At 36.0% G+C, this 72,089-nt stretch overlaps 1 protein-coding gene across 4 annotated transcripts; it reads right to left on the minus strand.

The window, feature by feature from the left end:
- Positions 1-14,521: 14,521 nt before the first annotated feature.
- On the minus strand, positions 14,522-30,323 carry LOC126977010 (solute carrier family 22 member 1-like). Of its 4 annotated transcripts, XM_050825653.1 has the most exons (8): positions 30,183-30,323; positions 29,985-30,109; positions 26,012-26,108; positions 23,325-23,425; positions 21,357-21,508; positions 19,858-20,466; positions 15,978-16,159; positions 14,522-14,720 (listed from the first exon to the last, which is right to left on the minus strand). In XM_050825653.1, the coding sequence occupies exons 2-8, from the start codon at positions 30,011-30,013 to the stop codon at positions 14,550-14,552; spliced, it is 1,341 nt and encodes a 446-aa protein (XP_050681610.1). In that variant the 5' UTR covers positions 30,014-30,109; positions 30,183-30,323; the 3' UTR covers positions 14,522-14,549. The 4 variants fall into 4 exon arrangements, with proteins under 4 accessions (XP_050681610.1, XP_050681611.1, XP_050681609.1 ...); XM_050825654.1 differs by lacking the exon at positions 30,183-30,323 and having other exon boundaries at positions 29,985-30,116; XM_050825652.1 differs by lacking the exons at positions 29,985-30,109; positions 30,183-30,323 and adding an exon at positions 28,454-28,867.
- Positions 30,324-72,089: the final 41,766 nt, after the last annotated feature.

Here is a 72,089-nt window from a genome sequence, read left to right on the forward strand (position 1 = left end):
AACCTTCCCTGGACTTCAACAAATAATTCAAGACCATAATTAGCCAAATCGGTCCAGCTTTTCTCGAGTTTTAGCGAGACTAACGAACAGCAATTCATTTTTATATACATAGATTAATTCAGCCTTAATAAATTTATTTTAGCCATATAATTACTTCCGTTCCATCCATTGAATTACTGAATAAACAGTAAAAAATTAAAAGTTAAGCGTCCGGGAATTTTCACTGTACAAATAAAACGTCTCTAAAGTGTGATAGAGCTTAAAGCGAGACTCCATATTAATATAAAGACTGACCATCTGAATTGCGTAACACAAATTAATACGAAGTCAATTAATATTTGAGAATAACTATTTATATAACAACCATTGTGATACAAGTACAATTAACTGAAGCTTGTTTACTTTTCTTTTAATGAGCATATTTGTATGGGTCACGTGGGTGACTAGTAGGTGATCACCGCAGATCAAACTCTCTTATAACACCAGAAATTCCACTCGAGCGTCGCCAAGCTTATAAGCCGTCGAATAAATTAACTTAATATGAATCCCAAAACTGAAGATATATACACGGCAGGCGAAAATCAAACCGGGTGCAAAGAATATATAAAGGTACAAGTACAGAAGACTCAGTCTATAAAATCAATTAAAGAAATAGGGACTCTAGCGGCCATACAATAAGCCATAATGCAGATTGCACAGCGCTATAAACGTTCCGTAGCCAAATGGCAAGAAAAATTAAGGGCAGAAGCCTTTTAGATTCGTAATGTCTGTCTGTCGGTCCATGTATGTCACAGCTACTTTTTCAAAAACTATAAGAACTAAACTGTTGAAACTTTTAAATCAGATGTATTCTGTGAACCGCATTAACATTTTTACACAAAAATAGAAAAAAAAAAACAATTTTTGGGGGTTCCCCATACTCCCCATATAGAACTGAAACTCACAATTTTTTTTATCAAACCCTATACAAAACATGTGGGGTCTAAGGATAGGTCTTCGAAAATGATATTGAGGTTTTTAATATAATTTTTTCTAAACTAAATAGATTCCACGAGTGACACTTCCAAAGTGGTAAGATGCGTCTCCCTTGTAACTTCTAAAAGTAGAGAAATATAACAGTAAAAAAGTTATGCTGTAAGTTACCATGCAAACTTCCACCGAAAATTGGTTTGAACGGGATCTAGTTAGTAGTTTTTTTTAATACGTAATGATTATAGCTCATTTGCACTGTATGATTTTGAGCATAGATGTTTTGCCTTTTCCATTTAAATAATTTAATATACTTTTCCTTAATTCTTTCCTATTAAACTTTTATATTATGTTACTTGCCGCTACGGAACCCTTTTTCTACAATACTATTTAAACGAAATTTTTTATAATAATTCCTGATGCTACAAAAATAAATAAAACATTGTTTCAACAATTTTATTTTTAAGTTTGCAACTGGGCAATATGGCATTTTAATAGGCTTCTTATAATTTATTACGTCACAGTCTCACTGGGTGAGGAGCATGTCCTTAGACAAGCATGCATCTCGCAAGCACATTTATATCTCAGTATATTTTATTCAACAATTCATTAGGCTGAAGCCTCAGTTAGCAACGGACCTGTGCTCAATATTCTCAGTTGCTCACAATTTACGTGTTACGTTTGTGGCTAGGCCTCTTTTTGAGGTTAAACTACAGCAGCTTATTATCTGAGGGCTCCGTTTTTATTTATTTAAGATTGACAGCTGAAATTATGCTGAGCATAAGCTAAGACAGCCCAGTGTATCAGTCAAGTTTACTTTTTTCATACTCAGCTAAATAAAACGTAAGCAAAGTCTGAGGCTGATATGACTGATATGAGAGTGTAATCATAGAATTTTCTTTGATTTCGTTTTTACGAATCATTTGACAGCTGAATTTATACTGAGCATAAGCTAAGTTTTACATAAGTCAAGACTGAGGAAAGTGTAAGTACGCTGTATACACCTCCAAAATTAATGAATTTAAATCAAATATATAAATATAACACATGTATTCTCATAAGAAAAATTTTAACTAAGGATTTACATACACAAATTACATTCACAAAAAGAATAAACATTCAAAAAATTCTAACAAGACAAGCCCTCAATATTTGCTTAATAAAACCTAGAACAAAATATGGAACAAGAAATGTAATGTACGAAGGGGCAAAATTGTATAACAACCTACCAAGAGATATTAAAGAATTACAATCATTAAATGTTTTTAAAAAAAACGTTAAAACACCACTTTTTGTTTCATTTCTCATAACTTATTTTGTTAGACCGCTTCCGACTATGACTATGAACGAGACCTTAATAAACAAATACCCTCATAGCTGTCATTATAACAATTAATAAAATAGTGTAGATATTTCATTCATTACTGTACACATTTATTTTATACGTTACCCACCTATTTCGTTATTTATGTATCTACCTAATTAGTATTTATTGTAACTCTGTGTAATTATTGTAACTTTAAATATAACGACTTAAATTATGTACAGTATATACACTACGATTTGCCGCTCAATATATGTATCATGTTAGTTTAAGTATCTCAGTAAGTGAATTTGTATTCTTTTTGAGATAATAAATATTCTTAAATAAAACAAAAACCTCAGCCTAAGTACGCTCTATAGATCTCAGCCTAAGACTTCGCTGATCGCTCGTCTGTCTGTCTATCAGCAGGCTGTATCTCATAAGCTTCGGTGAAAGTTTCCAGAGCATACTTTCTACCTACACATAATTATATCCCGTTCAAAAAATAAATAATAAAAAATCCAGTTTTCGAGCCATGCAAAATATAAATAAAGTACGGAAACGTCGTCAGCAGTGTGACTCACACTTTACTGATTTATTTATTTATATTTCATTTGACAGCCCTATAATAGACAACAAAATGGCGACTAAAACGCTTGTAGTTATTTTTGCATAATACGCTTCGCTCTATCCAGTTATTTCTAGTCCAAGCTAGACTCATATTTTCAGTTTTTTTTTGCTGTCCACAGCTGCATACTTGCATCTGTCTGAATAATTAACGAACACTCAAAGCTCATTTTGCTATTTTAAATCTCTGAATGGACGCATCTTTATTTTCGTAGCTAATGTATAATGCAGATAAAATTGAAATGGTTTCAATTGAGTTAATGAAAAATGAAACAACATTTTTATTTGTAAATAGCGTACCAACGCTATTAAACTACTAAGTTTAATGTTACTCTTTGATGATTGCCCCGACTTACAGTGTTTGGATTTTAAATGAACAAATATTATGAAGCAAATGAAAGTTACATTTTGTATGTTCAAGATTCAAAATATTTATTTCATTAAGGCCACGACAGGCACTTTTGAATTATTTCAAACCAAAAATGTACTTTTAAATACATTATTGACACATAATCACACCATTCGTAGTATATGCTTATTGAAAATTATTCTCAATTTTATGTTTGGTTTTCTATAAAAGTATCTTTTTTAGGTTTTTTTAACTATTATTTTTTAATTTACTTGTCACGGCGCGACTGAAGCGTTGTAGCGAGAAGTTGCTAGTTATTGCGAGATATATCGATCTACCTTCTTTATCTTGTCTTCATTGTGATTATCGTGACTGCTAACGGTTTCATTGTGCAAACACAAATCGAACTCAGTACACGGCACCTTATGATATCAAGATGGGTATCTAGTAAAATAATACTTTGGTTTCTACATTCTCACTACAATATTTCAGCTTCTAGACAGTTGATAACCATCGTGTCTGTCGAATGCCTGTATTTGTTAATCCCAATAGCTTCCTGAAATGTTTTGTCACTCAGTTGAGTAGCTTGAGTATTGCGTCCTTAGCTGTTCATGCGTTACCTTAGTTAGTGCCAATATCTCTTAATGCATATACACTTAAAATGAATTCTGCTCATACCATAATGATTGGAGCATCAGTGGCACAATAGATATACTGTCCGTTGACTCTCGCCACGTTGGCTCCAGTTCAATCCTCGCCCGTCACGTACCGATGCGTTTTCATTTAAAGGATTCATAACTATGTTTAAACGACGCTTCATGTGATCGGCAACGCTCTAGTGATTCCTCTGGCTGGAAAGTATAGTCCGCGGTAATCAAATGGTGTCAAACCACCAGGTGACAAGTTAGTACTCTCGTTTTTCCTCCTCTTATGACATTATGCTATCAAAATATCTTAAGTACTCCAATCGGGCCGTTTCAACACATTTTGTGAACTGCCTAATCTTCTTAACGGCAGAACCAGCTTTCTGTATTTTGTTACTATTTATTATATTTTTTGGGAGCTATTGTAACAAAATTATATTACTTTATTTTATTTGGCATGAAATTATTTGTAGCATCCGGCTGAAATTTTTAAAATGTAATCGCAGTTCCAAAATATTTCTTCTACTTTCTTTCTCTTTTATTATTTTTATTTCAACTTTCTACTTCTATAATTAGAAGCAAGAAATCAGTTATCATACTGACTGCGTCAGGTGCCAACGAATTCAGGTGTACCAAAAAAGTAGTGAGGCTTGCAAGAATACTGGATTCTTGGTCCAATTGTAGTCGGGTAGTGAAAACCTCGCTTTATGGATGTTTGTTTTTACTAAGAACAGAAAACATAATAACAGTGTAACTTAACAGAAAGCTGTGCTCATATTATCTTTGTATTTTTGATGCGTGATGAGTATGACCCTTATAAAAATTCATTATATTCAGTATAGGTACTATGTTGAGAAACTAGATTCATGATGTTATAAACATGGACTCTTTAAAACTTGCTAAATAAATTATAAAGGAAGAACGACAATTAGTATTAAGTATTTCTTTAATTTCAAAATGCACGAATAGTGTCTCTGTAGTTCTACTTTTAAAAATGCAGCATTCGACTATCGACTCAATTTTTTATTCAGCTTAGACAAGAAAGATGGATACTTCAAAAATTCGAGTTATTTTTGAATACGAGTTCCGATGCAGAAGTAACGCGGCAGAAACAGCCTGCAATATCAATGTTGCGTTTGGAGAGGAGCCTGCTAATGAACGCATCGTGCGATTTTGCTTTAAACGTGATGAAAACTTTGATTTGAAGAACGAACCACGTGAAAGACCGCCTACACAGGTGAATAAAAATGAATTGAAAGAGTTGGTGGATCCGCCGATCCGAGCAAAACTAGCCAGGAGTTAGCGGCATGGTTAAACGTTACCTTACCAACAATATTGACTCATTTGCGTCAAATCAATATAAAAAATGAAAAATGGGTGCTTCATAATTTGACTCATCTGCAGAAAGAAACGTGTGCAAAAAACAAGGCAAAACAAGTTTGAAACTTGTTTTGCCTTGTTGAAACGATACTGAAATGAAGGAATATCGGATCAAATTCAAATATTTTTATTCAAAATAGAATGTGACATCACTTTTTGAAAGTCAAAAAAAACTACCACCCATTCCAAAATGAATGCCTCAAGCCTCAGACAGGATCAAATTGTGAAATGCGATGAGAAGTTGGTTCTTTAAGATAACCGTAAACGAAAAATACAATGGCTGACCCCAGGTCAAATCTTACCAATAAAAAGGCAATGGTAACAGTTTGGTGGTCTCAGCATGGTGAAATTGTCATGGTCTACTGTGCTGAACTCCAAGCAATGATAGCAACAGTAGCAGTGAAACAGTCCCGACTTATGAATCGATATTCACCATTATCGCTCCATGATAATGCAGGACCTCATACAGCACGAGAAACCGTTTTAACTCTACAGGAACTGCAATACGAAACCATTCGTCACCCTCCATATTCGCCGGACTTTGCTCCAATACCATTTTTTTAGTGATTAGAACAATTTTCTACGTGATAAAAAGTTTTCTTCTCAGGAGGCATTCCAAATTCTTTCACATTGTTTGTTGAATCTTGATCAACACAGATTTATCGAAAAGGCATTAGACCTTCCTATTAGATGGCAGCAATGTATAGTTAATAATGGTAATTATTTTGAATAAAAAAACATGTAAAATTAAAAAAACAACAAACTTTAATTTTTTCGGTACAAATCGGTGATTTCGTACTTTAACCCCTAATATTATTATTATTACATCACACGGAACGGTGATATAAACAGGCTTATTAGCAACGATAGTTCTGTCCGTGATGATAGATCGGTCCCAGTAGAGCTTGGCACGGATGTTTTCCAGAACTGGCTCCGGTGTATACTTATAATACGGGACTTCGAAATACTTCAAACTTCCCCAAAGAGGTCACCAAATCGTAGGCAGGTCACAGACGAAATCGTGTCTACATCAGGTCCGTAGAGAGCCCGGTAAAACCGTGCATGAAACTCAAAGCAACCTTCCATACATTCAAGCGATCTTGAGTACTGAGTATTTATTATTATTATTAATAAATGACACGTTTTGAGGTTCTTAGCATTTCTTTTTTTTGTTGAGAAAATCAATTTTATGAATATATGCCACTCAGCCAGATGCCAAAGATAAAAGTAGTTAATGGTGATGTTGTAGATTTCATCGTGTTGGTAACGACTAAGAAATTTTCATCAAATATGTACCACCAAAACTTGAGTTCATACTGAACACATGCTTATGGTTCAAATGATTTGTTCGTATAAAAATATCCAGCTTTTACCAAACTAACGTCGGAGTAAAATTGTATTCTATTAGATTTTTACTCGGCGCTTTGTAAGCGTATTCTCAATATGGAAGGCGCATATCAAAAACTGCGGATGTAGTGAATATTCCCGAGGTACAACAGACCTATTATATAAATAGATGTAGCCCAAGGAGACAAATTTCAAAATACAGGTTGCAAGATACTAACAGTCTGGTATGTATTTAGAGTTATTATGAATAAAAATTTAGAAGTTTCACGTGAACATGGGTCATCACCGAATGGTGAATAGGTGTTGCAACAACATAAAAGGCATAAAAGGCATTTATTTTCTCAAAATTGATTCCTTTAGAATTTTTCTTGATGTCATTTCTAATATACTAGATACTACTACCGCTTCGGAAACAAATGGCGCTCTGAGAGAGAAGAAGCAGCACAAGATGCTCATACTCAGAATATTAAAGCGTCACGACTGCTTACAACTTAACAGTTTATAATATTTACGAAAAGTAGTAAAAAGTGTTTAGAGGCGTCATCTTCCCATAAAGTGAAACTAATTCTAAAACTCAAATATTAAGTTGTTGTTCCAAATAATATTTTAAGATTATCAGACACCCTTCAAATCAACAACAGTACGAGTATCCGACTGTCTGCGGCAGTGTATAAGAATAGGTGAGAATCCTGAATACCGCTCAAATAATAATAATTTATGAAACTAGTGCCACGTTTCGCTTAAGGGGTTAAGGGGTTCAAAGCGCTTCTAGCGATACCATCCTTTGGGCTTACCATGACATTTATCATCAGCCCAAGTAAAAACAGAGACATACCATTAATATTTTCTATTAAAGGAAGATGGAATTTTGATGGGAACTGATACATAAAATTTTTGATAGTCAAGATATAATTCCACCTCAGTCTCTTAATCTTTTCAATAAAACAATTTATACATTTGTAAATCGCTATAGTAGTTTTCTTCTATTTAGATTATTTTTATAATATTATGGAAGTAAGGGTAGCATGTTATGTGGCCAAGATAGAGTCTCTAATATAATATTATATGCATCTTGCAGCTCCGTCTAGGTATTCATTGGTCAGTATCCGATGTCGGTACACCGCATAGTTGAGCACGTGATCCTCATCCACAACACATATGACGTCTCTATAATATTTTCTATCTTCTACGTGCCTAGATGCGTTTGATGGGATAGGCAGCAATTAGTTTTATTATTTATTGTTGTAACGGCATATTTGATTTGGGAACACCGCTAGCTCTTGTAGTTCACTAAAGTATTTTAAATCCATAACATCAATTTGAGACAGAAAGTATGTTATAACATTCCAATATGAGAACAGTTGTGGATTTGCAAGTTCAATTGTGATATTTATGTGTAGGAGCAGAAGTAAAAAAATGGAGTCGAAGTATTTACAAACCAGTCTATAATATGTCGGTTATGTTGATACAATAACCGACTTCAAAAAAGGAGGAGCCGCCCAATACTTGTAACATTTCATCTCGGCAGAAATGACGACGTCACGTAACGCAAAACAGCTTACACGACGTCTATTAAAATCAAAAGAACAATTTATCGCCGTTTCAGCAAATAAACTGAATAAACTATATCTATTTTCCATCTCTTAACCGAGTGCTAAGAATTTTACCACTGTATTTTGTTTCTTTGTTCATATTTTGAAAATAGAATAAACAAGACATTTTTATAAAAACAATATTGTGAAACGTGAAACTGATACTGCAAAAAAAGGTATTCCTTGATTATTATGTTATACTTACATCAAATTCTGAACATTAGCATTAATAGATGGATAACTAACTATAAACAATTCACCAAACCATAAATACAATATGTTTTACCTTATCATTGTGAAGTACAAATAAGATTTGTTCAAGTTAACATAACAATGGGTAACTTAGACATTCGGAATCCTTTGTGTAGCATACAGCGATGCACAGATTAATATTGCAACCGACTCGCAGGTGTGAGCCGAGCCAAATTGAAAATAGCTGCCGATGATGCCTTTTACATGACACGACACGATATTTGTAGTATAGAAATTAAATATAACAAAATTTTTAAAATCTAGGAGTAATGAAGTGAAATTGAGATTAGATGGTTCTCCTGTTCCATAATAATAATAGAACCTCTGTGGTTACTTGAGGTGCCGATAAATATTAATAGATTCATGAGAGAGTAGTTCTGTATATTCATAACATTAAATCTCAAAACTGTTTTACAGATTTTTCTTATTAGCAGAGTCAGTAATTCGATCTCTTGTATGTTTCTATGTGATACCTAATATTTAATTTTTATAATAGGAAATCTATTCTATGCTAGGCAAGACCAGGTAAGAACACTCCAAATACATTACTGAAATAGCTGGATAAAGATATAAGGCAAATTTTATTTTGGAGTAACTGGATTAAGAAGATAAAATAAAAGATTAAGACCAATTTCAATATAATATATTATGAAATATATAATATGTTATAGTATATATATTCTTCATTGACTTCATTTTATATTATAATATGAAATTTAATTCTGATACCGAAATTTTTTTTTATGGAATTGGAGGACAAACGAGCATACGGGTCACCAGTTGTTAAGTGATCACCACCGCCCACAATCTATTGCAACACTACAGGAATCACAGGAGCGTTGCCGACCTTTGAGGAAGGTGTACGCGCTTTTTTTGAAGGTACCCATGTCGTATCGTCCTGGAAACACCGCACAAGGAAGTTCATCCCACAGCTTTGTAGTACGTGGAAGAAAGCTACTTGAAAACCGCACTGTGGAGGACCGCCACACGTCCACATGGTGGGGATGATATCCTAACTTGTGGCGTGTCGTGCGAAGGTGGAATTAGACGGCAGGAATCAGGTTAAACAGCTCTTCGGAACACTCCCCGTGATAAATGCGGTTGAAGACACACAGTGAAGCGATCCAGCTGTTCACAGAGCACTGGGTCTCCGACAATTTGAGCTGCTCTACGTTGCACGCAGTCAATATTAATGAAACTGCTTTGAATGAATAAATAAAAGAAACTGAATGAATATACAAAATACACATATAAATTTTCAAAAACCGCTTTTCCCGAGTTGTTAGAAATACAATATGAGTACAAAATTTAAAAGCCAAATAGAATATTTAAAAAAGATATTTATTACTTCTTCATATTTTAATTATTTTAAAATAAGTAAATGATTCATGAACGATATCGTGGTCGTGATGTGTGAGCGTCAGTTTTAGCGGGCGCATGTAGCGTAGCACGTTGTAACGTCTCGCAATTACACATCCGCAATCGACTGAGAATTCCCGATGAGAAACAAACGTATGGAAATTGGCTCACAACAACCCTCTGCCCGGTTTGCTGTATTTTAGGTTATGACAAATTAAATGAAACTGTGTCCACAATTCAGAATGTTTCACTTACTAGTTCGACAACATATTGTGGAAATCATGTATGATTTATATGAGTAGATTTCTTAAAATGGAATATGAATTTGGTAATTCCGGCTGATGCCGGCTAGATTATGGATACCACAACGGCACCTATTTCTGCCGTGAAGCAGTAATGTGTAAGTATTACTGTGTTTCGGTCTGAAGGGCGCCGTAGCTAGTGAAATTACTGGGCAAATGAGACGTAACAACTTATGCCTCAGGGTGACGAGCGCAGTTGTAGTGCCGCTCAGAATTTTTGGGTTTTTCAATAATTTCTGAGCGGCACTGCATTGTAATGGACAGGGCGTATCAATTCACATCAGCTAAACGTCCTGCTCGTCTCGACCCTTATATACATAAAAAAAATATACTTAATATAACAGAATGTACGAGAATTAACGTGATTTTGCCTCTAACCAAAAACCAATTACGATTTTCAAATATATTCATTACTTTTACCTTGTATTCTATCTAACCAAGTCACCAATATAATGGACATAATACTGTCAAAAGAACTAGAATGTGTTAAGCTTATTAAGTTAAGCTAATTATAAGAACTGCGAATGCTGTTTTGATGAAAAATATGAAATAAAAGAGTATAATAAATTTTAACTTTTTATATGCTGGTTATTCAAAAATGTAATTTTTTATTTATTTCAATGTCTTATTGAGCGGGAAGCTCCCTAAAATCTTCTCGTCCCAAGTTCTAAAGTGTATCTATTATAATGAAGGTTATTATAATGAAGAAATGAGTCCTGATAGCGAGTGTTATATCTAAGCTAAACTTCCGATTGTACTCCATTCTCAGAAATCTTCGTATGCGGAATCTCTATTCATTACAAAATATGATATCCTACTCAAACCAATTATTTTTTATGCTACATGACGCAAAACAATAGTCCTTGGCAAAAAGTGATAGCCACACGTCTGCATTCTCCTGCAAGATCAAATAAATGACAGGTGCACTGCCGAACTTTTTGAAGGTGTAAACGCTTTTGTTATACAGTTTCTTTTTCATGTCAATCCTATGTTGGTCGCCTCTAATTTACATTGATATGCGGATGACAGTACTGGAGGTGTCGTGTACAATACTCTCCCGAGAAATAATTGACCAGTGAACTTTGCAGGCTGGGGTAAATGAATTTATCTTATTTAACCTACACAAAAGACTACAAAAAACCCCTTTTTTGGTTTTGCGATCGTAGATCACACTTCCCTAAATGCCTAGCCTAGCATCTCATAGTATCTCGAAATCGAGTATTGCTGTCATCTCTGGTCTGGCGCACTCCAGTATCAGCTTTGACCATTTGACCACGTGCAACGCAGATCTGCTCAAATTGTCAGAGATCTCGTTAGTGGTCTGTGAACAGATTACTTGGCGTTGTGTAGAGCCGTCTCTTTATTTTATAATTTCTACCTCATTTATCATGGCGATTGTTCGGAAGTGTTAATTGACCTGATTTCTGTCGCCGTATTACAACTTCGCATGACACGCTACATAATTATTTGGATATCATCCCTACTATCTGGATTTTCGAGGAACTTTCTTCCACCCACAATCAAACTGTGGAATTAGCTTCCTTCTGCGGTGTTTTCAGGATGATACGACATAGTTACCTTCCAAAAAGTGCGTATACCTTTCTAAAGTAACATGGTCTCCTATACAAAGCAAGGAAAAGTGAGGTCATGATATTTAATAATGGATACAAGTGTCCAAGAGCCGCACCATCAATAAAACTTAACGGTGAACCTCTAAAAAGAGGAGAGCAATTTAAATGTCCTGGGCATTTTGTAACCGAAGACCTAAAAGAAGATGTAGATATAGAGAGGGAACGCGGGGTGCTGTCGGTTCGAGCGAATATGATAGCACGCAGATTCGTGCGTTGGTCGACAGAAGTGAAAATAACTGTTTTTAAAGCGTACTGCACATCCCTCTACTCAAGTAGCCTGTGGGCGTGCTCACTAACAAATCGTACAGCGCCCTGCGAGTCCAGTATAACAACGCCTTCAGAGCACTGTTGGAGCTGCCACTTTTTTGTAGCGCATCAGCTATGTTTGCACACGCAGAGATCAATACCTTTAGTGCCCTCCTACGTTAATAGGCGGCTTCTCTACTACGCCGAATACGATGCAGCAGTAACAATTATCTGAAGGCGATAGCCGATAGCGGAGACTGTCCGTATGTTAACCAGTTAATAAAAATAAACATGTCCCTTCGTAGATATAATGACTAACACAGTTAGATTATAAATTTACTAACAATGGATCGTAGTTATCTGATAATAAACATTCACTTTTTTATTATTATTATTTAAGGGCCGACAATGCTTCTGTTTCTCTACCCTCATGATTCTTCTGGCGTTGCAAGAGAGTGTAGGCGGTGGTGATCTCTTAACATCAGGTTAATCAGGACCCCTACGCTCTTTTTTGAAGTAATCCTCATCTTATCATCCTGGAGACAATGCGCAAGGAAGCTCCTTCCACAGTAAGATGTTTCGCAGTGCCTATCTTTGACAAGTGAACAAAGTTTCCTATTAATTTAGATTTTAAGTTGATTTTTTGAGTAGATCCGTTATACAGCTACGTAGGTACCTATGAATGTATATACAGTCAACATATAACGTATATAGAATATGTATGTACAATGTAATAAAAACGTGTTAAGATACGCAGAATGGTATTATTTACAGAATAGGTAAAAGACATTAGAATGGCCATCACGCGTAATTTGTATGGGAACCACTGTCACCACTCGATCTTATACTACACGCCCTAGACACACCCTAGTCAAAAAAAAACACAAGCATTCGCACTCATACGTTACCTCTAACGTTGTAGATTTATTTATGCGCTCAACAGGAGATGATGAACAATAAATATTCAAGGGTTGTACAATTACCATAACCAAAAGTCTTTTTTATAGTTTTTTGCAATACGGCAAAACTCATCGTTTTCGAGGAGTTTCGTACGTTACTACAATAAGAGCGGACTGTCGGCCGGTGAAGCTAATTTCGGTGAAATAATATGATCGGTCGATCATATTCGCGGCGTCCAGAAGGCAATTCTAATCTCTTTAAGCTCTTCACCCTTTTATCACATTAAGTTCAATTAATTTTGCTACAGTGCAGTGCAGTATTTGTGATGAAATTTGAGAATTTTCTTGTTGGTATGTATGTCATCAAAAGTCTTCATTAATCCTTCTAAGATTTTAAAGAGAATTAAGGAAAGTGGCAAGGACCGTGTTTATCGGAGTGATCACTCCTAATATAAAACAATAAGATCCTTTGATTCTGTATCATCTTACAGATGTAATGATCGGGGGAAATATTTTCGTTACATTTAGTAAATTACGACCACTGTTATATTTTGAAGAATCTTATATTAGAATCCTTAGATAATATACAAATTTACATAATAACCAATCAATATTTTTAACATAGTACAAGTATGTTAAAACGGTTGGATCGGTTGTACGGTAGATCGGGAATTACAGGAAACTACGGAGGGCCTTTGGCTATATGTAAACAGATAAAATCGATGTTAATATTATGTAACTTAAGCTTATTTTAGTATGTTATTTAACGTCTTTATTTATCACGGTGGTTGGAGAAACTAAAGTTTTCTAGTATTCTAAGTAATGAAAAAATATATCACTTTATTATATTTAGAAATATAAATATATTTATTTGCAACTAACACAATATTTACATAATAACATAGAATAAACATAAAAAAAAAACAAATTATATATTAGAGTGTTTATCACAAATTGGTCACACTTTGATTATCATCGCAACCAGCGCTGATTTAATTAAGATTTTTACTAAAGAAATAAACATTTTAACTGTTGCTTCTCAACATATTCTTGATAATGTTCTATATGTTCATAAGCACATTGAGGAATTTGCTAGAAACTGTGACATTCATAATGTTAACACGAGGAACAAACATAAACTTGTTATGCCTACTACTTGGTTAAGTCGAGTTAGTAATTCTTTTATAGGGTGATGTATATAATATGCTTTTACAATATGATCCCAGAAAATGTACAAAGAAAATATGTTACGAAATTTTAAAAATTGTTTAAAAACGTTTGTGTGGGAAAGGTTACTATAACATAAACGAGTTTCTTAATGACACCACAGACTGGGAATGAAGCGAACACCCTCAGGCTCTAAAATTATAAATGTTTATTGTATGATATTACATTGTAATCCATATTTTTAAATAAAAAAAGCCTGCTCATTTCTTGCGTCCGTTCTTCTCAGGTCTGAGGCAGTCTATTTTGAATGGGTGGTAGTTTTTGACGTTCAATAAGTAATTTTAAATCCTATTTTGAATATATTTAAATTTGAATCACCACAGTGGGACCAACAAATGATCATACATAGTGACACAAAAAATGTTTCATACGAAGTAAATATTAGATATTTGAATGAAACTCTAATTATTCAATTTATTTTTCTATTTCTCTTTGAGAGCAGTCTTCCCCTTTGTTTTTCCCAAAGCCTCTGCCTGCGACACATTGTCAGGTAAAGAATCCTGGGCAACGTCAGGTACAAGCAATGTTAGCAGACCAGCGATCAAAGATGCTGATCCAAAGACAATAGCTGGTAATCCTTTCCAGTAAATCATCTGCAAAAAATAAAAGAAAATTACATAATTATTATTACTGCCGAACTGTACTAAATACTTTGGGAGAAATGAAGGGAGTTATAGTTCAATGGTTACCTGGATATTGAGGGCTATTAATGTGCCACCAACATTCATAATTAGTATCAAAACACTCAATGCGGCCCTGAACCCTTTTGTTGTTTTTCAAGGACTCTTTCATAAGACTTCCTTAATGGGGGATCGTTCAAGAACTGATGTCAAATTAATAATTTATAAAGTATGTCCCATTATTATTACCAGGACCTAGAAGGATAAGTGCTATTTTTTTGGTCGGATCCTGGTAGTGTCTTTTCCCAAACTGCAACCATTATTCGTTACACCCATACAAAAAAAAACACGAGAATCTGTATTTTATTGTTAAAAAGTGTGGGGTGAAAAATGACTCTACCAATAAATGTCAATAAAACATTAAGATATCAAAGTGACATCAAGCACCCCATTCTTTTTACAATAAAATACATTCTTGTTATGTAATCATCGTAATCACACTATCCATCGTTTTTCTTATTGAAAACACGGACTAGTAAAAAAATAAGGACTCCGTGTCACCTTACATAACAGTGTAGCACCATAACTAGCCGATTAACGTGTAAATACATAGCCCCACGCACACACTTACACAACTACAGGCCGATAGGCGGCCATTATGGGAATTATCATCGTCTGTGACTTATCAGTTTGCGTCTCAATAAAATATTTTAAAAATGCCGTCGTGCGTGTGAAAATGTGTAAAAACGATTCTATATAAGTATTTGTGGCCATATATGATTATTTAAGGAAGAAAAAATTGTGTAACTAGTATCCCCCGTAACCGCACACACACTACCATAACGGTGTTTTACTTGCTAATCATTGCTATAACGGCGCGGAGTCCTTCTTTTTTTACTCGTCCGCGATTGAAAATTGTTTTCTACTTTTTAGTTTGGTTTTCTATAATAGCGTGTTTTGTTTAACTATTATTCTTAGTGTAATGAAGACAATAAATAAATATATATTATCGTCACTGGAAAGGCAAAATCTAAATCGCCAAAAGTGTATTTTAACGGAGAGAGGTTAAAACTTTTTATTAATGTTGAAACTGGCATATCTTTTTTTCTTGTATTCCAGTTTAAATACTGTAAAAGCGAAAAATCTTTATTAAATAAGTATATATGTTTTTAAATTGATAATATATACCTTTACTTAACAGTTATTTAATATACTTATAGAATTACTTACGAGCAACGGTGTTTGCTGAGCCAAAATAGACCCAGTTCTTCCCAAAGAGGAGCAAAGGGCGTGCATAGAGTTCCTGCTATAAGTTGGGAACAGTTCTGAAGTGTAAAGATATGTAATGCTGAAATAGAATGACGACATCAGCTTACTGAACATGTACACTGTTGTTGAAGCCCAAGTTAGGTCTGAAATTAAATTGATATCTATAAAGCAGTGTCTCTCTTTCAGTTTCACTCTGAGCTCTACTAAAATCTATCATCTCTTTTGGTTTGTTTTGAATCATTCCACACCGTACACATTTTAAAGTTTACAATTCGCTTGTTATATAATAATAATAATAATAATAAGCCATTTATTCCATAACCCATAATACAATCAAATGTTAGTAATTTAAAGTTCTTAAAATCTAGTGTTAATTTTATTTTAAGTGACCAGTTTAATTATTTATTCTATATAACTTTGGTTATGGACCCCATTTTGGGTATAGGCCTCCCCCAACTTTTACCATTTTACCCTATCCTTGGCCTGATCGATCCAGTTTCTCCCCACCGACTGCACGATGTCATCTGCCCATCTCTGCTTTGGTCTACCAGTGCATCTTTTACCTGGTGGTCCTTTCCATTTGGTGGTCTCTATTGTCCACCTTCTATCTGTGAAGCGTGCAATGTGGCCAGCCCATTGCCATTTCAATGTTAGCGCGTGTCTTAGTGCATCGGTAAGCTTGGTATTCTTTCTAATGTCTTCACTACGTACTTTTTGTAGTTTTCTGATCCGCAATATGCTTCTCTCCATTGCTTTTTGTGTCTTTTCTATTTTTTGTTCTATTTCTTTTGTGAATGTCCAGGTTTGACAGCCATATAGCAGGCATGGCAAAATACAACTGTCCATCACAATTTTTTTCATATGCAGGCTATAGTTGCCTTTTAATAGAATAACATTATCGTGGAAAAAAAAATTCTGGTCTGTTAAAGAAATATTAAAAGGCAAATATAGCCAATTCACTTGTTAATCAACACCTATTAGATCTCGTAGAAATAAGGGGTTGTCAATATAAATTAGTTGAGATGTATTTTTATTATAAGGTTTGTGATTACACTGAATTAATATTTCGTAGCGGCCACATTACCCGTACAAGTAAATTTATCATTGTAGTTAGTAAGAAAGGTTTGTTATAGTAAATAAATTTGCTTTGTTATGGAGTCTGTCACATTATAGTTGACAACACTTCTACTTTTTTAGTTGGTTGCTGATTGACTCAGTTAAATTTCACGAAAATAATGTGGGTCTGTCTTAGACTAAGGATTGGTCTCTCGCTGCGCTCCAACTAGATACCGCACAACCTAAGAATTGTGTACGTGGTCTTGACACTCAATAAGCGTATTTCAAATTTTGTAACAACGCTTTGTGTTATTTTACATTGAAATTAATAAAATACAAAATACTTACTGATTATATGTTATCCCAGTGTATATCTTATTTCTTGTAGTATCATTTTTACTGCGCAACCCGGCACTTTAGTTTTAATTATTAACAAAGTTTAACAGAACATGTTGCACGTCAACGTCACACATTGTTCAAGACTGACTCGAGTACGCCTACTTGAGCGTAGTATTAGTTGCCGCACTTTGCGACTACGCCTGCAGTATCTCGTTTGAACACAGTGGAGACCAATACTTAAACTTAGGTGTCTGTGCAATAAAATAAACTAGAAAAACTACTGTTTACCGATCCTACTTCAAGTAAAATAATCTACACAGAAACAAAAATTATGTAAAATAAGCAATTACCGGTTTACTAATTTATAAGATTTAGAATATTTCCCACTAACACTTCCCTCTTTATAAAAATGAGATTCACTCAGAATGGTGACTCGAAGCTCGAGCTACCAAAAGTTAGAACAACCTTACCTAACCTAACCTAACGAAAAACGAAAATTTGCTTTGAGGGAGCTTAGATGAAAGCTAATTAACCCTCGGAAATAAGATATGGCTAAAATTTGATTTCACTTTAATAGATTCTTCAAAGACATACTGAATAATTATGAAACATTTAACGAAACGTGTTTTTTAATGTGGGTTATTATATGCCTTTGCTCAATTTAATATTTTTAACAACATTTAAATTAACAGTGTATTGCACTGTATTGGTTCCTGCCAAATAACCTAATCGTTCGTAAACATTTTAAATCTATCTATAAAATGTATAAATACTTTATGTGCCCATCTGACCATTGAATTGAATGTTTCTTACTTAATAAAAGAATCTTAGTTTCTCCAAATAATATAGACAATCTCACTTCACCAAAATCAGTGCAGCTATATCGGAGTTTTTCGAGAGTAAATAGAGAGAAAATATATTTGTAAAGATGCCGTGAAAATTTTAACATGAATTACGTAAAAACTGCTATTTGGTCTTAAAACGATATGACACTTTTATTTTATTTTAATCTTCATATTATACTTCGATACTTCTTAAAACATTAAAAGATTCAGTGTCAAAATTTTAATTATAAATTTATCTGTTTCTATACAAATCTATATTACCAGCAATTAGTTATATTACAGTGAATTAACAAACTTTAACCTTGGGATTGTGACCTCAGTCTAAATACCAAATACCTGTTACAATTACAAAGTATTAAAAGTAATCCATCTCAAACACGTTTGCTAACCGTAATAAAATCTTATCAAGTAGTTCGTGATTAGTTATTTTTATTGTTTATAAATAAGTTGTGGTTGTCAACTTAGTAACCATCGACAGTTTATTCTAAAGGGCTTAATAAATATTTAAATGCCCTAACATTTAATTTCAATTTTTTAATCGCTTTTATTCGGAAAAGGATACACTGACCGACGGTCACAATCACCCACATTCTCTTGCAACACTAAAAGAATCACAGGAGCGTTGCTTTTAAGGAAGGTGTACGCGCTTTTTGTGAAGGTACCCATGTCGTATCGTCCTGAAAACACCGCACAAGGAAGCTCATTTTACAGCTTTGTAGTATATGGAAGAAAGCTCCTTTGAAACCACACTCTGGAGGAACGCCAAACATCCAGATGGTGGGGATTATACCCTAATTTGTTGCGTGTCGCCGGTAGGAATCAGATGAAACAGCTCTTCGGAACACTCCCCGTGATAAATGCGGTGGAAGACACACAATGAAGCAACGTCTCTATGCAACGCCAAGTGATCCAGCCGTTCACAGAGAACTGGGTCTCCGATAATTCGAGCTGCTCTGCGTTGCACGCGGTCAAGTGCATCGAGCTGATATTGGGGTGCGCCAGGCCAGAGATTGGTCGACCAGCTTGTTGGAGGCCGGACCTGCGCTTTCTTATTATTATCAACGTCAAGCAATGGGATTCCTTATAAACTAAATTGTAAAGCATATTATTACCATAATTTAAATATTATATTATTTTCAACCTCCGTAAAGATTTCGCCTCAATAGGGCTACTGGAAACTCAAGCGCTTTCAGCTATTTCGGTCAACGGATCAGCCTAGCTATCAACGTGGAAATGCTGCCAGTATTCTTGGCACACTTTTAGTAATGACAGTTTTAATGTAATGTTGTCATAGTATCGTAAATATGATTATAAGCATTGTTTTGTTTAAATAAAATACATACTTTTTATATAAAATAATTAACAGTTATTTTATACTTGAATAGCATTGGGATCCTTCTTTGCACAGGATGCTGGCAGGGTGCTACCACACTTCACTTTGTTGGATTAGTAATTTGCAAGCATTATGGGGTTTTGGTACGAATGGTGCCGCTTCGAATTTGGGTTCATTCAGGAACCCTTAGCGGCGGCGCTGCATTGTATTGGTCAAGTCGTATGAGGTACCATTAGTTTTTCATATAAAAAAAACATAAGTAACTCACCTTTAGGTATAAACGGATGAACAACGCACAACATTCCCCCCGCGAGGAAACTCAGGATTAACGGCTTTTTCCTCTTACAGTGTATCAGCACGTAGGTAATTATAAATATTCCAGGCAATTCAACCAACTGAGTCAAAATGAAATTCATGTATCTGTTCCCCTCCAATGAAACGGAATTGATTACCAAACCGTAATTCACAAAAGTACATGTCATCCACCACACTACGCATACGAAAAATCTTGTTCTAAGTTTGCTGGAACTTAACGTGTGTTTTAAGGTTTCTCTGAAACTCGCATTCTCGTTTTCCGGAAAAGATATTCGCTCTAGCATACTCCTATCCAACTTGATCTTGTTACATTCTGCAGCTTCTTCTAAGATATCAATTGCTTTATCTTTCTTTCCATTCGAGAGAAGCCATCTTGGGCTTTCTTTGAGGCAGAACTTGTAAAATATGAATAGCAATGCTGGTGTGTAGAGGATTCTGAGTGTCCACCGCCAGTTTGGAGAGAGCCAAGCTACCAACCCGAGAGCTACTCCTCCAAAAGGATATCCAAGGGACACTAACATATTAAACGGTAAGCGCTTTTTGGATGACACCATTTCCAGAGCTGAAAAAATACAATAATTTAAGATTCTTTGTAATCTTTCTTTCGTGAAGCTATAGATAGATAGCTAAAGATAGCTAAGACTTTCTTTATTTGAGTTGGGGATATCATGTGGTTAATGAATAGTTCTACTTTCAAGCTTTTGAAGCATATCAGGATCTTTTAGAGCGTTTGATTATTTTGTAATAAATATATCTACTTTATTTTCCGTTGCAAGCCTTATAATTAATTGGCTTTACTTCCCAACAATGCACAGATGACGAAGGTTGACGTCTATTGTATATTTTGTTTGTGATGAGATAATAAACTTAGAAGCGAAACCCACATACAGCAGCTCTGAAACACCTTTCTACCTACATATTAAAGAGCATGAAAGAATTATAAATTTATCAGTTTAGGATGAAGATGTAGAAGCGATTTCTTTTTTAGCGGAACAATGTCACGCTGTGGTACTTAGGGCTTAACAAGCTCTAATTTATATGTTAATTATTATCCTACAGATGTTTGGTACAATTAGTATAGGTGAATAAAGTACAGTTTGACTATTTCTGTATGTCTGTCACTAAGTGACTATAATAATATTAATACCCACGCATACATAATTAGTGATTCGACGTCAATTCGATTTTTAGATCAAAAACTACATGTCATACTTGAAGGCCTTTACAGTTGTATATAATGGTTGGTTGCACCTTCTGAACATTTTTATGGATACCTTTTTATTTCCGACATATCTCGACACTTCGAGACGTGAAACAAATTTAAAAGTTCTCAGCGGCAATCAATCTAATGATTAGTAGATAAGATATATAACACTCGTAAATTTTTTAAATAAAAAAAATATATATCACGTATTCATTCGGCCAGAGCTGGTGGTATGATGAAATACTCACAAAGAACATATATGGGAGAACAAATGTCCCCAATAAACGCTTCCAAGAATTCCATTGCAATAAAGAACCAATACCATAGTGAAAAACTTCTTAATATGCCGAAAATTCCACCGAGCACTCCGGTCAATATAGTTGTAGTTTTTCTTCCTAATCTGCAATTAGCAAACTATTAGCATAGGAAACAATAAAACTATTTCAATTGATTGAATATCCACATAGGAAACAACTTTCTTTGTTCATATTATAAAGGAGGACAAACGAGCGTACGGATCACCTGGTGTTAAGTGATCACCGCCGCCCACATTCTCTTGCAACACCAGACGACTCACAGGAGCGTTGACGGCCTTTAAGGAAGATGTACGCGCTTTTTTTGAAGGTACCCATGTCGTATCGTCCCGGATACACCGCACTAGGAAGTTCATTCCACAGAACGTGGAAGAAAGCTCCTTGAAAACCGCACTGTGGAGGACCGCCACACATCCAGATGGTGGGGATGATATCCTAACTTGTGGCGTGTCGTGCGAAGGTGGAATTCGGTGGCAGGAATCACGTGAACACAGCTAAGAATACTCAGAGATTTTGAACAAAATTGAAACGAAATGGAGTAGAAGTAACACCAAGTTCATACAAATGTGTACGAAACATATATTCCTGTGACAAAATTATATTAAAAAGCTCGATTTCACCAAAATAAAATTAAAATATTATATAACACATAGAACGACTTATTTTAATAAAAATAATAATTGTAGCACCTGTAGTTATTTCATTTGAAACATGATTGATTGTATATGGTGAAGATTTTAACACAAAAATGATATTGAAAAACCTATTGTAAAAATCGTCAAACTGTATGTGTTATTATTATTAAGGGCTGTGCCGTGGTGTAAGTGCTGTTCACTGGATTTATATATATTAAGATAATATGTGTTTTATTTTAATATATATAAATCCAGTGTCCTGGTGTATGTTTCCAGTGAACTCTTAAACTTATGAACGGATTCATAGATTGCAGTAAACTGCAACTAAAGTCCAACATGAGAGATAGTATAGTTTATATTTCGATTTGGGACCCATCATTATTTCCAATATTCCAGAGAATTTATTGACGCACGCTTAGACAGTAATGTTGTGATTTAACAATTTCATTATGACAACAGAGAGCATATTTATCGAATTAATTCTTGATGTTATGAAATTTTATTGATAAATTCATAAAAAAACAGTTATTTATTTATTATGTTCAAAACAATGTCTATCACGTCAGCAATTTTTTTTCATGTAGGGGGCAAAGAGTAAGAGACTCACGTAATGGGGAGTAGTGAAGCTTGGACAATGGAGACCCGGAACATCAGGGTTCAAGAGATACCTTGCCGGCCTTCAAAGTGGAAGTATGCTCTAATCTTAAAGGTGCCTAATTCGTATTGGTTCGGGAAAACAGCAGCCATTAATTCCATAAAGTGGCTGTGCGAGGCAAGAATCTTCTTGCAATACACGTGTAGCTTGGATCATTTGGCGTTGCGTAGAGACTTCGCTTCATTGTGTGTCTTCTACCGCATTTATCACGGGGAGTGTTCCGAAGAGTTGTTTAACCTGATTCCTGCCGCCGAATTCCACCTTCGCACGACACGCCACAAGTTAGGATATCATCCTCACCATCTGGATGTGTGGCGGTCCTCCACAGTGCGGTTTTTAAGGAGCTTTCTTCCACGTACTACAAAGCTGTGGAATGAGCTTCCTTGTGGGGAGTTTCCGGGATGATACGTCATGGGTACCTTCAAAAAAAGCGCGTGTGTCCTGTGATTCCCCTGGTGTTGCAAGAGATTGTGGGCGGCGGTGATCACTTAACAACAGGTGACCCGTACGCTCGTTTGTCCTCCTATTCCATAAAAAAAAAGCTTTGTGTAGTAATGTCCGTAGACATAGTATTACTTTCTATTACCAAGAATATAGTTATTGAGTACTTACTTATCCGATAAGAAACCAACTAAAGGCAACCCGAGCATGTATCCGAAGCTGTGCGCTGATCCCACCAATGTTCGTTTCCATTCTTGACATGCCAGCTGAAACTGATCGCCAATATGCCAGGATAATAAAATTTTAACTATTACCTAAATTACGTTATTACATGTAATATTAGATAGAAAAAGAAATGTTTGAAAAAATACGAAAAAATATCTATAAAATACGGAAAGTTTGTTTTATTGTGATATACCATTGGTTTATTATAATTTTAAAAAATCTCACTGGACTTGGTCGATGTACTATTAATTTTATGTTTACCTAACGTGGGGTGCACTGAATGCTTCTGGAATGTAATAAAAAAAAATCTAGAAATGTTTCTCAAAATATTCTCCGTTTACGATAATGTGACCTTTCATACGAATATATCAATTAAAAATGTATGACCACTGTAACATATTTTTAATTCTCTTCGACAATCACTTCTGACTGGATATCGAATAACTGGTTCTCTATTATCGAGACCTTATAAGGAATGACGTTGTGCATTTTGGAATGGTAAGGGAATAATTTCGTACGGATTGCATTATTTATCAGTATAAAAGTAGAAGCATTTATGTGATTAAATACAATATTTATTGCGCTATCGTAGACAAAAATGACAATTTATATAATACAAAAAAATTAACACTACAGAACCTATTATTTTACAATAAAAAGTTTATCAACTTTCATCCATAATTTCAACGACTGTCTTACGATCAGGTCACGTGTCCTGACGTGAGTTTAACATTTTATACCCATCATATGCAAAGTGCTCAACGCCGCTAATGAAGTTTTAACTTCAATAAGTAATAAGTCACAAGGATTTTGGGCACATGCAGGATGGTTGACTAGGTCGAGGTTTTTATCTTCAAAAACGCATTCGTCTGTCTGGCCGTGTGATAACGGGCAAACAAGTGGTCGAGTACCAATTATTGTATGACAATTCTCCAAGGAAATATTAGACTTGAAAGGCCAATACGCTCGATTGCTGCTTTAGATTGGAATAATGGGAATAAATGCATGTTTCGTAACTCGTTGCATTGTAACATGTGACAGGACTGTTTTTGAAATTAAGTCAAATTATGTATTATCCACCGAGATCATTTCCTTTACAAACCGAAATGTTTATCGACATGACTACGTTTGAATTCTGCAAAACAGTTATAAGTTGTCGTGCAAGGTGTGTTGGATCAAAAGCAGTTTGCAGTCGAGTTCTCCTTGGCAATGAACGCATGCATTTTGAAAATTTACATCACAATGTCAAAACAAGTGAAAGTCTGATAAAGTAAACTGCTTTCTACAACCAAAGAGTTCTGGTTTCAGTTATTGTTATTAATTGGAACTATTCTTTTAATATTGTTTAAATGAGTGGCCAGTAGAAAACTTAAAGTGCACTCCGTGTATCGGGTATGTTAACCATACCCGATACACGGAGTGCACTTTCCAAGGTCATAGTAATTAAATATTGTATCAATACACGTGGACCGATATTATCATCGGTGTGCAATTCAAGAAAAGAGACAAGACATCTTGAAGTCGGTGAAAATCACGTACTGTATTTAAAAATAATATGTATGATATCATATGTGATAATGCGGAATATAATATAGTCTCATAGTTGAATGTTGTAGAAAATATTTATTTTCACTTTTTAGATTCCTTTTTAAAGTTATTGTTATGAGTTTTTAGAACCGCATTCGTTTTGAAGTCAGTTGAATTTTTGCGTTTATAATAAGAAAAACTAACTTTTAGAGCAATAATAATGACAATCCTTACAGAAAAAATTAAAAATATAATTTTAACACTTCTTCTTTCACTAATACCAACTTACGTAGTAGCTACGGATGCTCCAACTTAAAGACCTTATAATAATATTGATGTTAACGTCAAATTTAATAAAAATTTACTGTTCTTTTCATTCCAATGGGCTACGAAACAAACATCGAGAAATTAGTATAACAACTTCGTACTACCTCAATCGATAAATAAAAGACCTAAACTTTTATATGTCTATCAAATAATATTGATTGCGTTCAGAAATTTAATTTGAGACAAAACTTAAGATATATCAATATACATAAACATAATCTGATAGATAGTTAACAACTTATTTAATCTACCTACTATAGTTTCCTAAAATTAAGTTTATTTTTTACCTCATAAAAAAGTTAGAAAGAAAATTCTAATAAGTTATTGATTTTAAACTATTATTTTAATTTGATTTCTGAAAGACGGGGACACATCAAAGGTAAATCAAAATTGTTGTTTTTATTTAATCCCGAGTCTTTTCATATTTATTCATCTTTTAAACCTTCTCTGGACTTCCACAAATAATTCAAGACCAAAATTAGCCGAATCGGTCCAGCCGTTCTCGAGTTTTAGCGAGACTAACGAACAGCAATTAATTTTTATATATATAGATGTTGCATGTCAATTCACGAAAAATATTGGAATATCAATAAAATTATGTTAACATCTTAAGTACAATGTACAATGTTTCTTGCCAATAAATAAATTTTATTTCATTTTATGTTTAATCAACGCCGTCGGGCGCGCACACATTTGTATGTTAATTTTATCGTTTTAAACAGTTTTAAGCGTTAACTGAGTAAATTTTAAAGGAAATAGTTAAGATAACATGGCCTTACTTCAGCAACAAAACTATTTGAGTCCTCGTATACCCACTTGCCACAAGATTGGGTTAAGTTTCCACAGGTTAAGCCATAGCTGGAGGAGTCCGCACATCTGTAATTATATTAACACATGTTATTTATTCTACCTACGTTAAGTACTGTTAGAATTAAAAATAAACAAAATATTACATTTGAATTTCGAATCTGTCATTTTTATATTATGATTGTTCATTGAGTTTTCTCATTTTGGGGTACATTGAACAATATTTTGCGATATTAAAATGGAGTGGGGTGATTTAGAGAACCGTATCGCTGTGATTGCATTACACAAATTAGGTATGGAGCCCAATGCAATTTTTAAAACTCTCCATAAGCTTGGTATCAGTAAAATGTTTGTGTACCGGGCTATTTATAGGTACAATAAGATCTCCTCTATTTGTGATAGAAAATGATCTGGCGGTCCACGTAGTGTTCGTATGAATAAGGTGGTCAAAGCAGTAAGCGAAAAAATACGAAGAAATCCTGTCCGAAAACAAAAGATTTTATCTCAGGAGATCAAGATAGCACCTAGAACCATGTCGCGTATTGTAAAAGATGACTTAGGACTTGCAGCCTATAAGAGATGTACTGGTCATTTCTTAACTGATAATTTAAAAAAGAATAGAGTGGTAAAATTGAAACAACTACTGACGCGGTACGCAAAGAGAGGTAACAGAAACATTTTGTTTACGGATGAGAAAACTGAAAATAGTAAATGTTATTTACAATATCTCTGTGCAATGCAGTGACCCATAAAAATATTAAACAAAAGCTTAAGTAATATTTCCTAGATAATCTTTGATCGCATTTGTAATTAATAAGATGATCATGGGAAATGTTTGAAATATCTGTTTTTTGGTTGCTTCGTGTTGAAATAAATATTAGTTAGGTACAAATTATCTGTAGTTGATTTCTTGTAGGTATTAGTATGTAAGTAATGTACTATTGTACATATTAATAATTGTATGTAGGTATAGAATATAATGTAAAGATTATATTTATTTTGTTAAAAACTGAAATAAGGCGTAAACTAAGATAAGGTCAAACCTCTGTGGGTTTAACAATGTATCTTATTAATAAAAAAAAATAGAAAATGGATTTTCTTTGATTCAGTATTTATGGCGAGACTAGGTAGTTACTCGGTTTACTGAGGGACATGTGGTTATTTTTTTTTACATTTATGCAATTATAATATAAAAATTATATGAAATGTAACTCGTCCGCATAGATTCAAGACAATTCCGCCGGTGGTTAGAGCGACAGACCGAGGAACTTTCTCATAATACCTCCCTTACACCTTCTCAATCGAGATTTCCCTTTCTCTTAGACCATTTACGGGAACAACTATCAGTACAGTAATAGATAGATGGGACGCGTGGATGTTGTTGAGTCAATATCCAATATATATGTCAGAAACCTCGTGTGATAGGTCTCATTTCACAATTCGTATATCACTGCGCACCAGGGTAATATCAAACGGGATGGTGATATCAACAGTAAATGCTTCAGTTTCCAACCAATATTCTATTAGAATGTTGGGCTTATTGGCAGCACCTGTGTTGTCCATTCTATATCTTTAGACAAACTCAAGCAGTCATTAAGTTATTGATAAGAAACAGATTGCGAAATCATTTCATCTGAGCAGTTCATCAAGAAGGAACAGGAAATAATAGTGTTTTTTTGGACCTTGTGTCAAGGAAGCTCAAGTCACAGTTTGGTTGTACGGTGCAAATTTTTAATTGAAAAAAAAAACACAATGGATTAACGAAGCACATCTAGACGGCGAAGATGATATCTAAGATTGTGGGTTGTGGTGTGAAGATGGTAGTCAGCGGAAGAAATTAGCTCACACTGTTATTTATAACACTGATCGTGATAAATGCGGTAGAAGACACATAACCGAGCAACGTGTCTACGCAGCGCCAATACACTGGATCCTCGACGAGCTATTCATTGAACGCGGTCAAATGATTCGCACTAATACAGGGATGCAACAAACCAGAGGTGAGAACCGTTGCCAGACCTATGCCTGCATAAAAGAGATTGGAGTAATGTCTCTCTTAGATACGTCCAGTTTCCTCAAAGCCAATCTGTGTACCTATGCCTTTCAGATTTTAAGGTGCAGTATTCTCGAACTAATAAGTTTATAGGGATATATTTACAAAAAAAGGTCTATTTTGCCCTAAACGCGCAAACTCGAGTCTTCTGGAGTCTAAATTGAAAAAAGTTTATTTAATCACAATTTTGTGTATGTAGACATTATACGAATCATCAATTATATTATGTACATCTCATGAGTTGGTGCTGCAAGTTACAGAGAAGCAAAGCAATCGTCAGCTTCACAATTGATGTTATGCTATCGATTATGACGAGAGTTTATTATTAAATAAATATGATCTGTTAAATATGAATATTTACCTGTACTGTACACTCTCTGCGGTAAATACAAAATTATTACAGTATGCTGCATTTGATACAAATGCCAGAAATACGAGTGCAATAGCCTTCAGATGGTACCGTCTGAAAAGGCCGAACTTATCCAAAACATCGTCCAATTCTATATTTTTTTCGTTAATTTCAGTCATTTTTATCGACAACAGCTATCTATGAACGGTTCACTTCAAATAAAGTCAGCGAATAGGATGCAATCTCTTACAAAACCGTATCACACATTCTCACTTTGTTACTAATATAAAATAAAAAATATCATGACACAACGATACATGTTTCTTCACTAATAAACTCAAACAAAATATATCGTCTCGATTGTTTTTAACGTTATTACAACACTAGTTGCCATTGAACCGACCCACGATTGAATGGTTCACAAATGGTAACAGTATAGTGGGCATGTTGGCGAGAGTGAATACAATCATCAATAATAATTATTAAATAATTAAATATATAAATGAGTGTTGCAATCATTTGAATGTTAACGAAACTAGACACGATTAGCCTAATAATGGGTTAATTGTATTTAAATAATTTACATCAAGATAACAGTCATTATAATGCTGAGCTGCTTTGATAAAAATGAAACATGTATTACAGTTTTCACAAGTTGCGCTATTATGAATATCTATCTATATTACTGGGTAAAATATTTAGGCCCTGGCTGTACATACATTTTTTTGTACCATTTTGTGATAAATATTCGTTTTACGATTCTAGAAAAACTTATTCTGTCTGTGTGTCTAGAATTAGAACTAGATTAATTAATTAGATTGTATAAAAATACGCAATTATTTTTATACTTTTAAGTGCATATTATATCTATTGTTTTGGACTAGTGTTTTTGAAGTTGGTTGATGGTTGTTTTTTTGTTAAAATATTTTTTATTTTTTTATTTTTAGTGAATTTGAAGTACACTAACTAAGAATTTGTCTAAATATGTGTATATATACAAAATTTTTCAATGCAGCAATGAACGTAAGCGCTTTGCAATTTGATTACAGACGGTTAGAAATTCTGCCACAGATCGCACCCTTACTGTTAAGGAGTCCCATTGATCAATATATACGACAATTACTTGACCATAACTATGTTATGGTAGATGACTTAAATATCCGGATAGCATAGAAAAGATTCGGCCGAGTATCGTTAATTTGCTCCTAAGAATTGAAGAGTTCAGTTACTTTGTCATGGATTCCGTAATCAGAATCTAACCAAACTCTCAACAAACTATCTTTGAAATATATCTTTTCCAATAAAAAAAGAATCACCGAATCCGGTTGACGCGATATTGAGTTATTCGTAATTTTATCATCCACTTTGCTATACGTACAAATTTTAGAATTTTATGGTTTTCTAATGGATGTCATAGTCAGATCTGGAGCAAATTACAATGAGACCACACGGGAAGCACCAGCTTTCTAATAAAAAAAGAATTATCAAAATCGGTTCACCCAGTCGATAGTTTTGAGGTAACTAACTCAAAAAAAAAACATACCGACGACGTCTCCTCTCCAAACGCAACATTGAAATTGCGAGCTGTTTCTGCCGCGTTAATTCCGCGTCGGACCTCGTATCCAAAAATCACTCGAATTTTCGAAGTATCCATATTTCTTTTCTAAGCTGAATAAAAAAAAGAAATGAAAGTCGATACTCAAATGTTGCACATTTCTTAAAAGAAGAACTACACAGGTACCATGTGGAATAAGTGTCACTCAAAAATCTCAAACCATGAAGGTTCTATGTCAATTCGAAGAACCTTTTACAATTAAACGGTAATTTCATATTTTTGGCCCTATTATTATAGGATCTCCCATTATGTATATAGGTTATATAGTCGTTGTCTAATCCTATAAATACCAACTGTTGCACAAACATTAAATGACAAGAGACCACCCGAATGGACTGTCTAAGGAATAAATGGAGAAGCAGACTCTGTTTTAATTATATTAAATATCAGACCATATAATGCATTGGAAAAAATGTCAATCATGTTATTAATAGCAACATTCTTATGAGCAACGTTTTACAATTTCAGTCTCTTAGTTCAATAAACATTTGCTGTAATAGGCATGACTATGACATTCATTGTAATGTTGTTCGCCCATTGTGTTCCCAGATGCGACATCATAATGGATCGAATTGGTGCACAAATATGTTCAATGCCACTTGTGGAATACAAAAGGCTGGTTATGAAGGTGGTTTTGAAGTGCTTGTTTTAATGCCATTTTATTTTTGTTAATATTACAAAATAAATATATACTCTAGGTACTTAAATTTCTTCGCATTTGCTGGCCTAGGAAAATTTCAAACCTAGTTCTGTGGGAAAACTGCAATGAGCAGATGATTGAAAAGAAAATCAAAAACCAAGAATGGAATGAGGAAACCATAGCTCTGGTAGTGAAACTAAAATCCCAGCTATATGAGGCTGAGGATGTTCTAAGATCCTTAAAAACAGCAGATCAAAATTTCGAGACATCTCAAACCCAATGCCTTTTTAACGAGTTGGTTGGATCTGCCCCAGATATAATTCCTTTAGTTTAACTCCTCTAAATTGTGGTCGTCCTTAACACTCCTGACGATGATCGGTCAGTCCAGAAGCGGGGATTATGGAAAAGACCTGGAGTGAAGTCAAGCATGAAGCTCAAGATCGTCCAGGATGGCGGAGCCAATAGACTCCCTCTACACTATTTAGGGGATTCAGGACCTCATATTGGTAAATCATCGACGTGTATTCCACTGCGGTCCAAGAGATTTATCCAAGTTTCTTATATGTTTAAGATAATCATACTATTTAGTTAGCGTCGGTGACGCAAAAGGTAGCACCGTTGACTCACACCACCGTGGCCCCGGTTCGATCATCACGCGCCACGTATCATTATTCGGCTCAGTAAGGTCAGCAATGCTCTTATGATTCCTGTGGTGTTACTGGTGACTGTGAGCCAAGGTAATCACATACCAAGTGATTGGTATATTTGCTCGTTTGTCCTCTTCTTTGATATAAATCCCTGATTTTATCACGTATTGTACGCCTATGTCCCGAATCACATTGACGTCTGGCATTCCACAACCGCGCGTTTTGCAATAAATGTCTTGCCACTCACAGCCACTTTGTGGAATCAATTACCGGCTGCGGTTTTCCCGAACCAACACGACGTAGGGACACCTGATGTTGTGGATGTTCATGGGTGGTTGCCTCACCTCTCTTCATCCCGTGTGCCTCATGCTCTTTGCCCACTTTATAAATATCTGCAGATAACTTCAATCTACCCTCTCTACATGACGGATCCACCACAATATTTCTATTTATTTACACAGCTTAGTATTTTCTTTCAATAACGCGAGTATTACACATTTAAATAAATCACTTTTTAAAGAACACCTTGCCCCACACAGAAGTCCTTTTCTGCCGTCAAGCAGCATTATTATGTTTCGCTCGAAATGAATCGTAGCTAGTGAAATTCCTAATGAGACTTAACTGCATATCTTATATCTCAAAGTGACGAGCCCAATTGTGATGCCGCTCAGAATAGTGGGCTTACGAGTAATCAGCAATCCTCAGCGGCACTCAATTCTAATGGCTATAGTGTATCACTTACTGTGGTGAACATCTAGCTCGTCGCGTCACTTTTTCTCATAAAAAAGATAATACTAGTTCATTATTCATAATATGTGCACTTTTTTTTTATAAAAAAGGAAGTATACGATGACATACACTATTCACTCAAAGTTACAAAGTAGATAGAAGAAAATGCAAAGCATTTAAAATTTCAAGAAAATTAATTTACTATAGCTGATAACACTGTGGTAAATAAATTAAAATATCTTTGTCTAGTGCAAGTAGGAATTATTTGAAATTAATGACAGTTACTCGTGGTTTGAAACAAACGTCTTCTATTCGAGCCAGTCCAATTAATGGTAGCCACATTTGCATTCATTAATTTACTTTTTGTTTCATCATATTTTATCACCAAAGTTCGCTGTTGACGTTGCAAATCCCCAGTATCCAGATCTCAACCTATTCATCATAGAGATCTTCATGTCACGGTGAAGTTTAGAGAATGATATTTGAATCACGAGGAAATATTTTAGCTTGAAAGTTTTGAAGTAATATTTTATACAAATATTCCATATTATGCGCAGAATGGATTGCTATAAAATTCAGTTATGTTAAACGTCGGTGATGCAATAAAAAGGACCTTTGACTCTCGCCAAGGGCCACGGTGATCACCTAGCATCAGGTGACCGGTATGCTAGTTTCTCCCCATGTTCCATAAGAAATATTTAAGTACTTGCCATTGACGTAAAATAAAGAACTAGGGTCACAATTCCGCTCAAAAATTGAGCGAAACTCTGCCAACACGTCTATGAGCAGAGTTTTCCTTCAGTTGTGTTTCGACCGCGCTTTGAATACAACACCACGCAATGACAAAGAATTCAGTGAAAAACTGTCCAAATAACAGCACATTTGTCGTATTTCAGGTAAGTGTCCCTTTTAATTAGCAAAATTGTGTAAGTAACTTGACGTTTTTAATCGTTTTTCTAAATAATTACATTTCTATTGCTAAAACAAAATATATCGCCGAAGAAATTTCGCACCATAATCAATGAGCTTCTTATGAGCGCTTACAAAAGATTTTGAACATTACTGCCACGAATTAAGGTGTAAATTTAAATGAATTTTTGATGTTATCTATTTATGTTAATGCATACGTATATAAAACGCCCTTCGGACATTTTTGACGACCTTTTATTAGGCGATTGGGAGTCTAGTTGCTTAAAGTACGTCAATGGCAATTGGACTCATTACGCACGGGATCCGATCAGTTCTGGATCCAAATTCAAATAAAGATTCTGGGGTGTTGCATTCAATGTATCGCTGCCATCTGTTGCATAAAATCAAGGAATATGATTCATTTGAAAATTTGGTGGGTTAGATAACCTTTTTTTATAACAATAAGGGACGAAACAAGCAGGACGTTCAGCTGATGGTAATTGATACGCCCTGCCCACTACAATGTAGTGCCGCTCACAATTCCTTAAAAACCCAACGAATCTGTGCAAAGGATCCTCCCACTTTAACTTACATCATTCATAATTTCTCGTGTCTTCCTGGAGGAACCTGCTTCGAGGGCGCTGCTGTCGATTTTTTTCCAAGACAACTGGCAAACAGCGATTGATATACCAGTCTGCAGTAACTGTCCTTCCATCCACTAGTTCATGCGAAGGTGTTTCTGGTCGTCGGTTAAAGTATAGGGAATCCATCAGGTACAAAGCTTCCTAACGCCTAAATGTTCGTGTAATATTTTTTGAACTGACTCATACTAATGCCTAGGCTTGCCCGTATCTGCTGATAGGTCACTTTCTTATCTTCCTCTATCATGCGTCGCACAGCAATGAAGCTATCTTCAGTAGTCGCTGTTAATGGACGTCCCTCACGCAGATCATCATTAAGATTGCTACGTCCACGCTTAAACTCATTAAACCAATTGTAAATAGTGACACGAGATGGGGCTTCATTAAGAAATGCTAATTGCAGCCTATCATAGCTTTGTTGTTGAGTAAGCCCACAGCGAAAGTCATAATAAATCATTGACCGAAAATTTTCTCGGGTTAGGTTCATATTCACGTGTAACAAGAGTTTTAGATTTGCAGCCAATTCACAATAACAAATGACAAAGGAATGCAATATACTACATTAGGTTACCATAGAGTTCTAAAATTGAAAAACAAAAAAGTTTACATTAGCAATGTTTCTAACTCGCCAGTTCTAAACATTTTCAGTGTCTACTGTGTCAATAGCCCTGACTTAGGGATAGAAACTAAATAAAATCATATGTTACAGTTTCACATACGAGACGTTTTAACTGACTAACCAACCGGTTAAAATCCTATACCGTTATTCATAATTTAATGAATATGTGATTAAGCTGTAGATGATCGCATGAATATTAAAACCATCTCAAATATTTTGATGAGTTACAAGATGGCTGCCATTAATAACAAATGACTATCGCCTTTAAAATGTGAAGGACTCGGAGAATTCAAACGAATAACTTAATAACACTTAGAAATTTAAGAAAGAAATATAATTATTTAAGAAACTTACTTTCTGAAGGGCCGTCAAAAGGTTTTTCGTTTATTTTCCCCTAATTTCTTATCATATAGTCTGCTGAGATATCTTGTTTATGGTTAAAATAGAGGTGTGTGTTCATATATTTCACTTTGCGGGTAAAACTGCACGTCGGAGACATATAGTGTTTGTCTTATATTAAGGGTTGGTCTCCACTGCGCTCCAACTAAATACCGCAGACGTAGTCGAAAAGTGCGGCAACTAATACAACGCAACGCCCAAGTGGGCGTACTCGAGCCAGTATCAAACAATGTGTGACGTTTACGTGCCACATGTTCTGTTAAACTTTGCTAATAATTGAAACTAAAATGCCCGGTTGCGTAGAAAAAATATTACTACAACAAACAAGAAAGACACTGGGATCACATATTATCATCAGTAAGTATTTTGTATTTTATAAATTTCACTCGAAAATAACACGAAGCGTATTTTACAAAATTTGAAAGATGCCATTGTATATCAAGCACGCCACGCACCCAAGCATCTAATAGTTGCCGTTATAAAAAATCTATTGATTTAGGTAGTGTGGTATCTAGTTGGAGCGCAACGGAGACCAATCATTAATCTATGGTGTTTGTATGTCGCAATAGGTACAAGGCTCCCATCGTGCACTATGGTGGTAGCAAGTTGATACCTAATATAAGAGTGTAGAATATACGGGGGTTGAAACATGTGATACATAAAAATGTGGTTTGAATTGTTCTAGAAAACTCTAGAATGATCTAGAGATTTCTAGAATTCTCCCCCTAAATGTTAAGGGTGGTCCAAAAGATTTTTTTTAAATTTCTTTGATTATGAGTCAGCATTAAAAAATACACACAACTTCAAATTTTCACCCATCTACGATCAACAGATACTTTTGTATCGCGATTTTAATATCGGCAATACAACGTTTGCTGGGTCAGCTAGTTATAATATATAGGTACGGCTTATGAAACAACGCTGATCAAATTGTGTTATAGGTACTGAAAATTTCAAAATATAATTCAAAACTTCTTATTCTATACAGCTGTTGAATTTATGAAGCATCATTGCTGTTGTCTCTTTGTTTGTTTGTTCCGGCTAAACTACGAAACGAAAATAGCAACACTTATACTCACAGTCAGCTTATAAAGAGTAGCAATAATTTTTCAATATGAATTAGAGTTTGAACAAAAATTAAAACACATGAATTTGAGAACAAAATAAAATTTAATGGTCTGAAACAATGAAATCTACGTGGACGAAGATGACGGCCAGCTGCTTTAGTTTAAATAATACCGGTAATAGGTTTGTGAATAGAAACCAACTTTCTGTCACTTCAAGTCGACTCAAATAAAACTTTCACGCATACCCGACCAAGTTAAATTTCCGATTTTCCGATAGCTTTTAGAGCTCAACTCAAAAGTTAAACTGGAAAGCAATGCTTCAACTTAAGGCTTTATAGATGTAAAGTCGATGTATTGGAAGTTTCTCTGCGGCGGCGGTCGCGGTGTCACGCCACGTCGCACAGGCTTTTATAAATATACGAGACCGACAGACGTGTAGACACACATGAATACTACGGGTTTATAACGAGCTTTCTAACGCACACATGCAAATATTGTGTATATGGAGGTAGTTTACGTAAAGACAAGAACAAGCAAAAAATATTATGACTGTTCATTGTCAGTACATTTATGAAAATTTAGTATACGTTCACAAAAATCGTCACCTTTTTGCTCTTACTAGTGATTTTCATATAATCACACTAGAAATAAGGGATTGCTTGTAACTAATTCTAGTAGGCTTCATAAGATACATAATAGCTTTAAGGGTAAATGTATACACTTTTATAATAAAGTCCCAGCCACTGTTCAGGCATTATATATAATTAAATTTAAATGTTTTATAAAAAATGGCTCTGTTGTAAATCCTATTACTCCACAGTTGAATATCTAAGTGATCGGACAGCCTGGTACTAGATTATGATTATTTTATAGCGATAGAAATGACTGTCCAATATTGTATCTTTTGATTGAAAAGACCGCAAAAAAGAATGTGGGAGAGTTTCTTGCACCGCTTCTTCTCTCTCAGAGCGCCATTTTTTTTCCGAAGCGGTGGTAGTATCTAGTATATTAGAAATGACATGAAAAAGAATTCTAAAGAAATCAATTTTGAGTAAATAAATGCCTTTTATGCCTTTTAAGCACTGTCCATGTTTTTTTCAAATCAATAGATATATGTTTTATAAGTAATGTTTTCATATCATATCATACGTAAACGTATAATATTAAAAACAAAATCTCATCATGTGTACACAAATGTTAATTAGGTTTTCTTAATTTCTGTAATAGTGATAATAATATATACAAATGATTTGAGTTTTCTTTAGTATTAATTCCACCAATATTTGTCTTTAAACAATTCGATACGTGTTTCGCCTCTACACGAGTCATCCTCAGGACGTGTTGTCACGGCAACATCTGGCACGAGACTGAATCAAATGATTGTTTTTTTTTTTGCGCCCAAACAAAGGGTTTACCTCCGGGATAACGATGAGAGGGAGGTGGTCAATGCTCATGCATACCAACGCAGCCTAAGTCTGCGTTGGTTATGTGGGACTCACGTGAAAACCTAGGTGCCTACCCACTATATGACAAACCTATTGTGTTCTGTTGATAAAGAGCAGGCATACGTCAATATCAAGGAATGTTATCAAACAAAGAATAGAAGCTTAGCCAATAAAAATGGAAACGATGATATGTGGATAGATATAAGAAGTAAAGCTGTAACCACAACTTAAATACAGAACGGATTAAGCAGTAAATAGGAATTACGGAAAGTTTCAGAAAGCGAACACTATTATAAAAATTCGTATGTTGAACAATTCCCACATCAGATATAAATAGTGCGGAAAAACTGAAAGTTTTTATGAAAGCAGCTCCACAATCACACCCAAACGGCCAATAACTTTTGCTTACCTAACATAACTTACTGACTATTTTCCGAGTACTTTTTAATGATTTTAGCTCACAGCTTCAAACATATATTTATATAATATTAATATTTAAGTTGAAACTGGATCGAAAAATTTATTTAGATTTTTTTTATGGAAAGGAGGACAAACGAGCGTACGGGTCACCTGGTGTTAGGTGATCACCGCCGCCCACATTCTCCAGCAACACCAGAGGAATCATAGGAGCGTTGCCGGCCTTTAAGGAAGGTGTGCGCAGCAATACTCTATATGTGGCCAGCCTTGCGCTTTGTAGAGCGCTAGAAAGTGGGCCGGCTTGAAGTATTGCCGTATTCTATTCATGTCGCCCAGCTTCTTCGAAGCTAATTTGGCTTTACCCTCCAGATGGCCACGGAATAGGAAATCACTCGAGATTTCAAGACCCAGTATTCCGATACTAGGTGAGGCCTTAAGGAAGTGTTGTCGAAGAGCGGTGATACTACAAATGGGTTTTATTCGTAAACGTGCAAACTTGAGTTTTCTGGGGGTTAAATTAGACAAGGTTCAATGTACCCCATTCCGCGACCTTCTTAAGAGAGGACTCGATAGAAGACACAAGTTTCTCCCGGCACTGGACGATTTCCTGAGAGAGACCTGCATGGCCTGTGTTCACGGCATCACCAGTTCTGTCATCTGCATAGCAATGTATGTTGAAGGTGTCCAACATATCATTGATATGCAGAAGACACAGTGTAGGAGATAGCACACAGCCTTGGGGCACTTCAGCGTTCACGAGCTTCGGGTTTGAACAATAACCGTCAACAACGACCGGTGTGTGTATAAATAAAGTAATAGCAATCAATTATTTTTCCTGATTTGATAAAGTAGCAAAGTTTCATCGTATTTTTATTATGAGGGTAAATTCATATTCCTTACTTTTGCTTAAACACATGAGTCAAGACGATCAAACTGTCTTTTTATTGAAATATAATCCAAAATCAACTAAATATACATACAACTTCTGCACATTTTTGGCGACCGTGACAGGACAAATAATGAAAACTTACAAGCAAAAGTGATCAATTCATTTTGCCACGCAACAATCAAAGGTCCATCAAAGGACGCGACTCAACTGCAATATTAACCAGAAATAACTCTTGAAAGGGGAAACACCAATTCAAATCGCACCAATATCTGGATCTAATCAACGAAACCAATAAAGTTCGTGCAGAAAATTGCAGACTTATATTTGTTTGACAAGTTAAGTTGCCCGTTACAATGTCAAACTATCCACCAAAGCGGAGAGGAGAGGAGACGAGAGGAGATAAACCGAGAAGCTATCAGGCTATTTCCACCAAAGCGGGGAGGAGATGTGAGCTGTGCTTATAACAACGTTTTCGGGTGTGCATGGCGTGAAAGAAAATAAGTGAAAGAAGGCAGCGGTTCCCTCTTTCCTCTGCGAGCGCAGGCCGCCCGCCTTTACGCATCTCCGCTCCATTGCGCCGCTTGATCGCTCGACGCGGCACAATATTCTATACACAAATGAGACATCTACTCATCCATTTCCACCAAAGCAAAGCGGAGAGGTGATATGGAAATAGTGAAATATGATTGGTTATCAAAATACATCTCTCCTCTCCGCTTTGATGGATACGGAGCCTAACCCTTTGTTTTAATATGCCCACTAGTTAACACTAATCAAACATTAACTTGTTACTTAATACTAGCAAGAACCTAACCTGTGGTCTAAGCTATGTGTGCTTTACAATTTATGTGTGAAGCATGCATACCTACCTGATCCTCTCATGAAAACAGTAGTTGTGCCAATCGTCAAGTGTAAAACAGGAGACTTGGGCTCGTCTTACAACTATAGGCCTATTTCTCTGGGCACCGTAGTGGGCAAGTTGTTTAAGCGGCTGTTGCAGCCCGAACTACTGCAGAAAGTGTGTATAGATGAGGCACAGTTTGGATTCCGTCCCGACGTCTCAACAGACAGAGCCATCGTCAGCCTCAAGCACACAGTTGACTATTATGTGAGCCGTAACACGTCTGTTTATGCTTGCTTTCTGGATCTGAGCCGCGCTTTTGATCTAGTGAATTATGAAATCCTCTGGAGCAAATTGCGCGCCTCAGGTATTCCTGAATCAGTGGTAGAGGTGTTGAGATACTGGTAGGGGGGACAAACGAATCATGTCAGGTGGGGCGACACGACCTCTGATGCCTATAGGTCGGAATGCGGGGTTCGTCAGGGTGGACTAACTTCTCCGGACCTTTTTAACGTGTACGTTAACGACCTGATAGGCGGGCTAAGGAGCACTGGAGTCGGCTGCCATATCGATGGTGTTTGCTTTAACAACCTGAGCTATGCGGACGATATAGTGCTCCTTAGCCCGTCGATCAAAGGTCTCAGAAAGTTATTGTCAGTCTGTGAGAGTTATGCCAACTCTCACGGACTGAAGTACAATGTCACGAAGACGAAAATGCTTGTTTTCAAAGCGGGAAAGGGTCCGCGAGAGTTCCCGAAGTGTATTTGAATGGAACAGAGGTTCGGGTTGTTGAGCAGTTCAAATACCTTGGACACATTGTCACTGACGATCGCAAGGACGATCTCGACATGGAGCGGGAAAGGCGGTCATTGTCGGTTCGGTACAACATGCTCGCGCGCAGATTTGCTAAATGCAGTGATGAAGTGAAGGGCACCCTCTTCAGGGCATACTGCCAGTGTTTCTATACCTGCCAGTTTATTTTGAACATTACTGTCACGAATTAAGGTGTAAATTTGAATGAATTTTTGATGTTATCTATTTATGTTAATGCATACGTATATAAAACGCCGTTCGGACATTTTTGACGACCTTTTATTAGGCGATTGGGAGTCTAGTTGTTTAAAGTACGTCAATGGCAATTGGACTCATTACGCACGGGATCCGATCAGTTCTGGATCCAAATTCAAATAAAGATTCTGGGGTGTTGCATTCAATGTATCGCTGCCATCTGTTGCATAAAATCAAGGAATATGATTCATTTGAAAATTTGGTGGGTTAGATAACCTTTTTTTATAACAATAAGGGACGAGACAAGCAGGACGTTCAGCTGATGGTAATTGATACGCCCTGCCCACTACAATGTAGTGCCGCTCACAATTCCTTAAAAACCTAACGAATCTGTGCAAAGGATCCTCCCACTTTAACTTACATTATTCATAATTTCTCGTGTCTTCCTGGAGGATCCTGCTTCGAGGGCGCTGCTGTCGATTTTTTTCCAAGACAACTGGCAAACAGCGATTGATATACCAGTCTGCAGTAACTGTCCTTCCATCTTCTAGCACAACTGTTGCGAAATGACCTTTCCGACCAAACAATGAGGCAATCATCTTTATTCCTTGACTTCTTCCTTTCTTTATCTTAGATGGCCGATCTTCGAAAGGAAACACCCACTGAGCTGATTGTCTTTTGGTTTCGGGTTCATAGCAATATATCCAGCTTTCATCACTTGTGACGATGTCAAATACAGCATTAGAGTCACCGCTGTTGAACTTATCTAACATTTGGCGACACCAGTTCATGCGAAGGTGTTTCTGGTCGTCGGTTAAAGTATGGGGAATCCATCAGGTACAAAGCTTCCTAACGCCTAAATGTTCGTGTAATATTTTTTGAACTGACTCATACTAATGCCTAAGCTTGCCCGTATCTGCTGATAGGTCACTTTCTTATCTTCCTCTATCATGCGTCGCACAGCAATGAAGCTATCTTCAGTAGTCGCTGTTAATGGACGTCCCTCACGCAGATCATCATTAAGATTGCTACGTCCACGCTTAAACTCATTAAACCAATTGTAAATAGTGACACGAGATGGGGCTTCATTAAGAAATGCTAATCGCAGCCTATCATAGCTTTGTTGTTGAGTAAGCCCACAGCGAAAGTCATAATAAATCATTGACCGAAAATTTTCTCGCGTTAGGTTCATATTCACGTGTAACAAGAGTTTTAGATTTGCAGCCAATTCACAATACCAAATGACAAACGAATGCAATATACTACATTAGGTTACCAAAGGTTAGGTTACATTAGGTTCTAAAATTTAAAAACAAAAAAGTTTTCATTAGCAATGTTTCTAACTCGCCAGTTCTAAACATTTTCAGTGTCTACTGTGTCAATAGCCCTGACTTAGGGATAGAAACTAAATAAAATCATATATTACAGTTTCACATAGGAGACGATTTAACTGACTATCCAACCGGTTAAAATCCTATACCGTTATTCATAATTTAATGAATATGTGATTAAGCTGTAGATGATCGCATGAATATTAAAACCATCTCAAATATTTTGATGAGTTACAAGATGGCTGCCATTAATAACAAATGACTATCGCCTTTAAAATGTGAAGGACTCGGAGAATTCAAACGAATAACTTAATAACACTTAGAAATTTAAGAAAGAAATATAATTATTTAAGAAACTTACTTTCTGAAGGGCCGTCAAAAGGTTTTTCGTTTATTTTCCCCTAATTTCTTATCATATAGTCTGCTGAGATATCTTGTTTATGGTTAAAATAGAGGTGTGTGTCCATATATTTCACTTTGCGGGTAAAACTGCACGTCGGAGACATATAGTGTTTGTCTTATATTAAGGGTTGGTCTCCACTGCGCTCCAACTAAATACCGCAGACGTAGTCGCAAAGTGCGGCAACTAATACAACGCAACGCCCAAGTGGGCGTACTCGAGCCAGTATCAAACAATGTGTGACGTTTACGTGCCACATGTTCTGTTAAACTTTGCTAATAATTGAAACTAAAATGCCCGGTTGCGTAGAAAAAATATTACTACAACAAACAAGAAAGACACTGGGATCACATATTATCATCAGTAAGTATTTTGTATTTTATAAATTTCACTCGAAAATAACACGAAGCGTATTTTACAAAATTTGAAAGATGCCATTGTATATCAAGCACGCCACGCACCCAAGCGTCTAATAGTTGCCGTTATAAAAAATCTATTGATTTAGGTAGTGTGGTATCTAGTTGGAGCGCAACGGAGACCAATCATTAATCTATGGTGTTTGTATGTCGCAATAGGTACAAGGCTTCCATCGTGCACTATGGTGGTAGCAAGTTGATACCTAATATAAGAGTGTAGAATATACGGGGGTTGAAACATGTGATATATAAAAATGTGTTTTGAATTGTTCTAGAAAACTCTAGAATGATCTAGAGATTTCTATAATTATTTGGAAAGTTTTTAAATGAAAGTCTTTAGTGTAAACAAATGCAAATGTTTTAGAAAATTTGAGAATAAATTTAGAAATTTTTGTATGAAAAAATTGTAAAGTAAGTTGTGATAGATTATTAATATTAACGAGTATCTATACAATCAAAAATGAACAAGTGAAGCGGGTATTCACAGCATGTAACATTATACAATCGTACAAATTAAATTTGTTACAAAAATTTATGAACGATACGGGACTCGAACTCTAGAGTTCGCGGGTTCATAAATTTTGGTTACAAATTTAATTTGTATAATTGGACTTAGTTAAGCTGATATTACTCAAACCACATAAGACACTGTTGAGTTATAGGCATTTTAAGTTTAAATAATCTTCCATATAAATATAAAAAAAAACAGTTTTAGTGTACATTTTAAGAATAGGGTTTTCACTACATGACAAATTCGAGTAGGATGGTATACTTTACTCTATTTTGACCAAAGTGTGCTTTGAGTACTTTCTACTTAACTACGTCCAATTAGTCCCAGAAGTAAGGAATATAAGTTACTTCTAGGAAAATAACAAATTGCTTATATCTAATATATAAAATTATCGTGTCATGGTGTTAAACATTGAATTCCTCCGAAACAGCTTGACCGACTCGCACGAAATTTTAAGTGCATATTGGGTAGGTCTGAGAATCGGAGAATTTTTCATCCCCCTAAATGTTAAGGGTGGTCCAAAAGATTTTTTTTTTAATTTGTTTGATTATGAGTCAGCATTAAAAAATACATACAACTTCAAAATTTCACCCATCTACGATCAACAGATACTTTTGTATCGCGATTTTAATATCGGCAATACAACGTTTGCTGGGTCAGCTAGTTATAATATATAGGTACGGCTTATGATACAACGCTCATCAAATTGTGTTATAGGTACTGAAAATTTCAAAATATAATTCAAAACTTCTTATTCTATACAGCTGTTGAATTTATGAAGCATCATTGCTGTTGTCTCTTTGTTTGTTTGTTCCGGCTAAACTACGAAACGAAAATAGCAACACTTATACTCACAGTCAGCTTATAAAGAGTAGCAATAATTTTTCAATATGAATTAGAGTTTGAACAAAAATTAAAACACATGAATTTGAGAACAAAATAAAATTTAATGGTCTGAAACAATGAAATCTACGTGGACGAAGATGACGGCCAGCTGCTTTAGTTTAAATAATACCGGTAATAGGTTTGTGAATAGAAACCAACTTTCTGTCACTTCAAGTCGACTCAAATAAAACTTTCACGCATACCCGACCAAGTTAAATTTCCGATTTTCCGATAGCTTTTAGAGCTCAACTCAAAAGTTAAACTGGAAAGCAATGCTTCAACTTAAGGCTTTATAGATGTAAAGTCGATGTATTGGAAGTTTCTCTGCGGCGGCGGTCGCGGTGTCACGCCACGTCGCACAGGCTTTTATAAATATACGAGACCGACAGACGTGTAGACACACATGAATACTACGGGTTTATAACGAGCATTCTAACGCACACATGCAAATATTGTGTATATGGAGGTAGTTTACGTAAAGACAAGAACAAGCAAAAAATATTATGACTGTTCATTGTCAGTACATTTATGAAAATTTAGTATACGTTCACAAAAATCGTCACCTTTTTGCTCTTACTAGTGATTTTCATATAATCACACTAGAAATAAGGGATTGCTTGTAACTAATTCTAGTAGGCTTCATAAGATACATAATAGCTTTAAGGGTAAATGTATACACTTTTATAATAAAGTCCCAGCCACTGTTCAGGCATTATATATAATTAAATTTAAATGTTTTATAAAAAATGGCTCTGTCGTAAATCCTATTACTCCACAGTTGAATATCTAAGTGATCGGACAGCCTGGGACTAAATTATGATTATTTTATAGCGATAGAAATGACTGTCCAATATTGTATCCTTTGATTGAAAAGACCGCAAAAAAGAATTTGGGAGAGTTTCTTGCACCGCTTCTTCTCTCTCAGAGGGCCATTTGTTTCCGAAGCGGTGGTAGTATCTAGTATATTAGAAATGACATGAAAAAGAATTCTAAATAAATCAATTTTGAGTAAATAAATGCCTTTTAAGCACTGTCCATTTTTTTTTCAAATCAATAGATATATGTTTTATAAGTAATGTTTTCATATCATATAATACGTAAACGTATAATATAAAAAAACAAAATCTCATCATGTACACAAATGTTAATTAGGTTTTCTTAATTTCTGTAATAGTGATAATAATATATACAAATGATTTGAGTTTTCTTTAGTAATAATTCCACCAATATTTGTCTTTAAACAATTCGATACGTGTTTCGCCTCTACACGAGTCATCCTCAGGACGTGTTGTCACGCCAAAATCTGGCACGAGACTGAATCAAATGATTGTTTTTTTTTTTGCGCCCAAACAAAGGGTTAACCTCCGGGATAACGATGAGAGGGAGGTGGTGAATGCTCATGCATACCAACGCAGCCTAAGTCTGCGTTGGTTATGTGGGACTCACGTGAAAACCTAGGTGCCTACCCACTATTGTGTTCTGTTGATAAAGAGCAGGCGTACGTCAATATCAAGGAATGTTATCAAACAAAGAATAGAAGCTTAGCCAATAAAAATGGAAACGATGATATGTGGATAGATATAAGAAGTAAAGCTGTAACCACAACTTAAATACAGAACGGATTAAGCAGTAAATAGGAATTACGGAAAGTTTCAGAAAGCGAACACTATTATAAAAATTCGTATGTTGAACAATTCCCACATCAGATATAAATAGTGCGGAAAAACTGAAAGTTTTTATGAAAGCAGCTCCACAATCACACCCAAACGGCCAATAACTTTTGCTTACCTAACATAACTTACTGACTATTTTCCGAGTACTTTTTAATGATTTTAGCTCACAGCTTCAAACATATATTTATATAATATTAATATTTAAGTTGAAACTGGATCGAAAAATTTATTTAGATTTATTTTATGGAAAGGAGGACAAACGAGCGTACGGGTCACCTGGTGTTAGGTGATCACCGCCGCCCACATTCTCCAGCAACACCAGAGGAATCATAGGAGCGTTGCCGGCCTTTAAGGAAGGTGTGCGCAGCAATACTCTATATGTGGCCAGCCTTGCGCTTTGTAGAGCGCTAGAAAGTGGGCCGGCTTGAAGTATTGCCGTATTCTATTCATGTCGCCCAGCTTCTTCGAAGCTAATTTGGCTTTACCCTCCAGATGGCCACGGAATAGGAAATCACTCGAGATTTCAAGACCCAGTATTCCGATACTAGGTGAGGCCTTAAGGAAGTGTTGTCGAAGAGCGGTGATACTACAAATGGGTTTTATTCGTAAACGTGCAAACTTGAGTTTTCTGGGGGTTAAATTAGACAAGGTTCAATGTACCCCATTCCGCGACCTTCTTAAGAGAGGACTCGATAGAAGACACAAGTTTCTCCCGGCACTGGACGATTTCCTGAGAGAGACCTGCATGGCCTGTGTTCACGGCATCACCAGTTCTGTCATCTGCATAGCAATGTATGTTGAAGGTGTCCAACATATCATTGATATGCAGAAGACACAGTGTAGGAGATAGCACACAGCCTTGGGGCACTTCAGCGTTCACGAGCTTCGGGTTTGAACAATAACCGTCAACAACGACCGGTGTGTGTATAAATAAAGTAATAGCAATCAATTATTTTTCCTGATTTGATAAAGTAGCAAAGTTTCATCGCATTTTTATTATGAGGGTAAATTCATATTCCTTACTTTTGCTTAAACACATGAGTCAAGACGATCAAACTGTCTTTTTATTGAAATATAATCCAAAATCAACTAAATATACATACACTTCTGCACATTTTTGGCGACCGTGATAGGACAAATAATGAAAACTTACAAGCAAAAGTGATCAATTCATTTTGCCACGCAACAATCAAAGGTCCATCAAAGGACGCGACTCAACTGCAATATTAACCAGAAATAACTCTTGAAAGGGGAAACACCAATTGAAATCGCACCAATATCTGGATCTAATCAACGAAACCAATAAAGTTCGTGCAGAAAATTGCAGACTTATATGTGTTTGACAAGTTAAGTTGCCCGTTACAATGTCAAACTATCCACCAAAGCGGAGAGGAGAGGAGACGAGAGGAGATAAACCGAGAAGCTATCAGGCTATTTCCACCAAAGCGGGGAGGAGATGTGAGCTGTGCTTATAACAACGTTTTCGGGTGTGCATGGCGTGAAAGAAAATAAGTGAAAGAAGGCAGCGGTTCCCTCTTTCCTCTGCGAGCGCAGGCCGCCCGCCTTTACGCATCTCCGCTCCATTGCGCCGCTTGATCGCTCGACGCGGCACAATATTCTATACACAAATGAGACATCTACTCATCCATTTCCACCAAAGCAAAGCGGAGAGGTGATATGGAAATAGTGAAATATGATTGGTTATCAAAATACATCTCTCCTCTCCGCTTTGATGGATACGGAGCCTAACCCTTTGTTTTAATATGCCCACTAGTTAACACTAATCAAACATTAACTTGTTACTTAATACTAGCAAGAACCTAACCTGTGGTCTAAGCTATGTGTGCTTTACAATTTATGTGTGAAGCATGCATACCTACCTGATCCTCTCATGAAAACAGTAGTTGTGCCAATCGTCAAGTGTAAAACAGGAGACTTGGGCTCGTCTTACAACTATAGGCCTATTTCTCTGGGCACCGTAGTGGGCAAGTTGTTTAAGCGGCTGTTGCAGCCCGAACTACTGCAGAAAGTGTGTATAGATGAGGCACAGTTTGGATTCCGTCCCGACGTCTCAACAGACAGAGCCATCGTCAGCCTCAAGCACACAGTTGACTATTATGTGAGCCGTAACACGTCTGTTTATGCTTGCTTTCTGGATCTGAGCCGCGCTTTTGATCTAGTGAATTATGAAATCCTCTGGAGCAAATTGCGCGCCTCAGGTATTCCTGAATCAGTGGTAGAGGTGTTGAGATACTGGTAGGGGGGACAAACGAATCATGTCAGGTGGGGCGACACGACCTCTGATGCCTATAGGTCAGAATGCGGGGTTCGTCAGGGTGGACTAACTTCTCCGGACCTTTTTAACGTGTACGTTAACGACCTGATAGGCGGGCTAAGGAGCACTGGAGTCGGCTGCCATATCGATGGTGTTTGCTTTAACAACCTGAGCTATGCGGACGATATAGTGCTCCTTAGCCCGTCGATCAAAGGTCTCAGAAAGTTATTGTCAGTCTGTGAGAGTTATGCCAACTCTCACGGACTGAAGTACAATGTCACGAAGACGAAAATGCTTGTTTTCAAAGCGGGAAAGGGTCCGCGAGAGTTCCCGAAGTGTATTTGAATGGAACAGAGGTTCGGGTTGTTGAGCAGTTCAAATACCTTGGACACATTGTCACTGACGATCGCAAGGACGATCTCGACATGGAGCGGGAAAGGCGGTCATTGTCGGTTCGGTACAACATGCTCGCGCGCAGATTTGCTAAATGCAGTGATGAAGTGAAGGGCACCCTCTTCAGGGCATACTGCTAGTGTTTCTATACCTGCCAGTTTATTTTGAACATTACTGCCACGAATTAAGGTGTAAATTTGAATGAATTTTTGATGTTATCTATTTATGTTAATGCATACGTATATAAAACGCCGTTCGGACATTTTTGACGACCTTTTATTAGGCGATTGGGAGTCTAGTTGTTTAAAGTACGTCAATGGCAATTGGACTCATTACGCACGGGATCTGATCAGTTCTGGATCCAAATTCAAATAAAGATTCTGGGGTGTTGCATTCAATGTATCGCTGCCATCTGTTGCATAAAATCAAGGAATATGATTCATTTGAAAATTTGGTGGGTTAGATAACATTTTTTTATAACAATAAGGGACGAGACAAGCAGGACGTTCAGCTGATGGTACTTGATACGCCCTGCCCACTACAATGTAGTGCCGCTCACAATTCCTTAAAAACCCAACGAATCTGTGCAAAGGATCCTCCCACTTTAACTTACATTATTCATAATTTCTCGTGTCTTCCTGGAGGATCCTGCTTCGAGGGCGCTGCTGTCGATTTTTTTCCAAGACAACTGGCAAACAGCGATTGATATACCAGTCTGCAGTAACTGTCCTTCCATCTTCTAGCACAACTGTTGCGAAATGACCTTTCCGACCAAACAATGAGGCAATCATCTTTATTCCTTGACTTCTTCCTTTCTTTATCTTAGATGGCCGATCTTCGAAAGGAAACACCCACTGAGCTGATTGTCTTTTGGTTTCGGGTTCATAGCAATATATCCAGCTTTCATCACTTGTGACGATGTCAAATACAGCATTAGAGTCACCGCTGTTGAACTTATCTAACATTTGGCGACACCAGTTCATGCGAAGGTGTTTCTGGTCGTCGGTTAAAGTATGGGGAATCCATCAGGTACAAAGCTTCCTAACGCCTAAATGTTCGTGTAATATTTTTTGAACTGACTCATACTAATGCCTAAGCTTGCCCGTATCTGCTGATAGGTCACTTTCTTATCTTCCTCTATCATGCGTCGCACAGCAATGAAGCTATCTTCAGTAGTCGCTGTTAATGGACGTCCCTCACGCAGATCATCATTAAGATTGCTACGTCCACGCTTAAACTCATAAAACCAATTGTAAATAGTGACACGAGATGGGGCTTCATTAAGAAATGCTAATCGCAGCCTATCATAGCTTTGTTGTTGAGTAAGCCCACAGCGAAAGTCATAATAAATCATTGACCGAAAATTTTCTCGCGTTAGGTTCATATTCACGTGTAACAAGAGTTTTAGATTTGCAGCCAATTCACAATACCAAATGACAAACGAATGCAATATACTACATTAGGTTACCATAGAGTTCTAAAATTTAAAAACAAAAAAGTTTTCATTAGCAATGTTTCTAACTCGCCAGTTCTAAACATTTTCAGTGTCTACTGTGTCAATAGCCCTGACTGAGGGATAGAAACTAAATAAAATCATATATTACAGTTTCACATAGGAGACGTTTTAACTGACTAACCAACCGGTTAAAATCCTATACCGTTATTCATAATTTAATGAATATGTGATTAAGCTGTAGATGATTGCATGAATATTAAAACCATCTCAAATATTTTGATGAGTTACAAGATGGCTGCCATTAATAACAAATGACTATCGCCTTTAAAATGTGAAGGACTCGGAGAATTCAAACGAATAACTTAATAACACTTAGAAATTTAAGAAAGAAATATAATTATTTAAGAAACTTACTTTCTGAAGGGCCGTCAAAAGGTTTTTCGTTTATTTTCCCCTAATTTCTTATCATATAGTCTGCTGAGATATCTTGTTTATGGTTAAAATAGAGGTGTGTGTCCATATATTTCACTTTGCGGGTAAAACTGCACGTCGGAGACATATAGTGTTTGTGTTATATTAAGGGTTGGTCTCCACTGCGCTCCAACTAAATACCGCAGACGTAGTCGAAAAGTGCGGCAACTAATACAACGCAACGCCCAAGTGGGCGTACTCGAGCCAGTATCAAACAATGTGTGACGTTTACGTGCCACATGTTCTGTTAAACTTTGCTAATAATTGAAACTAAAATGCCCGGTTGCGTAGAAAAACTATTACTACAACAAACAAGAAAGACACTGGGATCACATATTATCATCAGTAAGTATTTTGTATTTTATAAATTTCACTCGAAAATAACACGAAGCGTATTTTACAAAATTTGAAAGATGCCATTGTATATCAAGCATGCCACGCACCCAAGCATCTAATAGTTGCCGTTATAAAAAATCTATTGATTTAGGTAGTGTGGTATCTAGTTGGAGCGCAACGGAGACCAATCATTAATCTATGGTGTTTGTATGTCGCAATAGGTACAAGGCTCCCATCGTGCACTATGGTGGTAGCAAGTTGATAGCTAATATAAGAGTGTAGAATATACGGGGGTTGAAACATGTTGATATATATAAATGTGTTTTGAATTGTTCTAGAAAACTCTAGAATGATCTAGAGATTTCTAGAATTATTTGGAAAGTTTTTAAATAAAAGTCTTTATTGTAAACAAATGCAAATGTTTTAGAAAATATGAGAGTAAATTAAGAAATTTTTGTATGAAAAAATTGTAAAGTAAGTTGTGATAGATTATTAACATTAACAAGTATCTATACAATCAAAAATGACCCAGTGAAGCGGGTATTCACAACAAGTAATATTACATAATCGTACAAATCAAATTTGTTACAAAAATTTATGAACGATACGGGACTCGAACCCGGGAGTTCGCGGGTTCGAGTTCGTTCAATTTTGGTTACAAATTTAATTTGTATAATTGGACTTAGTTAAGCAGATATTACTCAAAACACATAAGATACTATTGAGTTATAGGCATTTGAAGTTTAAATAATCTTCCATATAAATATAAAAAAAAGAACAGTTTTCGTGTACATTTGAAGAATAGGGTTTTCACTACATGACAAATTCGAGTAGGATGGTATACTTTACTCTATTTTGACCAAAGTGTGCTTTGAGTACTTTCTGCTTAACTACGTCCAATTAGTCCCAGAAGTAAGGAATATAAGTTACTTCTAGGAAAATAACAAATTGCTTATATCTAATATATAAATTTATCGTGTCATGGTGTTAAACATTGAACTCCTTCGAAACGGCTTGACCGATTCTCACGAAATTTTGAGTGCATATTGGGTAGGTCTGAGAATCGGAGAATTTTTCATCACCCTAAATGTTAAGGGTTGTCCGAACGAATGTTTTTTTAAATTTGTTTGATTATGAGTCAGCATTAAAAAATACACACAACTTCAAATTTTCACCCATCTACGATCAACAGTTACTTTTGTATCGTGATTTTAATATCGGCAATACGTTTGCTGGGTCAGCTAGTTATAATATATACGGTTTATGATACAACGCTGATCAAATTGTGTTATAGGTACTGAAAATTTCAAAATATAATTCAAACCTTCTTATTCTATACAGCTGTTGAATTTATGAAGCATCATTGCTGTTGTCTCTTTGTTTGTTTGTTCCGGCTAAACTACGAAACGAAAATAGCAACACTTATACTCACAGTCAGCTTATAAAGAGTAGCAATAATTTTTCAATATGAATTAGAGTTTGAACAAAAATTAAAACACATGAATTTGAGAACAAAATAAAATTTAATGGTCTGAAACAACGAAATCTACGTGGACGAAGATGACGGCCAGCTGCTTTAGTTTAAATAATACCGGTAATAGGTTTGTGAATAGAAACCAACTTTATGTCACTTCAAGTCGACTCAAATAAAACTTTCACGCATACCCGACCAAGTTAAATTTCCGATTTTCCGATAGCTTTTAGAGCTCAACTCAAAAGTTAAACTGGAAAGCAATGCTTCAACTTAAGGCTTTATAGATGTAAAGTCGATGTATTGGAAGTTTCTCTGCGGCGGCGGTCGCGGTGTCACGCCACGTCGCACAGTCTTTTATAAATATACGAGACCGACAGACGTGTAGACACACATGAATACTACGGGTTTATAACGAGCATTCTAACGCACACATGCAAATATTGTGTATATGGAGGTAGTTTACGTAAAGACAAGAACAAGCAAAAAATATTATGACTGTTCATTGTCAGTACATTTATGAAAATTTAGTATACGTTCACAAAAATCGTCACCTTTTTGCTCTTACTAGTGATTTTCATATAATCACACTAGAAATAAGGGATTGCTTGTAACTAATTCTAGTAGGCTTCATAAGATACATAATAGCTTTAAGGGTAAATGTATACACTTTTATAATAAAGTCCCAGCCACTGTTCAGGCATTATATATAATTAAATTTAAATGTTTTATAAAAAATGGCTTTGTCGTAAATCCTATTACTCCACAGTTGAATATCTAAGTGATCGGACAGCCTGGGACTAGATTATGATTATTTTATAGCGATAGAAATGACTGTCCAATATTGTATCTTTTGATTGAAAAGACCGCAAAAAAGAATGTGGGAGAGTTTCTTGCACCGCTTCTTCTCTCTCAGAGCGCCATTTGTTTCCGAAGCGGTGGTAGTATCTAGTATATTAGAAATGACATGAAAAAGAATTCTAAAGAAATCAATTTTGAGTAAATAAATGCCTTTTATGCCTTTTAAGCACTGTCCATTTTTTTTCAAATCAATAGATATATGTTTTATAAGTAATGTTTTCATATCATATAATACGTAAACGTATAATATTAAAAACAAAATCTCATCATGTGTACACAAATGTTAATTAGGTTTTCATAATTTCTGTAATAGTGATAATAATATATACAAATGATTTGAGTTTTCTTTAGTAATAATTCCACCAATATTTGTCTTTAAACAATTCGATACGTGTTTCGCCTCTACACGAGTCATCCTCAGGACGTGTTGTCACGCCAAAATCTGGCACGAGACTGAATCAAATGATTGTTTTTTTTTTGCGCCCAAACAAAGGGTTTACCTCCGGGATAACGATAAGAGGGAGGTGGTGTATGCTCATGCATACCAACGCAGCCTAAGTCTGCGTTGGTTATTTGGGACTCACGTGAAAACCTAGGTGCCTACCCACTATATGTCAGCCCTATTGTGTTCTGTTGATAAAGAGCAGGCATACGTCAATATCAAGGAATGTTATCAAACAAAGAATAGAAGCTTAGCCAATAAAAATGGAAACGATGATATGTGGACAGATATAGTTTTTTTTGTGTCAATAATAAAAAGTAAAGCTGTAACCACAACTTAAATACAGAACGGATTAAGCAGTAAATAGGAATTACGGAAAGTTTCAGAAAGCGAACACTATTATAAAAATTCGTATGTTGAACAATTCCCACATCAGATATAAATAGTGCGGAAAAACTGAAAGTTTTTATGAAAGCAGCTCCACAATCACACCCAAACGGCCAATAACTTTTGCTTACCTAACATAAGTTACTGACTATTTTTCGAGTACTTTTTAATGATTTTAGCTCACAGCTTCAAACATATATTTATATAATATTAAAATTTAAGTTGAAACTGGATCGAAAAATTTATTAAGATTTTTTTTATGGAAAGGAGGACAAACGAGCGTACGGGTCACCTGGTGTTAGGTGATCACCGCCGCTCACATTCTCCAGCAACACCAGAGGAATCACAGGAGCGTTGCCGGCCTTTAAGGAAGGTGTGCGCAGCAATACTCTATATGTGGCCAGCCTTGCGCTTTGTAGAGCGCTAGAAAGTGGGCTGGCTTGAAGTATTGCCGTACTCTATTCATGTCGCCCAGCTTCTTCGAAGCCAATTCGGGAAGTGTTGTCGAAGAGCGGTGATACTATAAATGGGTTTTTATTCGTAAACGTGCAAACTTGAGTTTTCTGGGGGTTAAATTAGACAAGGTTCAATGTACCCCATTCCGCGACCTTCTTAAGAGAGGATTCGATAGAAGACACAAGTATCTCCCGGCACTGGACGATTTCCTGAGAGAGACCTGCATGGCCTGTGTTCACGGCATCACCAGTTCTGTCATCTGCATAGCAATGTATGTTGAAGGTGTCCAACATATCATTGATATGCACGAGACACAGTGTAGGAGATAGCACACAGCCTTGGGGCACTCCAGCGTTCACGGGTGTCTGTATAAATAAGTAATAGCAATCAATTATTTTTCCTGATTTGATAAAGTAGCAAAGTTTCATCGCATTTTTATTTTGTATGAGGGTAAATTCATATTCCTTACTTTTTCTTAAATACATGAGTCAAGACCATCAAACTGCCTTTTTATTGAAATATAATCCAAAATCAACTAAATATACATACAACTTCTTCCCCTTTTTTGGCGACCGTGACAGGACAAATAATGAAAACTTACAAGCAAAAGTGATCAATTCATTTTGCCACGCAACAATCAAAGGTCCATCAAAGGACGCGACTCAACTGCAATATTAACCAAAATTAACTCTTGAAAGGGGAAACACCAATTGAAATCGCACCAATATCTGGATCTAATCAACGAAACCAATAAAGTTCGTGCAGAAAATTGCAGACTTATATGTGTTTGACAAGTTAAGTTGCCTGTTACAATGTCAAACTATCCACCAAAGCGGAGAGGAGAGGAGACGAGAGGAGATAAACCGCGCAGCTGTCAGGCTATTTCCACCAAAGCGGGGAGGAGATGTGAGCTGTGCTTATAACAACGTTTTCGGGTGTGCATGGCGTGAAAGAAAATAAGTGAAAGAAGGCAGTTGTTCCCTCTTTCCTCTGCGAACGCAGGCCGCTCGCCTTTACGCATCTCCGCTCCATTGCGTCGCTTGATCGCTCGACGCGGCACAATATTCTATACACAAATGAGACATCTCCTCATCCATTTCCACCAAAGCTAAGCGGAGAGGTGATATGGAAATAGTGAAATATGATTGGTTATCAAAATACATCTCTCCTCTCCGCTTTGGTGGATACGGAGCCTAGCCCTTTGTTTTAATATGCCCACTAGTTACCACTAATCAAACATTAACTTGTTACTTAATCCCTACTATACTAGCAAGAACCTAACCTGTGGTCTAAGCTATGTTTGCTTTACAATTTATGTGTGAAGCATGCATACCTACCTGATCCTCTCATGAAAACAGTAGTTGTGCCAATCGTCAAGTGCAAAACAGGAGACTTGGGCTCGTCTTACAACTATAGGCCTATTTCTCTGGGCACCGTAGTGGGCAAGTTGTTTGAGCGGCTGTTGCAGCCCGAACTACTGCAGAAAGTGTGTATAGATGAGGCACAGTTTGGATTCCGTCCCGGCGTCTCAACAGACTCAGCCATCGTCAGCCTCAAGCACACAGTTGACTATTATGTGAGCCGTAACACGTCTGTTTATGCTTGCTTTCTGGATCTGAGCCGCGCTTTTGATCTAGTGAATTATAAAATCCTCTGGAGCAAATTGCGCGCCTCAGGTGTTCCTGAATCAGTGGTAGAGGTGTTGAGATACTGGTACGGGGGACAAACGAATCATGTCAGGTGGGGCGACACGACCTCTGATGCCTATAGGTCAGAATGCGGGGTTCGTCAGGGTGGACTAACCTCTCCAGACCTTTTTAACGTATACGTTAACGACCTGATAGGCGGGCTGAGGAGCACTGGAATCGGCTGCCATATCGATGGTGTTTGCTTTAACAACCTGAGCTATGCGGACGATATGGTGCTATGGTGCCCGTCGATCAAAGGTCTCAGAAAGTTATTGTCAGTCTTTGAGAGTTATGCCAACTCTCACGGACTGAAGTACAATGTCACGAAGACGAAAATGCTTGTTTTCAAAGCGGGAAAGGGTCCGGGAGAGTTCCCGAAGTTTATTTGAATGGAACAGAGGTTCGGTTGTTGAGCAGTTCAAATACCTTGGACACATTGTCACTGACGAGCGCAAGGACGATCTCGACATGGAGCGGGAAAGGCGGTCATTGTCGGTTCGGTACAACATGCTCGCGCGCAGATTTGCTAAATGCAGTGATGAAGTGAAGGGCACTCTTCAGGGCATACTGCCAGTGTTTCTATACCTGCCAGTTATGGTACCGATACAAGAGGGCATCCTTCAGCACAACAAGGGTGCAATATAATGATGTATATCGCATTCTTATGAAGTTACCGCGGTACTGCAGCGCGTCGGGCATGTTTGCCGAGGCAGGAATGCCCGATTTCTTTGCTGTCATCAGAGCTCGTATATATTCCTTCTAGGAAAGATTGCGTAGCTCGTGTAACAGCATCCTCCAGGTGGCGGGCCAGGACTTGCGTAGTCCAATGATAGCCCATTGGCTCTCGACACATCGGGAAGCAAATAGAAAATAGCTTTGGACACAAAGCTGTTTTCTTTTTGCTTTTATCTGACTGAGATAAATAATTATACTTGTACGTATATATTTGTACTATTTTATTTGTATGACTCAATATTGTGTATGGGGTTTTATGCCTGTAATAAAGAATTATTATTATTATTTTTTACTTCAAATACCTTCTAAGTTTTAAAATATACAACAAATACATTATATAATTAACTTAAGTATAATTTTAAATTTATAAAATTTTATTTTATTAGGAACTTACCTAATAAATTAAAATGTTTAGAATTAGTATAATTACCAGGTGAAATGTTAAATTTTAGAACTATATTGAGAAAATATCTTCTCAGACAGAAATATCTAGTAATGAGGTAGCTGAATTATCTTTGAAACTATCTAAATATGAACTATTATCAACAAGGTTTGATGACTTGCAATTGACTTGATCGAGGTACAAAATTCTCGAAATATAGTATTGGAACTTGATGAATGGGACGGTAATGAGCATGAGTTTATACAGACTATAACTTTGTCTAGAGGCATTATTCATAGTTATGAATGTCAAAACAGCGTGGTTGAAGGGAAGTGCCGCTCATTTATGCCCAATGCGTGCTACTCTCAAGATAAGATTAAAACTGCCAAAAATACATGTTTCTGATTTTGACGGACCTTATTTCCGTTGACTTGAGTTTCGCGATACCCACTTAAGTTTAGTTCACAAAAATGAACGCATTCCTGATATTTACAAGCTTCATTTTTTACTGTCATACCTACAGGTTGATGCAGCTTGTATCATATTAAATCTAGAAGTTTCCTCGGCTAACTATGCAGAAGTGTGGAACTTAATCTGTGAAAGGTTTGATAATAAAATGATACTAATCTAGATTGTGCATGTGGTGTCGCACCAGAATAGCACCACCCCATCTCCTCCCGTGGATGTCGTAAGAGGCTACTTAGGGATACAAACAACGGAGGATGGGCAGCGGCATCTTTCGGTAAGAAAACACTACTTACTGCGATCGCCAACCCATCTTGGCAGGCCAAGCGTGGCGATTATAGCAAAAAACCCAGCAAAATATGACAGACACTATAAGGCCCCGGCCCCCAGTACCCGGCGGCCCCGCTCGTGTTCGCCACGGTAGCAGCCACATAAGCAACGGGGCAGGGTGTGTTAAGAATCCCCGGGTGCGGCAGCGCTACCACAAACGAAGACCATTGCCCCTGGCAACATACAATGTCAAGACACTGCGGACCGACCAGAAGTTGGAGGAACTGGAGGAAGCTGTGAGCAGACTATTAAGGGATGTCGTGGGGTTATCTGAGGTCCGAAGACAGGGTGAGGACTTGATAATCCTAAATTCCGAACACACGCTCTACTTCCGGGAGGGCGACCAACTGTCCCAGGGTGGTGTCGGGTTCCTCGATCACAAGTCTCTCGTCAACAACGTAACTGAGGTGGGGCGAGTGTCGACTTAAGTAGCGTAGCTAATACTCAGAATTACTGAACGGTATTCGTTGACGGTCATTCAGGCTTACGCTCCGACTTCGACACACTCAAATGAGGTGGTGGAGGCCATGTATGAGGATATCTCAACGGCTATCCACACTCCGAAGACCCACTTCAACGTTGTCATGGGAGACTTCAATGCAAAACTGGGCAAACGTAGCGGCTATGAGTTGAGAGTGGGGCAATTTGGTTATGGAAATCGGAATGCCTCGGCCAGGTGCGGGCTGACTTCATGGAGAAGGAGGATCTCTATATGATGAACTCCTTCTTCATGAAGCCAGAACAACGCAAATGGACTTGGATCAGCCCCGAAGGTGCCGCCAAAAATGAGATCGACTTCATTATGTCGACCAAAAAAGATATATTCAATGATGTCTTCGTGATCAACTCAGTGAAAACTGGTAGTGATCACCGCATATTAAGAGGCACGTTGAATATCAATCGAAAGCTGGACCAAAACCCCGAAAAATTTCAAATCGAATTGCAAAACCGCTTCGAATGCCTCGGTGACTGCGTAGACGTGGACAAGTATGATAACAGGGTTGTGGCAGGTGTTCAAAAGGCTGGGTCTAAGTTTTTCAAGGCCCGCCGTTCAAAAAGAACCGGGAGGATCTCAGAATATACCCACAAATTGATGGATGTAAGAATCCAAATGACCCTTCAGTCCCCGGACGATGCTTCAAAGTATAGGCAGGTTAATAGACAGATCTCCAAGTCATTGACTCGCGATATACGCCGCCATAATACAGATTGTGTGAAGGCGGCCATAGAGCGTAACAAAGGCTCAAAAGTATTCGCACGAGATTTGTCTATCGGGCAGAGCCAACTGACAAAGCTGAAGACCGGTGACGGCAGGGTCATTTCGTCTAAACCCTAACTTTTGAGAGAAGTCAAGAAGTTCTACGGACAGTTATACACGACCGCACGGGCACCTGGTACCAACAAGGCTGAAGACCCAGGAGCCAAATTAACCCGACACTATACCGAAGATATCCCAGATGTCAGCCTGTACGAGATTAGTATGGCCCTAAAACAGCTTAAAAACAACAAGATGCCAGGTGATGATGAAATTACAGCTGAGCCTCTGAGCTGGTATCCCCGTTCTTAAGACTCTCCAGAAACTATTCAATCCCGTCATCCTCGAGGGCAAAACGCCGCAAGCATGGCACAGAAGTATAGTGCTGTTTTTCAAAAAGGGCAATAAAATGCTTTTGAAGAACTATTGGCCCAAATCACTTCTGAGCCTTGTTTATAAGCTGTTTTCTAGGGTTATCACAAATTGTCTCGTGCGCATGCTCGAAGAATTCCAGCCTCCCGAACAAGCCGAAATCCGTAAAGGATTTAGCACCATATACCACATACATACGCTGCGGCAGGTTATACAGAAGACAGAGGAGTATAACCAGCCACTATGCTTGGCGTTCATGGACCATGCCAAAGCCTTTGATTCGATCGAGACCTGGGCGGTGCTTTAGTCTCTCCAGAGGTCCCACATTGATTACCGATATATCGAAGTGTTGAAGTGTAATTATAGAAACGCCACCATGTCAGCCCGTCTCCAGGATCAGATCTCGAAGCCTATCCGACCGATGTCATACCGCCCAAGCTGTTCACCGCTGCTTTGGAAGATGTCCTTAAGCTTCTGGACTGGAACTGACTGGACATCAACATCAATGGCGAATACATCACTCACCTTCGATTCGCAGACGATATCGTAATCATGGCAGAGGCCATGGAAGACTTTAGCCATAAACTCGATGGCCTCAATACAGCTTCCCAAGGAGTAGGTCTCAAAATGAACATGGACAAGACGAAGATCATGTCAAATGTCCATGTCGAATCTACTCCCATAATAATTGGGAACTGTACTCTCGAAATTGTCAACGAGTACGTGTACCTCGGACAAACAATCCAGTTAGGCAGGTCCAATTTCGTCCCAAATACCGCAGTGTCTGAAGACGAAGGTTTTCAACCAGTGTGCGTTGCCAGTGATGACTTACGGTACGCAGCCGTACTCGCTAACTATGGGCCTTATGAGAAAGCGACCGATCGTAATGGAAATCTTTGGGGGAGGCCTTTGTCCAGCAGTGGACGTCTTTCGGTTGATGATGATGATGAATCTAGATCTAGATTTGTCATCTAGATTCGCTATCTAACATTCAAAATATCACTAAACAATCAGAAAAAAAGATTTAGTTATTTAGATTCTGTGTGACATGGTCTATGTCACACAGAATCTACGCTCTTCAACCAGCCTCGGTCAATCCATAGTATTGGGACATATTAATAATATTTTTAATGTCTTCAAAATTGGACAGCCGCACTTATATCAAATGGGAGGAACACAATAACACCTCAGATGACACTCCTACCTTGGTACAGTTCTGCAAATTACTGACTGACCGAGGTGACGTTCTAGAATCAATAAATAGACCTAAACACGTCATCATTTCAAAGGTTACAATTTGTAGGACAACCTTCTCCAGTACAAAATAAATCATTACGTAAGAACGAAAGATTACAAAAAACGTTTGTAGGTAGTAGTCAAACACAACAGAAACCACAGAGCACTATTTCTCTAACGAGGCAGAAACTGAGTAATTTTGTTTGTATTGCTTGTAATGGAAACCTCAGAATATACGACTGCACTACATTTAAACAAAAGAACATTAAGGAGAAATTGTCTATTGTTTCTTAACATAAACTGTGCAAAAATTGTCTAAGATAAGGTCATCCCGATGATAAGTATATATTTTAATAAAATAAACTTTGAATATTTCTCGAAAGACTTGTGTACTTATCAATAATGAGTGGCTTCTGTGTGATAACAAACAAACAAAAATTCAGAAAAAATTCAAAAATGTATTTTTACTTGTGTGTTATTTAATTCTCACTTCCTCCACTTTTGTGTCAGAGCATTAACCACTCGGTAATTAAATATTTAAAGTTTTTAAAATATACTTAAATGTGGAAGAACATCCACAAGAGATGACACTCATTCTCGTGCTTGATCTCGATGCACATAATCGTGTCACAGTACGTTTTATAGCCGAAGGTCACAGTAACAGTCGAAATGTTTGTTACATTTCGACTGTTACTGCATAATCATATTACACCAAAGCTTAGAGATGAAAAAAGTTACGACGCGCTGGGTTCCCAGAATGTTTACGGATACACAAAAAATTATAACACTGAACATTTCTTGAGCATCTGTAACAACAAGATCCCGAATATTTCGTTGCTCAATTTATAATAATGAAAGAAATATGCCTTCACATTTGGAGTCCAGAAACAAACTTACATTCTATTACTAGGAAGAGACCATCCTCTCCAACCCAGACTGTCTTTTCTGGGTTAGTAAAGGGGTGGTCATGATTATATAGGTCGACGCTAAAGATTGCCGACGATACATAGAACAAATAAGAAAGTCCGTAACGAAATTTGTGAGACACGGCGAGGCAAACTAACTATTGTATAATGCTGGCATGGGAGGCCAGTGGTAGGCTCCTTTGCACAGGATGCCGAATAGATTATGGGGACCACAACGGCGCCTATTTCTGCCGTGAAGCAGTAATGCTTAAGTTTTACTGTGTTTCGGTCTGAAGGACGCCGAAGCTAGTGAAATTACTGGGCAAATAGGACTTAACATCTTATGGTGACAAGGTGACGAACGCAATTATTGTAGTGCCGCTCAGAATTTTTGGGTTTTTCGAGAATCCTGAGTGGCATTGTATTGTTATGGGCAGGGCTTATCAATTACCATCAGCTGGAGGTGCTGCTCGTCTCGTCCCTTACTGTCATAAAAAAAAATGGAAATACTTGACAACCTCAATACTCGCCCGACCTAGCAGCCAGTTATTTATATATATTTCCAATGTATAAACTTAAAAGGTTAGAGATTCGAAGGTGATGAAGCTGAGATCGCTGCAGTAGATATTTTTAGGTGTGCAGAATGAAGAATAATAATAAGAATGAAAAGAAGGTAATTATTTAGTTTAGACAAAAAATATTGTGAGTGTATTTATTTGAGGACCCATGTAGCCGAATTGTTAGTGACCCTGACTACTAAGCTAGAGGTGTCGGGTTCCAATCCCGGTAGGTGCAATCATTTATATGATGACTATGGATGTTTGTTTCCGAGTCATGGATGTTAATATGTGTTTATGTTTGTTTAAGAAAGTATATTGTATTAAATATATAGTTGTCTTGTACCCATACTACAAGCCTAGTTTTGGGGCAAGAAAATCTGTATAAAAGTGTGTCAATATTATTATTATATTGCTTTAAGGTGACTTTATCGAGAATCATATTCAATGAAAAATACAGCATATTTTCACTCTTTATCGAACATCCTACGTACTAAAGCAGAGCAATACAAGCATTATATAATATCTATTGTTATGTGTATAAAATATTGTAAATATTGAAAGACTATGAAAAATGTTCGATTCACCGATTAACCAAATTCTTGTGAGTTTTCAAAGTACTTTATTTAATTAAAATTTTGAGGTAAGAGAATCGCGCGAACAATTTTTAACCCGATCAAAGGAATTTAATATAGTCGGGAGCGTTTGGAGTTTAATGAAATATTTCTGTTATTATTTATACTTTGTACGATTAAATTCTCCGCGAAATTAGTTTTGTATGGATTGTTGGAAAACAATTTTCAGAAAATACTTATGGCTTTTAACCGACTCTGCGAAGTCAAAAGGACGTTGATTTCAGTCCAGAATGTTGATCGTATCACACAAAAACACATATCACATAAAAATAAATGTTTTTAATACTACGTACGTGTTTTTCGGTAGTTGTGTCAAAGTTTTAAGCTTGTTTTATGTTGCAATTTCGTTGGAATAAAATAATTTATTTATAAAATACTTATTATTAAATTTATCATCAAAAACTTTTGATTTTTGATCTCTCAATTAAATGTATTTTTTTCTACTTAATGTTCTACTAAAATATTCCACTCAAAAAACTAGTTTTTTAAATAATTAAACATAATAAATTCAAATATTTCTATTGAAAAAAGAATTTAAAATCACTTAATGAACCATTCGAAAATGTATTCCTATGACCTCAGAAGAACGCAAGAAAAAACAAGAAGTTTTTGTTTATTTATAATATGAAAGACGTAATGGGCCATCTTTTTAAGATGTTTTTCTGTAAAAAAGAGCAACTGACAAATAGACAACAACTGAGAATTTGTTTAAAACAATAATTCCCTTTCTTAGAGATACGAAAAAATCCACAATTAAGGATTATTAAGAAGAGATGCTCCATCATAATACAATTATTCAGCGGCGTGACTTAACCGTAAGTTCAACTTTAGTTAACCTTACTTAATAGTTAAGAAGGTACGTGGGGATACTTAACAGAATTACCTAACTTAGACACGGAAGTTGGAACTTAGCTTTATCCGACAGCCAGAAATACTCGTGTAGACATGGAGAGATTATTGCAAATATTGTATAGAAATATTTGTGATTTCAAGTCAAGGCAGAAAAAGGCCTCTCTGGTGCATACTGAGCTTAAGGCGCTTGGTATCGTGAAATTAGCATCTTTGAGGGCCTAATGGTCTGCAATGAGTTTGTTGGGAGATTTCAAAAAAATATATGGTAGGGACTGATATGTAATCTCCAATCCGAACGTTTAAAAATTTTGTAAAACGTAAAATACTTACAATGTAATAAGAATTATTGAAATTATGTCTACAAATTTAAATTTTGCTTCTGTTTCTTAACTACTGGTGATATTTTAACACCGTAACAAGAGAAAATAGCTATTTTATTTTATTTTTCTAAAAGCGAACGTTTTAAAAGTTAAAAAAAACATAAAACTTTGACATTCGACCTGCTTAAATAAGATCCTTGTTCTAATAATGGAAGTGTCTTTGAAAAATAACGCATTAACTGCGAAGCAGCACAGACAACGAAAAACCCACCAAAATTCTTAAAACCACGGCGAAAACATCAACACAGGTAGCTCTGGTAGAGAATAATGAAAAATAATGGTTGCCTTTAATGATGAATATTCATTTATTTATTAGGTTTATTTACAATCACTTACAATAATACACACAAATACAAAAACTAGAACTAAATGTAGTGATTACTTACAAATAAACACAGCATGCACAGAAGTAATTAATTTTAGGTATTATATACAATAAGTTACGAATTAAACATTTTTTTTTAATTAATTAATGAGTAGGTTACATAGTTATACACAGTTACATTAATTTTGATATTATAACATTATTAAAGATTACCAATGATGCTGCAAATGGTCTTGCGGAATTTGGCTAAGGAATCAGCAAATATGTCAATATCAGATACGCTATAAGAATTTAAAATTTTACATAATTGTGGGACTGGGGAATTGGTACCTAGGATCGTTCGACGAAGTGGAGGACAAAGTGGAGTAATAGGCTTACGTGGAATTCTTACTGGTACTCTTAGACTAAATTTATTTAACAATTCGGTCGATAAAGTCGTTCAATAGTTTATGAGTAAACTGAAGATCCAGAAGTTCTCTACGTTCATCCAAAGTGGTCTCAAAATATGAATCTATTTCTTATTTCCAACCATATATTATGACTGCAGCCTCATAAGTATTGTATCAAGAATGTTCTTGCAGAGCACTATTAATTACTTTGAGTCCATTTAGTCAGTTAATTTTAACTTAACAAAAGAGTTAGAGGTTATAAATTTATTCACTTTTGTCATTTAATAATTGAGTTACGAATATAACTAATTACCTAAATTATAGTTTAGCTTTGTTAGGTTACTTACAAGTTAAATAATTCTAAAATATTTAATCTTATGATAAAAGTGGCAAATATATGCAACAATTATGTCTATTACGAGGCACTGAATAAATAGAATCAAATCTTTAATGAATTTAATTAAAAAATATCACAACATGATAATTTATTTTATATATTTATAGATAATTGGGAGAAAGTTTTAAAATCGTCCTTGAGTCATTTTCTTATCAACAACTTTTTTTTTTAAATTATTTTACACTTAAGAATACCTCCAATAAAGAAAAAAATGAGCTGGAAAATTTTCATATATTAATCAAAAAACACAGATTTTAAACTCAAATAAAACCAAGTTGTTTCCGGGACGATACGACATGGGTACCTTCAAAAAAAGCGCGTACACCTTCCTTAAAGGCCGGCAACGCTCTTGTAATTCCTCTGGTGTTGCAAGGGATTGTGTGCGGCGGTGATCACTTAACACCAGGTGACCCGTACGCTCGTTTGTCCTCCTATTCCATAAAAAAAAGTACAATGATTCTCTACAGCTTCGGTATTATAATAAGAAATGCTTAGGACGACAAGTTCTAATAAAATACAGCACATATTTTTGTTGTCAGCCACTTCCACATTTGGACCAAAAATGTAAGAATCCTGTATGATGTCCTTTCCATCCAAAAGTATGAGCTTCAATGAGAAGAAGATGCAAGAAATTTATTGCTTCAATCATTTAAGATTACAACCGATAGGAAGTAATGCAACAAAAATACTCAAAGGTCTACAGGTATAAAGGTCACAGACTACAAGAGTAAGTAAAAAAAATTAAATAAAATATTATTGCATACAGAAGATGCAGCAACCCACATGCACTGCATAAAAATAAATGCATTATGTGATAATTATATTAGCCTACAAATATATTATGTACCTATATATGTGTATTCAAAGGTCCAGTGACTACCTTCCACTTCATCTTCTACCTTCAGATCTAATTTCACAGATTCCTTAAAATCTGTGAAATGAGAGTGAGAGAGAAGGGCTATAAGACGCCGTTAATTATATGGAGCATCATCTTACTGCCATGACATATGAGGTCCACTGTCCAGTAACGAAAGCATTTTTCCGCTTCCACTTCTTTTACCTTCAGATCTCATTTCACAGATCCCTTTAAATGTAATGCAAATAATATATTGTTTTTAAACGAGCAAATCTTGTATAATAAATCTGAATCTCGGAGACGGCTGCAACGATTTTGATGAAATTTAGTATACAGATAGTTTCGGGGGCAAAAAAACGATTTAGCTAGGTTAAATTAAAAAAAATAGTTTTATCCGTGTTTTAATGAGAAACAGCTACAATATCATTAGAATACAAAGGTAAATTTCGCCACTATATACAAGACTATAATAGCTCGGATGGGACATTGGGATATCCGGAAAGCAGAACACCCTGGTTCGAATCCAGATGTCCCATTAGTTTTTTTTGTACTTTCTTAAAAATCCGAGCAAGGCTCGGTCGTCCAGATATTATTCTCATAATAAACACAAAATGTCAGAAATGATAAGAATTAAGTTAGTATAATTATTATCCAAAACATATAAGCTTATATAATAATCACAATTATGACAAACTCTATGTATTAAGAGATAGTTTAATATTCTGAGTATTGATTTATTTACAATGCTGCCATTAGGCCCCATTGTAAGCGACACACATCTTATAAGTAATAAATGGTAAGGTAACCTTGCAGGTGTGATTTCTGATAGTATCAAATCATGCATTGTCTGTCCATAAATGGTAGTGATTTCTCAAATGTTACAGCATAAGTGATACATAAAAAGTAATCTTAGAACGAGAGGAGATTCGCAGTGTTATAAATTTAATTAGTTTTAACAAGGATGCTGAGTTAAACTATTAATTATAAAATAATATAAAATAATTTTAAATAGCAAAATTTGATCGACATAGTTTCATCTGTTAAATAGTGGGGATATTTTGTGCCTTTGTAAAGTAGTGGCATAATCGATAAAAATATGCCCAATCCGGTATTCCAATAATTTTAAGAACTTTTTCTGTATACCTTCAATACGAGCGATATGAACCTCGTACTGAGGGTTCCAAATAATGCAAGCAGACTCCAGGATACTGGGGATGAAAGCATAGTAAAGAATTTTGAGTGTATTTGGTTACCTAAATGGTTTTGACAGACGTAATACCATTCCTATTTGCTTATAAGCCTTAGAGGAAATGTTGTCGATATGAAGATAATAGTTTAATTGAGAATCAAGGGTTAAAGTTCTAAGATATTCTGTTCATATAAAGTTTATTTATTTATAGAGCTTTCAACTAAATATTAATTTTTTTTTGTTAGCACTGTCGCAAAATTCCATTTAAAACTAATATTCTCAATCACCATAAATTTTCCCGTTACACATATATATCCATGTACATATATTATACATTTTTTTGAAGTGAAAACTTCTTTAACGTTGAGCACTTTTCTTGGAATGGGTATACAATGTTAAACTCGCGTCAGGACACGTGGCCTGATCGAAAGTTCGTAAACAGTCGTTGAAATTATGGATGAATGTTGATTTTTCTGAGAGATAAACTTTTTAATGTAAAATAGTTATTGTAATATTTCTGAAGTGCTAAATTTTTTAATATTTATTGCCATTTTTGTGTACTATAGCGCAATAAATGAATATTGTATTTAATCATATAAATGCTAGTACTTTTATACTGATAAATAACAATTCGTGCGAAATTATTCTCTAACCATTCCAAAATGCACAACCTTAATGTTCAACTTTTTTCTTGTGCCCGCACTCCCGGAGTGCAACCCGTTTTTTTTTAATCTTTACAATAATTTATTGTTGAAATAAGCTGAGGGCGAACGCTCCATTCCCAATCTACGGTATCATAAAAAAAGTAATTTATGTGACCTTTACCACATAACCTTGTTGTAAAAATTCCTTTGAATTTCTATTATTATATTTATAACATGCTTTTAACATATTATACATCGCACCACAATACTTATTAACTCAACTTAACCGAGTAGTAGGCATAACATGTTTTTATTTGTTTCTGACGTTAACATTAACGTTAACAGTTTCTAGAACATCGTGAATATATTGAGAGGAAACAGGATTTACTGTTTATTTCCTAAAAATATTCCCTTTACGATTATTTAGAACCTAGGTTATAAATAGCACAAAAAGCCCTGTTCTGCAACACAAAGATGGTATTATACAAGGGGAATTTAATGAAACTATTACATTGTCGACGGTATCTTTCACGTGTGAATAAAAACCAAATAAATTTGATTTCGTGATGTCGGTGAGAATACGTTTAAAGATCTTGTTACATAATAGATGCATACTGGCGAAGCTAGTATCAAGCATGAAATGGGAATATAGGCTCTTTGGAAAAACCTATCAAATATATCACGGACTAGAAAAAAAAGTAGGACTCCGCGCCCTGATATTAGCAAGTGAAGCACCTTTATGCTAGTGTGTGTGCGGTTACGGGGTATACCAGTTACACAATTTTTTCTCCCTTAAATAATCATATATCCATAAATACTTTAATATTATTGCTTTTACACTTTTTCACAACGCACGACGGCATTTTAAGATATTTTATTGCGACGCAAACTGATCTGTCACAGACGATGGCAAATCTCATAATGGCGGCTGATCGGCTTGTATTAGTGTTAGTGTATGCGTGAGGCTATGTATTTACATGTTTACCGGCTAGTTTTGGTGCCTCACTGTTATGTAAGGTGACACGGAGTCCTTATTTTTTTACTCGTCCGTGCAAATATATATAAATAATGAATTTGGAATTAAACATACCACTCATGTGAATAATAAAGATATGACACGGTTCATAGAAGCGTCTCTTCATAAGACTCAAAGCTCAAAGCAGTCCATTGTTGTGACTCAAAGTGAACAAGTTAGGTGCAGGTGTATTGAAAACTTTCCAACAAACATCCATTACTAAAGATTTTGGGATTGTCTACTCAAACTTTATTGAAGTAGCTTATTGTGATAAATATCTATTGTCGATATTTATTTTTGAAGTAAATAAAACACTCGCTATTATTTATTTAAACTTATCTTATATATAAAATTCTTATGTCACAATGTTAGTTACCTTACTCCTCCGAAACGGCTTTACTGATTTTTACCAGATTTTATAAAAATAAAATTTACTAAATAGTAGGTCTGAGAATCAGCTACTATCTATTTTTCATCCCCCTAAATGTTAAGGGTAGTCCTAATTTTTTTATTTAAATTTTTTGACAGTTTTTTATTTTATTTTATTATGATTCAGCATTGAAAAATACATACAAATTTTCGCCCTTCTACGATCTACAACTATTTTTGTATCACGATTTTTATATTATTCTGTTACATCCACCAAACCGATATAGGGTTGCAAGATGGCAATCGAATACAATAATTGTAGTACGATATATTTGGTGAGGTCTGAGAATCGATTGCATCAAAATTTTAATAATTGATTTTTTTCAATATGTTATAAGGCAATACGACGTTTGCTGGGTCAGCTAATATCAGAAACTATATTTAAATTTTTAATACTTCATATTATACTTACAACACAAAAAACTTCAGACCTCCTCTAAATTTAGCAGAAAACTGTATTTTTTTATTACAAATAACACACAGCCTCTGGCTATTTAAATAATAAATTTGGTTGTAATTAAATATTATAAGAATATAAGAAGGAGTCCGCTGAGTTTCTTGCTCCTCCCTGGGATTGTCAGGTCTGAGGCATACATTTTGGAATGGGTGGTAGTTTTTGATTTCATAAACTATTTTGAATAAAAATAATCGAATTTGAATTTAAGTCGATACGTACTTCACTAAAAACGCTAGATACGTATTTGGAAAACCTCTCTGCACGGCCATTTGATGGCAGCTTCGCTATAAGCATTTTGTGTCACACTCAATCGAAGGCTTTCATCGTGTCAAGATTCACTCCAAACGCCTCCCTCTTCGACGCAACCGCTTGCATCCATTCGTGGTGTTTGAATGTTTAAGGTGCGGTGTGTCATGATGATGAATATAAAAATGAATCTTAAAAGGGAGGCTAGGAGTTTATTTTTCAGGTCTTCTCTCTATTTCAAAACCCCTTTACAAACTGAGGATGTTTGCAAAGTGTTGTTGCAATATATTATTGTCACTCCCTATGGTGTGGAGTCTTATATTTATTTTCTATTCCATCTTTAAAAACTTGTATGACTGGGAACAAACAATAAGAAAACAAAACAACAAAGAGATTTTCAACGCCATACATCATACATGATAATAAATATGGACCTGCAACTTAACCTGTTTAGTAATTTTATTTGATTATTTATTGTTTACTTATCTAATCAGTGTTTGGAATATATACATACATACATAAAATCACGCCTCTTTGCCGTAGGGGTAGGCAGAGACCACTTCTTTCCACTTGCTTCGATCCTTACATATTTGTTTTGCTTCGTCCACTTTCATTATTCCTTTCATACATGCTCTCCGGTTTAGGGTACTCTTGACCTGGCCTTTTTTCAAGACGTCCCTGATTTGATCTTGAAACATCCGCCTAGGTCTACCCCTTCCAACACTTTCATTCGCACAGGCCTTATACACTTTCTTCGTCAATCGTTCTTCTTCATTCTCTCGACACGTCCAAACCATCTCAGCATATTAATTGGAATACATTAGAATAGTAAAATATGGATAGGAGATGTAGGTGAGATATCCCGAGAGATTAACAATGTACAGTGGTGTGCAAGTTCAGTAACGTGAACCCTTCTACGCGATTCACATTAAACTCTGTGACTACTTTGCGCTATTCGCAGTTAACACACATTTGTTACCACACATTTGTTCCACACTAACGAAACTCGGAATTCAGACCTCATTCGGGACGCTTCGTGCTTTATTTGTGTAATGTTATTCAGTTTTATTTTTACTATACCTTAATATCTCCATGAGCCTTTGAGAAAAGATGTCTTGACATATAGTCAAAGTCTGCAGTAGAGAAGAACAGAATAAATAGAGATACAGCAAGATAAAAAAGGAAAGCAAATCTATTGTTACTGAAACCAATTTTTATTGACAGGTTATAAGTAGTCAGCCACACTTGGTATTAGCACCCTAGATTTTTTTTTGAATTAGGCATTACTTTGCGAAAGAAGTCTGTGAACACCCCAGGAATGTTCTGAACTTCTGGAAGGAGCTGGGCTGGTTGGAGTAACTGGCCATTACTACACGAAAAATGGACCCATGCTAGTGGTTTAATTGCGGAAACAGGAGCCCCTATACCATACCAAGCACATGAAATTATATTATTTTGAATATTAAAACCACTAGCTAAAGAACACATTGACAAATCAAAATTGGCCACCTATTACTTGCTGTCAAGTGGTCTATACACTAGCAATTCTGTGTCAATGGTGTCAAACTAAATATTAGACTTTTATGTTTTGCCCATATAAATCTGTATTCTCTTACAACATGCTTTTAAAACAATATTTTTATTACTACAAGACTATTTTCCAATTTGATGGTGTGGTGTGTCATTATTTAATCTTTATAACTTCAGATGATGGTTGTAATAGATTCTCTGTTTCTTTTATTTCAGTCAAGAGTTGCGGAATGTCAAAGAAGGGCTGATGATCTGATAGAACTAAAGGTCTGCAGTGCTTTAGTTGAAGCAGCTATCAAGGCTCATGATTATGAAACTGGTAAATATTAACATACTACTTATATTGTGACTGAACAAAAATTATAATTACCACTATTAGTAGGATACCATCTTCAAGGTACTCAGAATAGTAGAGAACTACTTTGGGATCACATTGGAATTCCAACAGTATGAATAATAATATTCATGGTATTTGTCAAAGTAGAGAACAAATTTAGAATGTTTTCTTTAAACCTAGATGGCCGCTGCTCAAAATTATTATAACATCAATATAATAATAATATTGACACACTTTTTACACAAATTATCTTGCCCCAAGTTAAGCATATATAGCCTGTGTTATGGGTTACAAGACAATGATATTTTTAATACAATATACTTACTTAAACATACATATATTCATATAAACATACATAAATACATTTAAACATCCATGACTTGGAAACAAACATCTATATTCATCATATAAA

Source organism: Leptidea sinapis, chromosome 43 (assembly GCF_905404315.1).
Source record: "Leptidea sinapis chromosome 43, ilLepSina1.1, whole genome shotgun sequence".
Taxonomy (NCBI): domain Eukaryota; kingdom Metazoa; phylum Arthropoda; class Insecta; order Lepidoptera; family Pieridae; genus Leptidea; species Leptidea sinapis.

What these genes read in the sequence shown, in the direction of transcription:
- LOC126977010 (XM_050825652.1), bottom strand. Translation starts at nt 28,620, where the DNA reads ATGACTGAAATTAACGAAAAAAATATAGAATTGGACGATGTTTTGGAT. An exon ending in GTTGGTTTCTTATCGGATAA is followed by an intron (nt 21,509 to 23,324) that starts GTAAGTACTCAA and finishes TGCTAATTGCAG; the next exon opens with ATTAGGAAGAAAAACTACAA. An exon ending in TTCTCCCATATATGTTCTTT is followed by an intron (nt 20,467 to 21,356) that starts GTGAGTATTTCA and finishes GTATTTTTTCAG; the next exon opens with CTCTGGAAATGGTGTCATCC.